This window comes from Trichomycterus rosablanca, chromosome 8, assembly GCF_030014385.1.
Source record: "Trichomycterus rosablanca isolate fTriRos1 chromosome 8, fTriRos1.hap1, whole genome shotgun sequence".
Lineage (NCBI taxonomy): Eukaryota > Metazoa > Chordata > Actinopteri > Siluriformes > Trichomycteridae > Trichomycterus > Trichomycterus rosablanca.
Genome location: NC_085995.1, coordinates 1,480,122 through 1,552,210, shown reverse-complemented (window position 1 = coordinate 1,552,210; position 72,089 = coordinate 1,480,122). Strand labels below are relative to the sequence as shown.

Sequence of the window (72,089 nt, the reverse complement as noted above, 5' to 3'; positions counted from 1 at the left end):
AATGCGGAGGGTGGAGTGGGTGGTGTAGAGTAGCAGGAGTGATAGAAGAGTATCTACCAGAGTGAAAGAGGAAGTCTACAAGACAGTAGTGAGGTGGTGGAACTGACAAAGCCAGGAGAGAGATCTGGAGGTGGCAGAGATGAAGATGCTGAGATGCTGGTTGGGAGTGACGAAGATGGACGGGATTAGGGGCGAGTTTATTAGAGGGACGGTGCAGGTAGGAAGTTTTAGACATAAGTTAGGGAGGAAGGATTAAGATGGTTTAAGCAGGGATGAGAGTTTTGTCGAGATTATGCTTTTTAAAATTTTAATAAGTGACGGTGCGTGTTTGACATGCAAAGAAATGTCTTTCACTTATGCCGTGATTAATCTGATTCTATAAAAATTTTCTCTTTTTAGCTGGTGGTTCTAATTCAGCCCACGGCATCTGCTGTAATAAAATCACAAGAGAAAAGCCTCTTCCTCTACACAGAGTCAGCTCTTACTACAGGATCGACAGTGATTGTCCCATAAAAGCAGTGATGTGAGTATCAGCTACAATCCCGTCAACATGCTGCATTTCCTCACATCATTTCTGTAACAAACTGTGGAGTTTTACTGAATCTGTGTCAGTGCTGTAACACCAACATCATTTTTATTCTCCTGCATTTATCAAATATTCTGTTTCTAACAGTTTCCAGATGACTATAAAAAAGCTGATCTGTGTGGATCCTGAAGCTCCCTGGGTAAAGAATAAAAAAAAAGTGCTGGAATCCGGATTAAAACCCTCTAATACATCATTACCCTCAACATAATACATAATACAGCACAACCTCAACACCCATCATGGAACCCAGCACAACCTCAACACCCATCATGACACCCAGCACAACCTCAACCATCATCATGAAACCCAGCACAACCTCAACACCCATCATGAAACCCAGCACAACCTCAACACCCAGCACAACACCCAGCACAACCTCAACACCCATCATGGAACCCAGCACAACCTCAACACCCATCATGAAACCCAGCACAACCTCAACACCCATCATGAAACCCAGCACAACCTCAACACCCATCATGGAACCCAGCACAACCTCAACACCCAGCACAACCTCAACACCCATCATGACACCCAGCACAACCTCAACACCCATCACAACACCCAGCGCAACCTCAACACTCATCACAACACCCAGCACAACCTCAACACCCATCACAACACCCAGCACAACCTCAACACCAATCACAAAACCCAGTACTACCTCAACACCCAGCGCAATCTCAACACCTATCACAACACCCAGCGCAACCTCAACACTCATCACAACACCCAGCACAACCTCAACACCCATCACAACACCCAGCACAACCTCAACACCTATCACAACACCCAGCGCAACCTCAACACCCATCATGACACCCAGCACAACCTCAACACCCATCACAACACCCAGCGCAACCTCAACACTCATCACAACACCCAGCACAACCTCAACACCCATCACAACACCCAGCACAACCTCAACACCAATCACAAAACCCAGTACTACCTCAACACCCAGCGCAACTTCAACACCTATCACAACACCCAGCACAACCTCAACACCAATCACAAAACCCAGTACTACCTCAACACCCAGCGCAATCTCAACACCTATCACAACACCCAGCACAACCTCAACACCAAGCACAAAACCCAGTACTACCTCAACACCCAGCACAACCTCAACACCCAGCACAACCTCAACACCTATCACAACACCCAGCGCAACCTCAACACCTATCACAACACCCAGCACAACCTCAACACCAATCACAAAACCCAGTACTACCTCAACACCCAGCGCAATCTCAACACCTATCACAACACCCAGCACAACCTCAACACCAAGCACAAAACCCAGTACTACCTCAACACCCAGCACAACCTCAACACCTATCACAACACCCAGCGCAACCTCAACACCTATCACAACACCCAGCGCAACCTCAACACCAAGCATAACCTCAACACTCATCACAACACCCAGCACAATCTCAACACCATCACAACACCCAGCACAACCTCAACACCCACCACAACACCCATCACAACACCCAGCACAACCTCAACACTCATCACAACACCCAGCGCAACCTCAACACCTATCACAACACCCAGCGCAACCTCAACACCCATCACAACACCCAGCACAACCTCAACACCCAGCACAACCTCAACACCCAGCACAACACCCATCACAACACCCAGCGCAACCTCAACACTCATCACAACACCCATCACAACACCCAGCACAACCTCAACACCCAGCACAACACCCAGCACAACCTCAACACCCACCACAACACCCATCACAACACCCAGCACAACCTCAACACCCTTCACAACACCCAGCACAACCTCAACACCCATCACAACACCCAGCACAACATCAACACCCATCCCAACACCCAGCACAACACCCAGCACAACATCAACACCCATCACAACACCCATCACAACACCCAACGCAACCTCAACACCCAGCGCAACCTCAACACCAATCACAACACCAAGCGCAACCTCAACACCCAGCACAACCTCAACACCCAGCACAACCTCAATACTCATCACAACACCCAGCGCAACCTCAACACCTATCACAACACCCAGCGCAACCTCAACACCTATCACAACACCCAGCACAACCTCAACACCATTCACAAAACCCAGTAGCGCAACCTCAACACCCAGCACAACCTCAACACCCAGCACAACCTCAACACTCATCACAACACCCAGCGCAACCTCAACACCTATCACAACACCCAGCGCAACCTCAACACCTATCACAACACCCAGCGCAACCTCAACACCTATCACAACACCCAGCACAACCTCAACACCATTCACAAAACCCAGTACTACCTCAACACCCAGAGCACCCTCAACACCTATCACAACACCCAGCACAACCTCAACACCAATCACAAAACCCAGTACTACCGCAACACCCAGCACAACCTCAACACCAATCACAAAACCCAGTACTACCTCAACACCCAGCGCAACCTCAACACATATCACAACACCCAGCACAACCTCAACACCAATCACAAAACCCAGTACTACCGCAACACCCAGCATAACACCCAGTGCAACCTTAACACCCAGCACAACACCCAGCAAAACCTTAACACCAATCACAAAACCCAGCACAAGCTCAACACCCAGCGCAACCTCAACACCTATCACAACACCCGGTGCAACCTCAACACCCATCACAACACCTAGCGTAACCTCAACACCCAGCACAACCTCATCACCCATCACAACACCCGGCAAATACTCAACACCCATCACAACACCCAGCGCAACCTCAACACCCATAACAACACCCAGCAAAACACCCAGCGCAACCTCAACACCCATAACAACACCCAGCACAACCTCTACACCAAGCACAACACCCAGCACAATCTCAACACCCATCACAACAGCCATCACAACAGCCAGCACAACACCCAGCACAACCTCATCACCCATCACAACACCCGGCGAAACCTCGACACCCATCACAACACCCAGCGCAACCTCAACACCCATAACAACACCCAGCACAACCTCAACACCTTTCACAACACCCATCATGAAACCCAGCACAATCTCAACACCCATCACAACAGCCAGCACAACACCCAGCGCAACCTCAACACCAATCACAACACCCAGCACAACCTCAACACTCATCACAACACCCAGCGCAACCTCAACACCTATCACAACACCCAGCGCAACCTCAACACTCATCACAACACCCAGCACAACCTCAACACTCATCACAACACCCAGCACAACCTCAACACCCATCACAACACCCATCACAACAACCAGCGCAACCTCAACACTCATCACAACACCCAGCACAACCTCAACACCCATCACAACACCCAGCACAACCTTAACACCCATCACAACACCCATCACAACACCCATCACAACACCCAGCGCAACCTCAACACCCAGCGCAACCTCAACACCAATCACAACACCAAGTGCAACCTCAACACCCAGCACAACCTCAACACCCAGCACAACCTCAACACTCATCACAACACCCAGCGCAACCTCAACACCTATCACAACACCCAGCGCAACCTCAACACCTATCACAACACCCAGCACAACCTCAACACCATTCACAAAACCCAGTACTACCTCAACACCCAGCGCAACCTCAACACCTATCACAACACCCAGCACAACCTCAACACCAATCACAAAACCCAGTACTACCTCAACACCCAGCACATCCTCAACACCAATCACAAAACCCAGTACTACCTCAACACCCAGCGCAACCTCAACACCTATCACAACACCCAATGCAACCTCAACACCCATCACAACACCTAGCGCAACCTCAACACCCAGCACAACCTCATCACCCATCACAACACCCGGCAAATACTCGACACCCATCACAACACCCAGTGCAACCTCAACACCCATAACAACACCCAGCACAACCTCTACACCAAGCAAAACACCCAGCGCAACCTCAACACCCATCACAACAGCCAGCACAACACCCAGCACAACACCCAGCGCAACCTCAACACCAATCACAACACCCAGTGCAACCTCAACACCCATAACAACACCCAGCACAATCTCTACACCAAGCAAAACACCCAGCGCAACCTCAACACCCATCACAACAGCCAGCACAACACCCAGCACAACACCCAGCGCAACCTCAACACCAATCACAACACCCAGCGCAACCTCAACAACCAGCACAACCTCAACACCCATCACAACACCCATCACAACCTCAACACCTATCACAACACCCAGCGCAACCTCAACACCCAGCACAACCTCAACACCCATCACAACACCCAGAGAAACCTCAACACTCATCACAACACCCATCACAACCTTAACACCCATCACAACACCCAGTACAACCTTAACACTCATCACAAAACCCAGCGCAACCTCAACCCCCATTACAACACCCAGCACAACCTTAACACCCATCACAACACCCAGTACAACCTCAACACCTATCACCACACCCAGCGCAACCTCAACACCGAGCGCAACTTCAACACCTATCACAACACCCGGTGCAATTACAACACCCAGCACAACCTCAACACCTTTCACAACATTCAGCGCAACCTCAACACCTATCACAACACCCGGTGCAACCTTAACACCCATCACAACACCCAGCACATCCTCAACACCCATCACAACACCTAGCGCAACCTCAACACCCAGCACAACCTCAACACCCATCACAACACCCAGCACAACCTCAACACTCATCACAACACCTAGCGCAACCTCAACACCCAGCACAACACCCAGCACAACCTCATCACCCATCACAACACCCAGCGAAACCTCGACACCCATCACAACACCCAGCACAACCTCAACACCCATAACAACACCCAGCACAACCTCAACACCTTTCACAACATTCAGCGCAACCTCAACACCTATCACAACACCCGGTGTAACCTCGACACCCATCACAACACCCAGCAAAATCTCAACACCCATCACAACACCCAGCACAACCTCATCACCCATCACAACACCCGGTGAAACCTTGACACCCATCACAACACCCAGCACCACCTCAACATCTATCACAACACCCAGCGCAACCTTAACACCCAGCACAACCTCAACACCCAGCACAACATTCAGCGCAACCTCAACACCCAGCCCAACCTCAACACCTATCACAACACCCGGTGCAACCTCGACACCCATCACAACACCCAGCACCACCTCAACATCTATCACAACACCCAGCGCAACCTTAACACCCAGCACAACCTCAACACCCAGCACAACATTCAGCGCAACCTCAACTCCCAGCACAACCTCAACACCAATCACAACACCAAGCGCAACCTCAACACCAATCACAACATCCAGCGCAACCTCAACTCCCAGCACAACCTCAACACCCATCACAAAACCCAGCGCAACATCAACACCCATCACAACACTCAGCGCAACCTCAACGCCTATCACAACACCCAGCACAACCTCAACACCAATTACAACACCCAGCGCAACCTCAACACCCAGCGCAACCTCAACACCAATCACAAAACCCAGTACTACCTCAACACCCAGCATAACCTCAAAACCTATCACAACACCCAGCACAACCTCAACACCAATCACAAAACCCAGTACTACCTCAACACCCAGCACAACCTCAACACCTATCACAACACCCAGCACAACCTCAACACCAATAACAAAACCCAGTACTACCTCAACACCCAGCGCAACCTCAAAACCTATCACAACACCCAGCACAACCTCAACACCAATCACAAAACCCAGTACTACCTCAACACCAATCACAAAACCCAGTACTACCTCAACACCCAGCATAACCTCACCACTCATCACAACACCCAGCACAACCTCAACACCCATCACAACACCCAGCGCAACCTCAACACTCATCACAACACCCAGCGCAACCTCAACACTCATCACAACACCCAGCGCAACCTCAACACCCATTACAACACCCAGCACAACCTCAACACCTATCACAACACCCAGCACAACCTCAACACCTATCACAACACCCAGTGCAATCACAACACCCAGCACAACCTCAACACCTATCACAACACCCAGCACAACCTCAACACCCAGCGCAACCTCAACACCTATCACAACACCCAGCACAACCTCAACACCAATCACAAAACCCAGTACTACCTCAACACCCAGCACAACCTCAACACCAATCACAAAACCCAGTACTACCTCAACACCCATCACAACACCCAGCACAACCTCAACACCTATAACAACACCCAGCACAACCTCAAATCCCATCACGACACCCAGCGCAACCTCAACACCATCACAACACCCATCATGTCACCCAGCACAACCTCAACACCATCACAACACCCATCACCTGCTCATCACCCAGTACTATTTATATATGTATCATAGTCTAAGTTCCAGCCTCAACATCACCAAAATGCCACTCTTGAGTCTTTGAGCAAGGCCCTCAGTTCCTCAAAAAAAAATTTTTGTTGCTATCAGTGATAATTATCAGTGATCAGTTGTAATTAGTGATGATTGTAAGTTTAGATCAGGGGTGGGCAATTAAATTTTCCAAGGTGCCATTCCATAAGAAACTGGGACGGTTGTTAAGGGCCGGACCAATAAGGTGAACTTACTTCGGCTCAATATTAATTTTATCTCTTTATTTACATTTACTTTACATTTTCAGCATTTAGCAGACGCCTTTATCCAAAGCGACTTACAATACAGTTACAGTGTACAGTCTGAGCTATTTAGGGTTAAGGGCCTTGCTCAAGGGCCCAACAGCAGCCACCTGGCAGTGGTGGGGCTTGAACCAGCGACCTTGTAATTACTAGTCCAGTACCTTAAGCACTAGACTACAACTGCCCACTCTTAATGAGAAGCAGTAAATTGTGCAGTTCTGATAAGCTGTTAATGTGTAGATGTTACAATCAGAAAATTAGAAGTAAGCAGAATAAAAACATCAACATTATGTGAACAAAATGTGCAGGTTTTTGTACTATTTTGTTTTGAGTCTAATTTCAGTCCGTTGTTATTGTTGGATTTTCTTTTTAAAATCACAAAGCTGGTCCTGACTGCTTCAGTCCTGGATGTGTTAAACCTTATAAAAAGTTCTTGTTGCTTTTGCAGTTTAGTTAGAGAAGCTTCAGGTGTGACGCTCTGCATCATTCACGTTCTTGTGTTTCTGTTTTGTACCGCGATTTAAAGCCTAAATTGGGATCCTTAACCAGCGTTACACCTGACTTAATAAGTCCAGAAGTCAGAAGTCCATGTCTTGTTAAAAACTTCACGATTAGTCACACTCAGTTCTGTTCGCATTACGGTAAAGCCCCACACACTCGCGCACACATGCGCATACGTAAATCGAAACTTCCGGATATTTAAAGACTAAAGGCGCTCCCGTCAAAATCAATCCTGTTATATTGCAAGTGTGATGTACATTTATTTACATCAAATTTTTAATTGCCTTGAACCTCATGCGGGCCGGGTGGAGATGTCTCGCGGGCCGGATGTGGCAGTACAATGCCCAGGTCTGTTCAACACCATCCAAACTCAACCTCCAGCACAACTTCAACAGACTGGACCAAATCAGATCAGATGTGACGCCAAATTAAACAAAGCCGACAGTTAATGTTTATAACAGCGATGTTACTTCAGTATGGCGGTTAATCAGTTTTATTAATAATTAAATAAAGTTCTACTTGAAATTCCTTGAAAGTGTGATTTTTATTACTTTGTAAAACATTTATCATTAAAAGTAAAATCAGAAAATATTAATAAATAAATAATTATACATTGTGCAGTGTCAGTGCTCTCTCAGTGCAGGTCCCAAGCCTGGATAAACAGGAAGAAGGAAAAAGAATTGTGTTTATTTTTTCCATAATGACTAAATAATGTTCAGTGCTGGAGTGTGTGTACCAGCTCACATTTTACTGAGAATTGAAAGACAGATATAAATACGTATAAGGGAAGGAAACCACAGAGGAAACGTCTCATCATACACATATCATACAAAGCTTTCTGATCTCCCGCTGATCTCGGTGCTGTTAGAATGATGAATCCGACACCTCTGCTGCTCCTGCTGCTTATCGGCTCTCTGCCGTGGGGTTTTGAACTATCACCAGGTATTTATCCTACCACGCTGGATTTCTGCACTTTATACCTTTTACCGTGTGTAGTAGGGACATACAGAGCTAATTAGCTTGCGATACAACTGCTAATCAGTTAGCTAAATAGTAAGAGTTTATTTTTATGTTGACCTTTTCATATACTGTATATATTTCAGGCAGTGCATTTACATAAGTAGTAACTCTCAAAGTTATCGTACGTATTGTTGTTTTAAAAATACTTGTAATGAGGTGGAGTTCAGAGCGCCCACCCACGTTATGTGTCGTGTACGGCTGTGAGGCCTATTTTGTCCGGTGGAGGGAGCGCGGAGTCACAGTGTGACCCGTCATTCTCTAAACGTTCTCTCATTATGAATAATAAGTACCCAGGACACACAGCCACACAACACTGCATCTACGTAGATATACATACATACAGTATACACCAGTACACAAGTACACCCGTGTGCAGTATCACTTAAATGTCAAATAATTAAAATTGTATCACCGTACAGGCATTGTATTACCTCTAAGTTGAACAGGAGGGTATGTGCTTTTATGTAAAAGTAAAAACTAACAGTTTAGAGTTACTATATTAAAACTACAGGCGGGCGGCACGGTGGCTTAGTGGGTAGCACTGTCACCTAACAGCAAGAAGGTCCTGGGTTCCATCCCCGGGTGGGGCGGTCCGGGTCCTTTCTGTGCGGAGTTTGCATGTTCTCCCCGTGTCCGTGTGGGTTTCCTCCGGGAGCTCCGGTTTCCTCCCACAGTCCAGAAACGTGTGTGTACGTGTGTGTGTGTGTGTGTGTGTGTGTGTGTGTGTGTGATTTATTATAAAATTGTGTTTTATAATAATTTATAATTTATAATAATAGATAATTTTCCTTAATGACTAAATAACATTCAGTGCTGGAGTGTGTGTACCAGCTCACATTTTACTGTGTGTGTGTGTGTGTGTGTGTGTGTGTGTGTGTGTGTGTGTGTGTGTGTGTGTGTGCCCTGCGATGGAATGCCCCTACCCGTGACCCTGATTGGATAAGAAAATGAATGAATGAAAAAAATACAGGTCCCACAGTAGGAACTCTAATGCAACAAAATCCAGTAAATCTTTTATTACTAAGACTTATTTTTTTAATAAGAGATTGTGTTGCTATCTGCAGTACGCTGTATCAGTCCTGAAGGTTTAAAGTTAAATGTGTGTTTTAAAGTTCAGATGCAAATAATGTTGGATTTTCTTCCATAATTTTCTCTTGTTCTGTCAAACATTTTAGCTAGTAGTGGTGCTAATTCAGACCGCGGCAGCTGCTGTGATAAAACCACAAGAGTAAAGCTTCCTCTACACAGAATCACATCTTACAGTCGGACCAGCAGTGATTGTCCTATAAAAGCAGTGATGTGAGTATCAGCTACAATCCCGTCAACATGCTGCATTTCCTCACATCATTTCTGTAACAAACTGTGGAGTTTTACTGAATCAGTGTCAGTGCTGTAACACCAAAATCATTTTTATTCTCCTGCATTTATCAAATATTCTGTTTCTAACAGTTTCACGATGAATGATGGAAGGCAGATCTGTGTGGATCCTGAAGCTCCCTGGGTAAAGAATCATGTGAAAGCGGTGGATCTTAAACAGAAATCATCAACAACCAGCAGAACCATAAAACCCATCACCAGCTCAACACTCATCACAACTTCATCACCCATCACAACTTCATCACCCATCACAACTTCATCACCCATCACAACTTCATCACCCACCACAACTTCATCACCCACCACAACTTCATCACCCATCATAACTTCATCACCCACCACAACTTCATCACCCATCACAACTTCATCACCCATCACAACTTCATCACCCACCACAACTTCATCACCCACCACAACTTCATCACCCATCACAACTTCATCACCCACCACAACTTCATCACCCATCACAACTTCATCACCCACCACAACTTCATCACCCATCACAACTTCATCACCCATCACAACTTCATCACCCATCACAACTTCATCACCCATCACAACTTCATCACCCACCACAACTTCATCACCCATCACAACTTCATCACCCATCACAACTTCATCACCCATCACAACTTCATCACCCACCACAACTTCATCACCCACCACAACTTCATCACCCATCACAACTTCATCACCCACCACAACTTCATCACCCATCACAACTTCATCACCCATCACAACTTCATCACCCACCACAACTTCATCACCCATCACAACTTCATCACCCACCACAACTTCATCACCCACCACAACTTCATCACCCATCACAACTTCATCACCCATCACAACTTCATCACCCATCACAACTTCATCACCCACCACAACTTCAACACTCATCACAACTTCATCACCCATCACAACTTCATCACCCACCACAACTTCATCACCCATCACAACTTCATCACCCATCACAACTTCATCACCCATCACAACTTCATCACCCATCACAACTTCATCACCCATCACAACTTCATCACCCACCACAACCGCAACACCCAGTGGTACCTCAGCACCAAGCACCAGCTCAACACCCAGCACTATTTATGTATGTATCAAAGTCTAAATACCCATCCCAAAGTCAACACCATCCAAAACTCAACCTCCAGCACGACTTTAAAAGACCGGACCACCACCTTCATGCCAAATTAAACAAAGCAGACAGTTAATGTTTATAACAGCGATGTTACTTCAGTATGACGCTTACTCAGTTTCATTAATAATTAAATAAAGTTCTACTTGAAATTCCTTTTATTTTTAGTGACATTTAAGAGTGATTTTTATTACTATGTAAAACATTTATCATTATGCATCAGTAAGAACATCCGATATAAAAAGAATTGTGTTTTATAATAATTTATAATTTATAATAATAGATAATTTTCCTTAATGACTAAATAACATTCAGTGCTGGAGTGTGTGTACCAGCTCACATTTTACTAAGAATTGAAAGACAGATATAAATACGTATAAGGGAAGGAAACCACAGAGGAAACGTCTCATCATACACATATCATACAAAGCTTTCTGATCTCCAGCTGATCTCGGTGCTGTTACAATGATGAATCCGACACCTCTGCTGCTTCTGCTGCTTCTCGGCTCTCTGCCGTGGGGTTTTGAACTATCAGAAGGTATTTATCCTACCACGCTGGATTTCTGCACTTTATACCTTTTACCGTGTGTAGCAGGGACATGCAGAGCTAATCGGCTAGCGATACAACTGCTAATCAGTTAGCTAAATAGTAAGAGTTTATTTTTATGTACTGTATATATTTCAGGCAGTGCATTTACATAAGTAGTAACAGTAACATTTATTGTACAGATTGCTGTTTTAAAAGTAATTGTAACGAGGTGGAGGCTAAATAGAGTTCAGAGCGCCCACCCACATTATGTGTCGCGTACGCTGTGAGGCCTATTTTGTCCGGTGGAGGGAGCGCGAGGTCACCTGTCACCCGTCATTATCTAAACGTTCTCTCATTATGAATAATGTGAAAAATATAAAGCTCTACATGCTATGAAAGTTTGCAAAGTACCCAGGACGCACAGCCACACAACACTGCATACAGATATACATACATACAGTATACACCAGTACACCAGTACACCCGTGTGCAGTATCACTTAAATGTCAAACAATTCAACTTGTATCACCGTACAGGCATTGTATTACTTCCAAGTTGAACAGGAGGGTATTTGCTTTTATGTAAAAGTAAAAAAGAACAGTTTAGATTTGCTATATTAAAAATACACAGTGGCTAAGTGGCTAGCACTGTCGCCTCACAGCAAGGTCCTGGGTTCCATCCCCAGGCGGGGCAGTCCAAAAACATGCAGTCAGGTTTTGTAAGTGAATATGTGTGTGTGTGTGTGTGTGTGTGTGTGTGTGTGTGTGTGTAGCGCCCCAATCCCCCTAAGGTGAAAGCTTAGGTCTATGTCAAGGAAATAAGGATGGGGCCCTGGGTCCTGTGAACAATGTAAAGTTCTTACTTAATCTAAATGTTTTCTAGATGATTTTCCTAGACAACCAACAGTACTCAATAAGTGAAATAAACCAACAAATATACTTAAATAACACACTATTTACACGCTTTATTGTATACTTTTTAACTTAAATCAAAGTATTTATAAATTATAATTATTTATCCTCTCAGGAATAGTTTTAGCTACAAAATTGAAGTTCTAACTCATTTCAATAACCTTTTTAGAGTTTATTCAATAACACAAATGCAATCTTATAAAATAGTTATAAAACAAAGCACATATGAAACAAACTTATGTAACCCTGTTACTTTAAATAAACAAATAAATTAAATATATATTTCCTTAGAAATACACTGAAACACTCAAAAGTTATTACTTCAATAAGTCAAATAAAATATAGTCCCCCTTTAGGTACTATATAACAAGCATGCATGCATCATACTAATGCCGGCAATACCCAAATAAAGTTTTAACCCGTTGCAGGCCTGTTCCGTCGCTCGAGTGCGTTGGGGCCTTAAAACAGAAAAACACTGGCCGCTTCACTTCTTGGAGCAAACAAAAAAGAAATAAAAGAATGCCACAATTCTTTACCCGTCTCAGGTGAATGAAAGGGTTTCTTTACTCACACCGGATTGGCCAACCTGCAGAACGATGCTCGGTGGAACGAACTTCCAAGGACGAAAGTTCCACTATCAGGCGTTGGTGAAAACAGGTGTGTAACGGTCCTCACGCGGCCGTGACATCAGTCCCTCGGTCTCAGGTACGAAGAACCGGATACTGACGAAAGTCTAACTGTTATAGCCGTGTTCAATCGGCTGTACTGATACACACTAGCTCACGAATTGTAAAGCTAGGAGACTTTAAGACATTTATACAGTGGAAACACGCTGCACTGCTTAAAAGTTATCGGACTGACAACATACGGCAGATACAACCCAGCACTGTCATTAGGTAATCTAGCTGAAAACCTAGGACTGGAGTTTCACTTTTAATTTATTCCGAAAATCTCGGAATAATCATAACTTTACCCTCTCATTCCCGTTCTCTCTTCACACACACATCCACACACACATCCACACACCTTCTCTCCTCCTCACTCTCATCCAATCACAAAAAGGCTCTATCCGGCTGAACACTAACCCGTCCAATCAAGTGAGAGAGCAAAGGTGATTGACATAAAAAGGTAATATAGGTTGTAATGAACACATGGAAAGTTATGCTCTTCAATCTAACTTTACACAATAATTCAAAGATTTAAAACTTTATCAAAACCAAATTGACTAAAACTGTTAAATGATTATTTAGTTAAAAGCTTAGTTATTAACTTATTAAAAATTAGCATTTACAATTATCTATTCAAGGGGCTACGTGTGTGTGTGTGTGTGTGTGTGTGTGTGCCCTGCGATGGAATGCCCCTACCCACGACCCTGATTGGATAAGAAAATGAATGAATGAATGAAAAATACAGGTCCCACAGTAGGAACTCGCAACAAAAGCCAGTAAATCTTTCATTACTAAGACTTATTTTTTTAATACTTAGCAATTCACTCGGAATTCATTTTTTTGTCAGATGTAGACATAGTTTTAGGTAAAAATAAAAATAAACAAGAGATTGTGTTGCTATCTGCAGTACGCTGTATCAGTCCTGAAGGTTTGAAGTTAAATGTGTGTTTTAAAGTTCAGATGCAAATAATGTTGGATTTTCTCTTGTTCTGTCAAACTTTTTAGCTGCTCCTGTTAATGCAGCCCTCGGTAGCTGCTGTCCGAAAACCACAAGAGTAAAGCTTCCTCTACGCATGATCAGCTCTTACAGTCTGACCCACCGTGACTGTCCCATCAAAGCAGTGATGTGAGTATCAGCTACAATCCCGTCAACATTCTGTTACGTGGGTGGAGGAAGGACTCAAGCGCGGGGGTTAAATGAAATAATGATTTTATTTACTTAAACAAAACAATAAAATCAAAAGACAAAACAGAAACAAAAACAAATAGAAACCCCAATGGACGGCGCTGGGCGCTGCCAGCAACAAAAAACCAAAAGGGAAAAAAATAAAAGATGCTGGACGCGAACTCCGGTCGTTGCGCGAGGAACCGGGCGCGTTACCAGCGCGCCAATGCAGCACGGATGAGGGGGTGAGTGTAAACGCTGAAGGCGCTTCGGTGAGCTGACGCAAGGGTAGCAAATCTCCGCTAATAGCCTAGCCCCAGCACAGCGGTTGGCTAGGATTGTTCGCTATCGGCGGACACCTCGCTTAAGGAACCACACCGATCTGAAAGCAGAGAGAAAAGCATATTTGGTTAGTCAAGTTCACAAATGCGGATACGAACCGGGTGATGGCGTGATAGCCGAGCGCTTGACGGCATCGCCACCAGGCAGTTACAGAATCCAATGGGCCACTAGAAAGTGAACGCCCCCGAAATCACCTATGGTGCGGTTCGGGGGGAACAGAAGGCTCCTTCTTTAGCCGCATCTGGAGACAGTCTGTCCGAGAAAATAGGTAAAGAAAACCAGTTAGTGATAAAGGTAATCAAGCTCCTAATGCGGATTCACACCGGGGTTGCTGGCAGACCAACCGAACATTTTACGGAGTCGCCACCCAAGGGTTGCATCCAATAGCTAGATTCAATAAGCGAACTATAGCGGTGAGAGATCCAGCGCCGTGTCACGGGGCTGGCTTCACCCGCTAAAGCTAAATGCTAAGCCAATAATATCGATTAAACGAACCGGTTATTGACTAAGGTAATCCAGCTACTAATGTGGATTCGAACCAGGGTTGCTGGCGGACCAACCGAACATTTTACGGAGTCGCCACCCAACGGATGCAGAATCCACTAGCTAGATTCAATAAGGGAACAATAGCGGTGAAAGAACCAGCGCCGTAACACGGGGCTGGCTTCAACCGCTAATGCTAAATGCTAACGTGGAAATAAAAAGCAGTTCAAGGACTGCACGGCATCGCACCACGCTACTTCTAAGAAAGGTAAAGCAAAGCTAATTACCTCAACCTTGCGGTCTACACACCCTAATGGCCTTATGCCACCAGGGGTACCTCTAAGGCTAAAAAGAAGCGTGGGGGAGCCGTCAGCAGTCCCCACGGACACCACAGTGCCCAAAACAAAAAAGGAAATGAAGACAGAAGGTGCGACGCCTGCAGCCTGGCGGCGTGCCCTTAAATAAGGGAACCGCAGCTGCAGGTCGTTGGCCTAACGAGCTGGCCTATTACTTAAGGCCTAGCTCAGAACTGCTCTGTAAGGCTTGTGACATCGGGGAAGAGTGGTAAGTGCCACAGACGCCACAGAACCTTACACATTCTGCATTTCCTCACATCATTTCTGTAACAAACTGTGGAGTTTTACTGAATCAGTGTCAGTGCTGTAACACCAACATCATTTTTATTCTCCTGCATTTATCAAATATTCTGTTTCTAACAGTTTCCAGATAAATACAGGAAAGCAGATCTGTGTGGATCCTGAAGCTCCCTGGGTAAATCATCATGTGAAAGCGGTGGATCTTAAACTGAAATCATCAACAGCCAGCAAAACCATAAAACCCAACACCAGCTCAACACCCAGCGCACCCTCGACACCCAGCACAACCTCAACACCACCCATCACAACCTCAACACCCATCACAACACCACCCAGCACAACCTCAGCACCCATCACAACACCACCCAGCACAACCTCAGCACCCATCACACCACCCAGCACAACCTCAGCACCCATCACAACACCACCCAGCACAACCTCAGCACCCATCACACCACCCAGCACAACCTCAGCACCCATCACAACACCACCCAGCACAACCTCAGCACCCATCACAACAACACCAACCAGCACAACCTCAACACCCATCACAACACCACCCAGCACAACCTCAACACCCATCACACCACCCAGCACAACCTCAGCACCCATCACAACACCACCCAGCACAACCTCAGCACCCATCACAACAACACCAACCAGCACAACCTCAACACCCATCACAACACCACCCAGCACAACCTCAACACCCATCACACCACCCAGCACAACCTCAACACCCATCACAACACCACCCAGCACAACCTCAGCACCCATCACAACAGCACCCAGCACAACCTCAGCACCCATCACACCACCCAGCACAACCTCAGCACCCATCACAACACCACCCAGCACAACCTCAGCACCCATCACAACAACACCAACCAGCACAACCTCAACACCCATCACAACACCACCCAGCACAACCTCAGCACCCATCACAACACCACCCAGCACAACCTTAGCACCCATCACAACACCACCCAGCACAACCTCAGCACCCATCACACCACCCAGCACAACCTCAACACCCATCACAACACCACCCAGCACAACCTCAGCACCCATCACAACACCACCCAGCACAACCTCAGCACCCATCACACCACCCAGCACAACCTCAACACCCATCACAACACCACCCAGCACAACCTCAGCACCCATCACAACAACACCAACCAGCACAACCTCAACACCCATCACAACACCACCCAGCACAACCTCAGCACCCATCACAACACCACCCAGCACAACCTCAGCACCCAGCACAACCTCAGCATCCAGCACCAGCTTAACACCCAACACTATTTATGTATGTATCATAGTCTAAATCAGGGGTGCCCAATACGTTGATTGTGATTAACAGCAATGTTACTTTAATATGATGGTTAATCAGTTTCATTAATATTTAAATATAGTTCTAATTAAAATTACTTTTATTTTTAGAAACATTTAAGTGTGATTTTACAATGTATGTTATACAATGTAAAACAATGTAAAACATTTTACCATTAAAAATAAAACCAGAATATAATAATAAATAAATAATTATACATTGTGCATTGTGTAATATTAATGGATTTGTAACAATGTCTAAAGCGTCATTTATTACTGGACTAGTGATCATAAGGTTGCCAGTTCCAGCCTCACCCATCACCAAAATGCCACTCTTGGGCCCTTAAGCAAGGCCCTTAGCCTTCAGTTCCTCAAAAAGTGATAATTATCAGTGATCAGTTGCTGTCAGTGATGACTGTTAAGTTGCTTTAGATAAAATCATCTGCTTAATGCAAATGTAAACACACACACACACACACACACACACACACTCATATTTAGGGTAATTTTAGTATCTCAAATTAATCTGACTGCACGTCTTTGGACTGCTACCAAGACAAGACCGTGTTTATTTGAGCTCTGGGGGAACCACAGTGGGTCTGTAAATAGTCGAGTAGGTGTGATGAGGTGATGTTAGTGGAAACAGAGGAGGCAGGAAGTTCCTTCTTCTAAAAAAAATGGCAGAATTTCCCAGAAGCTGTAATCCTGCTTCCTTTCACTGTATAAATAATGAAGATCAGAAGAGATCAGATCATCATCAGATCATCATCAGATCATCCTCAGGTCCTGACTCTTGAGCTTCACCTCTCTCAGCATGGACAAACTCAAAGCTCTGCTGCTCCTGCTGCTCATCTGCTCTCTACAGCTGGTTTCTGGAGGTGAGTATTGGAACCTCTGACCATCGCAAATGAAGTTCTGATTCAAATAAAGTTCAGAAATTAATAAAAGTAATATTTAAGTGCAGGAATAAAGAACCTTGACTTGATTACTTTCCATTTCTGCTACTAAAACAGTCTTTAATTCTGAAGATCGTCTTTCTGTTTCTTAATGAGTCTGAAATTGTACGTGTCGTCTCCTACCAGGTCCTTTAGGCTTGCAACGTTCTACTTGCTGTGCAGGGACAACAAAAGTGAAGCTTCCTCTTTATTTAATCAGATCCTACAGATGGACGAGCAGCTACTGCCCAGTGGCGGCTGTTATGTGAGTATCAGCATCAACAAAACAATCAACCTGCTGCGTTTACTGAAGTTATATTAACATATAACATATATGTGCTTGATGAGATCCGGGGTTTAAATCTAAGTGGTGCTTTCAGCCGGTCATGCATCTACACAGACGTGATTGGTTATGTCTGAGGTTGGGATGGCTGGGAGGGTTGTGTCAGGAAGGGCTTCCAGGGTAAAAACTGTGCACACTTGAATAATGAAAAATAAAGGTAAATTATACATACAGATGAGCACAAAGGTTTTCATACGCTTACAATAAACCCTACAGAAGCCAATAAATGTCATTAAACAAAAACATGTTCTGTCATTATTCCTGAAAGCTCATTAGAAACCTAAATGGCACCAATAAAAGTTTGCTGTTATGAATGTGATATTTGCTGATGATTATGTTTTATCTTTGTCGTTCAAACTCATTCCAACCTCTTGGTGTATTCTGATCAGCATAATAATAATAATACAAATAAAAATAATAATTTACATTTACAGCTTATGCCTTTATCCAAAGCGACTTACAATACAGTTACAGTAAACAATCTGAGCAATTGAGGGTTAAGTGGTGAGGCTAGAACAAGCAACCTTTTGATTACTAGTCCAGTACCCTAACCACTAGGCTACTGCTTGCACTACTAATAATAATATGGAAAATAATGAACACAACTGAATGAACAAACTATTTCATTCCACTTATTGACACAGCAGATCATTCGGCCGCATATTTGATCTGGCACTGTTTTTACTCTGGACGCCCTTCCTGATGTTACATGTGCACTGAGATCTGAGAGGCGCATGTACTCCAAAAAAGTTAGGACAGCTGGTGAACGTGATTTTCGAACCATCTTTGCTAGGGGTTTAACAGCAAGAAGGTCCTGGGTTTGATTCACAAGTGGAGCAGTCCAGGTGTCACACTTCCTGATCGCACTACAGACTCCAGTTCCCAGAATACACCAGCTAGTCTCATGACTCCGCTAACCAATCCCAATGGGATTGCGAGATCAGACTCACCTGTGTTTTGATTTACTTCCGGTATAAATACCCACCTGTTCGACAATCTTATTGCGAAGTATTGCCTCTTGTTATTCAGTGCATACCGAGCGTTTTCTTGTTTGATTGTTTCGTGTATTGACTTGTTTTTGCTTTGTTTGACTTTGATTTCGGATTTTCCCTTTGTACCTTCGTTATCGTATTTTGGCTTTGATCCTTTTTTCTGTTATCCGGTTTTCTCTTTGTGTCTAGCGTTTTGGTTTGATGTTTGGTTGTGTTGATACTTTGGTTTTGACCCTCGCTTGTTTTACGATTACGGTTTTTGGTTTGCCCTTTTATATTAAAGATTATTTAATATTTATCCGCGAGCATCTGTTTTCAGTCAGTATCGTTACACCAGGTCACTTCTGTGTTTTGTGTGGGTTTCCTCTGGGTCCTCCGGTTTCACAGTACAAAGACGTGCAAGTGAGGTTAATGAATAATAATAATAATAATAATAATAAAAATAATAATAAAGTAAATAGTACTAATAATAATTCCACATGTGCACATATGCAGTGTTTGATCTACATTTTTTTAATAAGAGAAATAAGGTTTAATTCATGCATTGATTAATAAAACACAGATGTATTAATGTTGTGATTTTGTGTTTGTGCAGCTTCAGGATGATTAATGGGAAGCAGATCTGTGTGGATCCTGAAGCTCCTTGGTTGGTGAATCACATGAAAGCGGTGGATCTTAAATCAGCAAATACTCCAATAAGTTAACATTGAGGGTTTAAACACCAACATATTAATGTTTTATTTATTAACTAATGCAGATTATGTGACCAGTTATAAATGTGTTAATACATTTCATGTGACCAGTTATGAATGTGTTATTACTTTTATTTATGTGATCGGTTATAAACGTGTATTATTACTATTTATGCTACTTTAATAAAGATTTGTATTAAAGCATTGAATTAAAGCAGGTTTGCCGTTTTCTTTCTCAGAACAAACTTCTCTTTGATTCTGCTTGTTGTATTGATTGTAAAATATTTAAACACTTTAAATCATATTTTATAGAAAAATAAGCATTCTGTGACGTTTACTTTATACATGAACAAATTATGAAAAGCATCGAAGTCTGTTTTTGTTCATCTAATAAACTGTAACATCAGGAAAACTGCAGGAATACGTCTGATAGTATTTTGTTTTTTACATTTAAATAAACATTATTGGCCGCTCGGGTGGCACAGCGGTCTGTTACGTGTAGACTACTGTACATAGTTACATGGTGGCCTAGTGGGTAGAGCTTTGGGCTATCAACCGGAAGATTGGGGGTTCAAATCCAGGCTCTGCTATGCAGCCACTGTTGGGTCCTTGAGCGAGGCCCTTAACCCTGTCTGCTCCAGGGGTGCCGTATGATGGCTGACCTTGCGCTCTGACCCCAGCTTCAAACAAACTGGGATATGCGAAGAAAGAATTTAATTGTACTGTACACCTGTATATGTTGTTGTGGGAATTCAAAATAACCCTTAAAGATTGACACAGACAACCGGAATAGTGATAAAAGCAAATAATCAATTTATTACTCAGCTGAGGGCCAATCTCAATGCAAACGCTCACACAGCTTTACAGAGGAGAGAGGCGTATGCCGTCTGTAGTATCGCAGTATTATACCCCGCTTTACTGCCCCTTCAGGCTAACTCTTCTCAGCGACCCAACTCAAGGTCAACTTTCCACACCAAACTTGCTTATCATCCTACAAGAATGGTCAGTTTGTTAGAAACATGGCGTATTTCCACAAGAATGCACCTGTATCAAAACTCTGTGTGCACCCCCGCACACACAGTCCTGACACCCATGCATTCCCACAAAAGCAAGAAGCCCATGCCAAGGTCAACATATCTCTGCCCCTAAGTAACCTTCCAAAAGTCTCTTCTACCTCTGCCAATTGAACTAAGAACGCAGAAACTTATAAGTTTGATGCAAATAACTAATAAAATATAAAATTTCCATTCACAATGTATATATGACAAATAAAGTATATCTTCTATCTATCCATATATTTATACACCGATCAGCCATAACATTATGACCACCTCCTTGTTTCTACACTCACTGTCCCCACAGAACCACCACAGAGCAGGTATTATTTAGGTGGTGGATCATTCTCAGCACTGCAGTGACATCTCTCAGGGTCATTAACAGTAGGACAGTTGTAGCTTACTGGTTAAAGTACTGGACTAGAAATTTAAAGGTTGCTGGTTCAAGCCCTGCCACTGTTGGGCCCTTGAGTGAGGCCCTAAACCTTCAATTGCCTAAAAAATGTAAATAATGATGAAACAACATCTAAATGTTTGAGTGTCTCAGGACCAGAGTTATTTACCACATTTAGTCATTAATATTCACAGATTAGGTAATCTGGGTCAAATGTTTGAGTGTCTCAGGACCAGAGTTATTTACCACACTTAGTCATTAATATTCACAGATGAGGTAATCTGGGTCCTTTATGTGCGCAGTTTGCATGTTCTCCTTGTGTCTGTGTGGGTTCCTCTGGGTTTGGGAGTGTGTGTGTGTATGTGACTGTCTGTGTGTGTGTGTGTGTATCTGCCCTGTGATGGACTGACAACCAGTCCAGATAGTTTCCTGCTATTCCATGATTCTGACCAGGATAAAATGGTGATAAAACAGACAATGAATAAATGAATTATTATTATTATTATTATTATTATTATTATTATTATTATTATTACTATTATTACTATTATTACTATTATTATTATTCTTATTAGGGCTGTACATACAGCTGTATGATATTTTTTACATTATTATTATTATTATTATTATTATTATTATTATTAGGGCTGTACATACAGCTGTATGATATTTTTACATTATTATTATTATTATTATCATTATTATCATTATTATTATATTAGTAGTAGTAGTAGTAGTAGTAGTAGTAGTAGTATTAGGGCTGTACATGCAGCTATATGTTTGTTTTTTTTTACATTATTATTATTATAGATTTTTAAACACCTCCAAAAGAACAAACCCTTAGTATGAACAAAATAAATCTTTATTTTATTATTTAGTTTATTTAGCAGTTTATATTACTAAAGATGGTATAAAGAGTGAAGTTATTACAAATAGATCAGACCTGAAGAATTTAATTCCACTGATTTACAATAAATATTAAATACATTCATGTTATAAACTGTTATATTACACTCAGTTTACACAGTCAGTCCTGTTTTAAGGGTGTTAAGCTGGCGCTGGGTTTTATGTTGTTCCGTTTGTTGATGATTTCTGTTTAAGATTCACCATTTTCGTGTGATTTTCATTTTCTTTACCCAGGGAGCTTTAGGATCCACACAGATCTGCATTCCATCATTCATCTGGAAACTGTTAGAAACAGAATATTTGATAAATGCAGGAGAATAAAAATGATGTTGGTGTTACAGCACTGACACAGATTCAGTAAAACTCCACAGTTTGTTACAGAAATGATGTGAGGAAATGCAGCATGTTGACGGGATTGTAGCTGATACTCACATCACTGCTTTTATCGGACAGTTACTGCTAGTCCAATAGTAAGATATGATCCTGCGTAGAGGAATCCTTATTGTTGTGATATTTTGACAGCAGATGCCTGAATTAGCACTATAAGGATCTAAAAGGAGAAAATGTTTATAGAATCAGATTCATCACGACACAAAAGACAGCTGAGTGGATCAAACTATTACTTATTTAAAGCAAAAAAAAAAATTTAAATTTTTTGTACTAACACAATTTGAATCAGGGAGGTTCTTCAGTTCTGGTCATTTCAGGTTTTTGGATGGAGAATTTAGTGTACAACACTGCACTTCCTTTATTCTTCTTCTTCTTCTGTTTTTGGATCGTTTGATCTAAACATTCTCATCACACGTCCTCTCTCACCACAACCATAAACCTCCTCCTGCCTCGTTACTCCATCCTCAGTACTCTCATCCCTGCTCTACACATGCTCAAAAAATCCTAGTCTGGCCTCCCTAACTTTAGGTGCGCTCCAGTCCCACCTGTAGTTCCCTGTGGATTAGAAGTGAACTACACAGGGAATTCTGCCATTTTAAAGGCAGTGAGATTACACAGGAGTCGTTCACTTAGAAGGGAACTTCAGAAATGCGGCGTGGTAAAATAAATACCTGTTTCTGATCATATAGAAACAAAGTAATCAAAACTTACATCCAGAAACCAGCTGCAGAGAGCCGACGAGCAGCAGCAGCAGCAGAGGCGTCAGGTTCATCATTCTAACAGCACCGATTTCACCCGAGATCAGCTGGAGATCAGAAAGTTCAGTCTGAGAGTTCTGAGTCCTCACATCGTTCTGTTCTCCTTTATAGAGGTGCAGACCGACCCGTTTCCTGCTTGACCGTGTACCTGTCACCCACGCTGACATTTTCCAAGTATATTTTTAATCTAGAAAGTTTTCTGTGAATATTTTCCCCCTACGTTGTTCTTCGTTCTTCTCACATCCTCTTTTTAACTTGGGGGAGTAAGATCTGGGGCTAATAAAATGTATAATTAACACTGACTTAATCTGGTAAAAGGCAGGAAACCCCCAGGGCAGATTGCCAATTGATTACAGGACACACACACACACACACACACACACACACTAGCAAAGCTTTGTGATGGGGAGATTTCTAGTGGGATTTGGCCGGGTGCTACCAGAACTAGCAGCATCGTTTTCCTGAGTCTGGGAATCTACATCTGCACCTACATCTGGACTCTACATCGGGAATCTTCCAAGCTTGACTCTGCTGGTTAGATTAGAATCACCTCGGTTTACGTAGAGGATTCATTGTAGAATACAAGATGAAATAATTCTGTAGATATTTTGTCCCAAATATCATGATTTTTGTACGTTTTCTAACCCCAGATTAAAGGTGAAATTATTGATTTGAACAGTTTCAGCCAGACTGTAATACTGTAACTGGTGTGGGGGGCGGCACAGTGGCTCGGTGGTTAGCGCTGTCACCTCAACTCACAGCAGAAATGTCTTGTGTTTGATTCCCAGGTGGAGCAGTCTAGGTCTTTTTGTGTGGAGTTTGCATGTTCTCCCTGATTTGTGTGGGTTTCTTCCGGACGCTCCGGTTTTCTCCTACAGTCCAAGGACATGCAGTCAGATTAATTGCAGCTACTAGAGATTGGTCTAAGTGTGTGTGTGTGTGTGTGTGTGTGTGTCTGACCTGTGTCTGACCACTCGTCCACTCACTCACACACTTACTCACTCACCCACTCACTCACCCACTCACACACTTACCCACTCACTCACCCACTCAAACACTTACCCACTCACTCACCCACTCAGAACAAGAGCTTTTTTTACCTCAAGGATTTTAGGAAGCCAGGTTATTTTTAATTATTTGCAGAATTATATATAATATAGAAATAATTAGATAAATAATTGAACATTATTTTGTGTCCCGTAACTTTAGCACATCAGAATTGATCTGTAAAGACTCCTGCGAATCCTCTCGTCTGCTCTTTAATTTAGCACCTTCAGCACTACTGCTTTTCAGTGATTGACCCCCTACATTTTATACTAAAGACACTTGAGACTAAAAGGAACCCTGAAGAAAGTTCTAATTATAAAATAAATAAAGCATGAGCTACTTTAGTTAAATCTATATGATACAGTATATAATAAACATAATGTACAGTATATTACACCCTGTATGAGAACAACCTGAGCCCTCATAGTACTCTGGAGCGAGGCATCGAGGCCACACAGAGCTCTATACACCAGTAAACATTAATAATAATTCATACAGACATTAATAAGAGAGAGAGAGGAAAGGTTTTCAGTCCAGTTTGAAGTGTAGATGAGGTGTTGATCTGTAAAACACGAGGTGGAAGAGAGTTCCAGAGACGGGGAGCTCGACCTAAAGAAGGCACGATCTCCGAATTAGGCTGATACGATCTTTGGCTTCTACACAAAGCATTCAAGGGCACTGAAGGGCAAAATAATAATCATACCTTATACTTATTGATGCATGGATCAGTTCAGCATCAGCAGCAGGACGTGTATTTTATTAATATGGCAGCATTACAAAGATGGAACAAAGCTACAGAATAAAATGTGATGCTGATGTTTTACAGCTGAGCTGCGTGTCAAAGAGAAACCATCAAGGTTTGGCACCAAATTAGACAAACCTTCCCACAGAGTCTGGAGTCTGACCAGTATTACCAAGCAATGTCACCTCACAGCAAGAAGGTCCTGGGTTCGATTCCCAGGTGGAGCGGTCTGTCTGTGCGGGTCCTGTCTGTGTTGAGTTTGCATGTTCTCCCTTTGTCTGTGTGGTTTTATGGGGCCAGTGGTAGCTCAGCGTCGAAGGTACTGCACTAGTTATCAGAAGGTTGCCAGTTCAAGCCTCACCATCACCAAGTTGGCACTGTTGGACTCCTGAGCAAAGCCCTGAACCCTGAATTGCTTAAATTGTATTCAAACGTACAAGTTTCGGCTAAACGCTGCAGATGTAAATAAATATTGTGAGGTTTACAGATTAGTGTAAAGTACCAGTAATAGTACGTGTTTTGCAGTGCATCATGGGTCCAAAATCCACATGGAAAAAAAGCACAATATACAGACTGTTATTAGAAATAAAGTGAAGCTGGTTTGGATGCAGTTGCAGGTTTTTTATTAACAAAGTTCAGGCAGAAAAATCACAATTACAATCAGAAAGTGCAGCACAAGTATGAGGGTAATATTGTAACTAGGATTGTTTACAGTTTATTTAATTGGATTATAAAACAATTCCTTTAAAATGGAAGAAGATTGAAAGCTAATCATTATAACAATAACACACAGCTGAAATAATTTAACTGTTTAATAAAGGAGAGAAAAAGCTGGTGATGTGACACACTGTGTGATGTATAATCATTGATTTCTATAATTATTTAGTTTTTTATTGAATATATAATGTGTGGTGCTGGCACGGTGGGTAGCAAGAAGGACCTGGAATTAAATTTGTGGACAGGGTTCTTTCTGTGTGGAGTTTGCATGTTCTCCCTGTGCTTGTGTGGTTTTTCTCTCAATGCTCCGGTTTCCAAAGACATGCAGTCAGGTCAACTGGAGCAAGATGCCCAAAGTGTAAGTGTGTATGTGTTCCTGCCTGTCACACCCACCTTGACCTTGACCAGGATAAAGCGGTATATATAAAGACTATGCTAACAGTGAGACGTGTACAGTGATTATAAACAGATCATGATTTAAGTAGTAAAGCCGTGATGTTCCTGATATAAACTTATTAAATCGACTCCTTTGTCGAGTTTAAATGTCGCACTCTGGGCTGTTAAGTTTGTGCTGGGTGTTGAGCTGGTGTTGGGTTTTATGGTTCTGCTGGTTGTTGATTATTTCTGTTTAAGATCCACCGCTTTCACATGATTCTTTACCCAGGCAGCTTCAGGATCCACACAGATCTGCCTTCCTGTATTCATCTGGAAACTGTTAGAAACAGAATATTTGATAAATGCAGGAGAATAAAAATGATGTTGGTGTTACACCACTGACACAGATTCAGTAAAACTCCAGTTTGTTACAGAAATGATGTGAGGAAATGCAGCATGTTGACGGGATTGTAGCTGATACTCACATCACTGCTTTGACGGGACAGTTACTGCTGGTCCAAAAGTAAGATGTGATTCTGTGTAGAGGAATCTTTACTCTTGTGATTGTTTGACAGCACAAACTCGCCCCTAATCCCGTCCATCCTCGTCACTCCCAACCAGCATCTCAGCATCTTCATCTCTGTCACCTCCAGATCTCTCTCCTGGCTTTGTCAGTTCCACCACCTCACTACTGTCTTGTAGACTTCCCCTTTCACCCTGGTAGATACTCTTCTATCACTCCTGCTACTCTACACCACCCACTCCACCCTCCGCATTATCTTCCTCACCTCCCTACCACACTCTCCATCACTCTCAGTATTTTCCCAAATGAAACTAGACAGACTGAATCATGTTTGCATGAAGAAATAAGTAAACAATCAAAAATCAACGTGTCTCACCTTCCTCGATACAGAAACTATAACACCGCCGATTCTGATCCTCTTTAATGAACTGAGATAAATTCATTGTCTCACTAACAGATTATTCAGCTGTTTGATTAGCTCTACACATCCCTACTACACACTGCAGGAGAATAACAGGCAGAAATGCAGCACAATATAATAAATACCTGCTTCTGATCTACAGAACCAAAATAATCAAAACTTACATCCAGAAACCAGCTGCAGAGAGCCGACCAGCAGCAGAAGCAGCAGAGGCGTCAGGTTCATCATTCTAACAGCACCGATTTCACCCGGATCTTTAATCTAACGTCTTTAATCCAGAAAGAAACGTGATGAATGTTTTCTTTCTGCTCCTTCCTGCTCCTCACATCCTCTTTTTAATCTTTAGCGGAATAAGATCTTGTGACAGAATGTAGCCAGCTCAGCAAAAAATCATCAACGTCTCATTTATGTGTATAAGACTTTATATAACGAACATCGTCTCTGTTGTGACACTTTTATTCAATAATTTATTTATTTATTGTTTCTTAGTTTTACTACCGCTTTATCCTGGTCAAGGTCATTGTGGGTCTGATTCACTGGGAAAAGGCAGGAAACATCCCGGACGTGTGGGAGGAAACCAGAGAACCCGGAGGAATAGATGTGAAATGTGTTGCCTGGAAAATAGTTGCTAATAGGGACAGTGGGAGACTAGTGGGTAGAGCTTTGGCCTATTAATCAAAAGGTTCGGGGTTCTAAGCCTGGCTCTACCATTCAACCACTGCTGGGTCCTTAAGTAAGGCCCCTGACCTTCTTAATTATTCAATCACCAAATAAACTAAATTAAATGAATAACCGGCTTCATTCAGACTCAACACATCAGGCCTGATGAGCAAAGTTCCTCTAAAGCAGGAGGGTCGGTGCTTTATAGAACCCTGGTTATTCCACGAGCTTTTCTGCCTTTTTCGTGGCCCTTTTCTCCTCCCACTTCCTGATGTAATCCTGAACTTTCTGGCATCTCTGCTCCTTCTTCTGCAGCTGCTTTCTTTTCTTCTGCTCAAATTCGGCCACTTGTACCTGACCATTGAAGAACAGCATGAAAGGGGGATAACAAAGCATGTAGAGAAACAGATGGAGTACAGTCAGTAATTGTAGAACTACAAAGTGCTTCTATGTGGTAAGTGGAGCTGATAAAATGGACAGTGAGTGTAGAAACAAGGTGGTTTTAATGTTATGGCTGATCGGTGTATGTAGTGGAGCTGCTGTAACACTTGAATTTCACGCATGTGGATCAATAAAAAAATCTTATCTTATAATCTTATAATAGAATGAAACCCTCAGTATGAAATGAGCCGTTACGTGTTGCACTAGTCCATTACGCCTGTTCCCCTGACCTCATGCTGTAGCGAGTGGGTTTGTGAGATATAAATGTAGTAAAATTTACATCAGTGACGTGTGAGATTAATATAACAGCACGGTCCAGAGGTGTGAAAGGCTGTGGAAGCACCAGAATAAATATAGACACTGTGAGGCGGCGTCTTCCTGTTCTGTTCAGAGAACAGTCACAAACATGCTCGGGGGTCAAACAGCCAAACACCCTGAGGTCAGAAACTAAACGTACCAACACTAGAAGAACAGACTCGCACCAGGACTGTCAATCCTACTGTTATACACTACCATAATACACTCATACTATTACTGCACACACACACACAGACACACACACACACACACACACACACACTACCATAATACACTCATACTATTACTGCACACACACACACACACACACACACACACACACACACACTACCATAATACACTCATACCAATACTACACACACACAAACTTATACTACCATAATACACTCATACTATTACTGCACACACACACACACACACACACTACCATAATACACTCATGCCAATACTACACATACACACACATTACCATAATACACTCATGCTATTACTACACACACACACACTACCATAATACACTCATACTATTACTACACACACACACACACTACCATAATACACTCATACCAACACTACACACTCACACAAACACATACACTACCATGATACACTCATACTAAAACTACACACACACTATTATAATACACTCATACTATTACTACACACACACACACTAACATAATACACTCATACTAGTACTAAACACATACACACACTACCATAATACACTCATACTATTACTACACACACACACTACCATGATACACTTATACTATTACTACACACACACACTACCATGATACACTCATACCAATACTACACACACACTACCATGATACACTCATACTATTACTACACACACACACTACCATGATACACTTATACTATTACTACACACACACACTACCATAATACACTCATACCAATACTACACACACACTACCATGATACACTCATACTATTACTACACACACACACTACCATGATACACTTATACTATTACTACACACACACACTACCATAATACACTCATACCAATACTACACACACACTACCATAATACACTCATACTATTACTACACACACACACACTACCATAATACACTCATACTATTACTACACACACACACACTACCATAATACACTCATACTAATACTACACACACACACTACCATAATACACTCATACTATTACTACACACACACACACTACCATGATACACTCATATTATTACTACACACACACACACACACTACCATAATACACTCATACCAATACTACACACACACTACCATAATACACTCATACTAATACTACACACACACTACCATAATACACTCATACTATTACTACACACACACACTACCATAATACACTCATACTATTACTGCACACACACACTACCATAATACACTCATACTATTACTACACACACACACTACCATAATACACTCATACTATTACTGCACACACACACACACTATCATAATACACTCATACTATTACTACACACACACACTATCATAATACACTCATACTAATACTACACACACACTACCATAATACACTCATACTATTACTACACACACACACTATCATAATACACTCATACTAATACTACACACACACACTACCATAATACACTCATACTATTACTACACACACACACACTACCATAATACACTCATACTATTACTACACACACACACTACCATAATACACTCATACTATTACTGCACACACACACTACCATAATACACTCATACTATTACTGCGCACACACACACTACCATAATACACTCATACTATTACTACACACACACACACTACCATAATACACTCATACTATTACTGCACACACACACTACCATAATACACTCATACTATTACTGCGCACACACACACTACCATAATACACTCATACTATTACTACACACACACACTACCATAATACACTCATACTATTACTGCACACACACACTACCATAATACACTCATACTATTACTGCACACACACACACTACCATAATACACTCATACTATTACTACACACACACACTACCATAATACACTCATACTATTACTACACACACACACTACCATAATACACTCATACTAATACTACACACACACACTACCATAATACACTCATACTATTACTGCACACACACACTACCATAATACACTCATACTATTACTGCGCACACACACACTACCATAATACACTCATACTATTACTACACACACACACACTACCATAATACACTCATACTATTACTGCACACACACACTACCATAATACACTCATACTAATACTACACACGCACTACCATAATACACTCATACCAATACTACACACACACACACTACCATAATACACTCATACCAATACTACACACACACACACACACACACACACACTACCATGACACACTCGTTTCATCACCACTCACCACTGTGTCAAAGGTATCGTGTTATTTATGTTGGTGGTGATCTGCTGCCCTTTAGTGGTGCTGAACTGAAACTGGTGGCAATAGGACAAGAGAAAGGAAACGAAACTTTTTATCCAAACCCTGAACTCATTCTGAGGACTGTTGAGCAGCTGAAGTCGAATATTAAACAACAGTTATTGTTCTCAGTTCCCCAACGATTACAGAACATTAATAAACGCGCCCCTGTCCCAGCTTTTTTGGAACACAATACAGCCATAAAAATTACAGTAATGAAAGTTGATTAGCTGAAATATTAAATTATTATTATTATTATTATTATTATTATTATTATTATTATTATTATTATTATTATTAATAGTAGCAGTAGTAGTAGTATCACTATTATTATTATTATTAGTAGTAGTATTAGTAGTAGTGGTATTACTACTATTTTATTATTAGTAATAGTAGTAGTATTACTATTATTAATATTACTATTATTATTATCAGTAGTAGTAGTATTAGTAGTAGTGGTATTACTATTAGTGGTAGTAGTAGTAATAATAGAAGTGTTACTATTAGTTGTAGTAGTATTACTGTTAGTAGTATTTTATTATTATTATTATTAGTAGTAGTAGTAGTAATAGTAGTAGTATTAATATTAGTGGTAGTAGTATTAGTAGTATTACTGTTATTATTATTACTATTTTTATTATCAGTAGTAGTAGTATTAGTAGTAGTGGTATTATTACTATAATTTTATTATTATTAGTAGTAGTAGTAGTAGTAATAGTAGTAGTATTAATATTAGTGGTAGTAGTATTAGTAGTATTACTGTTATTATTATTACTATTATTATTATCAGTAGTAGTATTAGTAGTAGTGGTAATATTACTATTATTTTATTAGTAGTAGTAGTGGTATTACTAGTATATCATTGTTAGTATATTATCATTATTAATATTATTTTTATTTGTCACTATTTTCTTTTCCAATTAAACTGCTATTATTGATGCAAAAGCACATTTTTATTTACACACATAAAAATACAACTCCCATCATGCCTTATACGGAGGTTGAAGCTGCATGACATCATCCACATTATTGTCCAATCAGATTAGTTCCACTAAGGCGAACCGCTACATTTGAATCCCACCCGTATTAGGACAAACTCCTCCTCCTGCGCTGTGATTGGCCTGTGACATCACACCTACTTCTAGAGGCGTGGTTAGGGTTTCTATGGCAACCCAGCTCTGTTGGATGGAACTCGTTTTAGCAAAGTAAATATATTATTCAGATGTGTGTGGAATTTATTCGAAATGTACACCAGGAAATCTTAGTAAACAGAAGAAGAATATTTATCGATACATATGAGCACATATGAGAACATAAATTGAGTTAATAAATATTTAAATAAACATAAAGTGCCAACAAGCTTCTTAAACCTCTATTCTGAAATGCAGTAAATTTAATAAACAAAATGACCCATATATCTGGGACAGTGGAAGCCTAGTGGGTAGAACTTTGGGCTCACAATCTAAAGGTTGATAGTTCGATTCATGGCTCTGACATGCAGCCACTGTTGGGCCCTTGAGCAAGGCCCTTAACCCTGTCTGCCGTACGATGGCTTCCAAACAAGCTGGGATATGCGAAAAAGAATTTACACAGAAGGAATCAATTTAACGAGTCATTTTAAGATGTAAGGCTGAGTGATTTATCAGACCAGGGTTGTCAGGAGAGCCCACAACATAATTAAGGACAGCACACACACCCAAAACCACCTCTTCACTCTTCTGCCATCAGGCAAACATTTAAGAAGCATAAAGGCCAGAACAACAAGACTGACCAACAGTTTTTACCCACAGGCAGTCAGGCTTGTGAACAAACATGGACTATCACATACAAAACCTACCTCATGAACATTGAACCTCCTCTACAATGCACTATTGCACAATAATATGACTGCTGCTACTTGCACATAATGTTGCATAATTTGCACCTTAAAATAACTGCTGCTATATTTTCAATCACTGCATCATTTCTCTGCACCTTATATGACTGCTGCTACGTGCCTTTTTTACTGCCTTAGTTTATTTCTATTTTTATTCCTTTGTATATAAAAAGTTTAAATTTTTATACTGTTTTTATTCTGTTACTTGAATTTTGTTTCATGTATAATACTTATTGACGTTTGGAGGACGAACAAAGTAAGAATTTCATTGTACAGTGTAACTGCTGGTTCTTCTGTACACATGAATAGAAAGAAGTCTTTTCTACCTGTGGCCATCAAACTCTATAATTCCTCCCTTAATGTGTGACACTATGGTTTATCTGTGCAATACTCAGTAATCATATGTGCAATAATAATAATAATGTAAGCATTTTAATTATTTAATTATGTGTAAATAACTTTTTAAACTTCTATTTGCAATTTCTTTGTTTTGTGTTTATTGTTTAGTGTTTATTATTTCTACATAAAGGGGTGCTAATGTAAAAACTGCGATTTCCCTCTGGGATCAATAAAGTATTTCTGATTCTGATGATGATTCTGATGACAATAAAACTCTTGAATCTCTTGATTGAATCACTATACAAACTTACTTTAAACACTGTGCAGAAATCAAAAGGGACATTTTAACTCACTGAACAGAACATTAAATTCATCGAACTATTTAATGATACTTTTGAATGAACCGAATCACTAAATGAATCATTTTGACCCACAGAGCTGAATGTTGTACAGTACATTGTAGTACATACAAAGAATCAATTAAACGAGTCATTTTAAGATGTAAGGCTGAGTGAACGAATCACTATAAAGAGTTACTTTAAACATTAAATTAATCGAAGTATGTAAGAATACTTTTGAATGAACCGAATCACTAAAAAGAATCATTTGCACATCACAGTTCTGATGATGATCCCGTTACTCTCCAGCCCTTTTATTCCTTATGGTCAGAGGCGGGGCACCAACTGACCAATCCTGGCGCAGTAGGCGTGGCTTGACGGAAAGCGGGTAGGAAACATAACAGGCGACAATCGTCTTTACTCCTGCTGCGGATCCTCGCATGTATTTTTCATCCCGATAGATTCCATCAGCGCTCCGCGTCCACCGCCTCAGTCCGGCCCCGGGTACCAGTCTGATGTGGCATCACCAGGTCTGATTAACCACAGATCGGACTAAACCGGGCATCCCAGCCTGCACGCGTTTTAATCTCTTTTTTGGCTGTTTTCTGTACCTGATCTGTTTGGGACTGAAGCTGGGTGGTGTCAGACTGAACTACCATGATTGAGAGACCTGACTCCAGTGTTGCGGTGAGGATGTTTATCATGTATTTACAGACTAGAACATGGTTTTTATTGATTATAAAGATGTAAATTTGCAGTATACAGGCTTGTGATTTCAATCATTTTAGATGCTTTTATGTTCTTAAGTGATTAAAAAAAAAATTTAAGAAATTTGTGCTTTTCCAGGGTCAGAATATACATCTTTAAATTTGAATGAGAATACTGATGATCTAAAAGAATCTGTTATGATGTTAAACTTTGTGGCATGGCCTGTTAGTTCCTCCTGCAGCCGGGATTTTCTCTGCCCATATAAATAGGGCTAGTTCGTCTGAACTTAAAACACATAGAACAGTAGTCTGTTTAATTTGCAGAGAGTCGGCGGCACGGTGGCCCGGTGGGTAGCACTGTCGCCTCACAGCAAGGAAGTCCTGGGTTCGGTCCCCAGGCGGGACGGATCCCCCGTGTCTGTGTGGGTTTCCTCCGGGTGCTCCGGTTTCCTCCCACAGTACAAAGACGTGCAATTGAGGACCGAAGACCGAAGTGTAAAACATGACATTAAAAATCCAAATAAACAAACATAGAACAGACAGATTGAATCCAGGAGCAGGAACCATCAAAACAGGTCCACTGTAAAGAATAGTGACACTGTTTACAAGCTTTACATCACCATAGACGTAAAGGCAACGGTGCAAGAAATGCTTTTTTAATCCAAGTGGTCAGATACAAACCTCAGTTGAGCTTAAAGGTGCTAAATTTGAAGCACATGTCCTTTGTGAAGCCCACTTGACTGTGGACAGTATGACTTAATATGTTTTCAGCAGGTTTTGGTTTCTAAGTTTGTTTGGGCTAGTTCATCTGCACTTAAAATACATGGAACAGTAGTCTACTGGTAAACTGGCAACCTTATACCTAGAGAGCATGTTTTCCTGAACGGTCTGATTGAATCCAGGAACAGAAACCACCAAAACAGGTCCGGTGTAAAAATAGTGGCACTGTCCACAAGCTTTACATCACCACAGAAATAAAGGCTACGGTGCTTTTTTTACCAAGTGGTCATCTACAAACCTTACTTGAGCTTTGAAGTGTTACATTTAAAGCACATAGCCTTTAAGCTCATGCCAGTGCAAAGCTCACTTGGCTGTGAACAGGATGACTTATAATATTACAGAAGTCTACTGTTTAATTTGCAAAAAATACCCACAAATTGGCATCCTTATATTTAGAGAGCATGTTTGTCTGGACAGTTACATTAAATCCACATAGCCTTTAAACTCATGCCAATGTGAAGCTCACTTGACTGTGGACAGTGTGGCTTAATGAATATGTTTTTAGCAGGTTTTGGTTTCTAAGTTTGTTTGGGCTAGTTCATCTGCACTTAGAATACATGGAACAGTAGTCTACTGTTTAATTGGAAGCCTTATACCTAGAGAGCATGTTTGTCTGGACAGTCAGATTGAATCCAGTAACAGGAACCATCAAAACAAGCTGTACTTTACCGTAGAAATAAAGGCTACGGTGCTTTTTTACCAAGTGGTCATCTCCAAACTTCAGCTGAGCTCATGTCGGTGTGAAGCTCACTTGACTGTGGACACTATGACTCAGTGAATATGTTTTCAGCAGCTTCTTAGTTTGTTTGGACAAAAGTATTTCAAGTGTTCCAGACTTTCAGTCACAGCTGCAGAAAACATTGACGTCCCGGTGCAACTGCATCGTGTGGATCTTTTGGAAGTCTTGTCAGAGCATCTGGTCGACACATGTTCTCTCAAACAACTGGAACGAGAACTTCAGTAACATCAGTTTTGTGATGGAGATGAGTTCACCGGCTTGTACAGCTGCAGTCTGTGATTCTGGGGATTTAAAGGCATGATTTGATAACGTGGATTAATCAGATTGCTCTGTGAGTGAAAAGCTAAGATAGACAGACGTACTTGTGCAGTACCGGGTCGTGGCATCTCTAATGGCACTGATGAGATTTGATACCAAATATGCCCTCGCACGAGGCGCCAATCTATTTCGGGTCAACACACCCTCATCCGTTCACCCACTCACTAGAGTGAAGTTATAGTTACCACCTACGTGTGTGTGTTTGTAGTTTTAATTCTAAATAAGATTTAAATAAACATACACAAACGTCTCAAACTTAAGTAAACAAACCAAGTCTTAAAAGTTCATGTTTTATAAATAGACCTACCATTAGATCTAGTTCTTTGGAGGTGTTTTGATGCACTGTTCTACGTTTTTACTCTGTTTCCTTTGGGTGAAAGGGCAGCGTTCAGCTTCAGTACACAGTCATACACACTCTCATGCAAATGCACAGTCTGAAGTTTACATGGTTTTACTACCTGCACTTGTGAGAAACGATTTCACACTTAAGTAATAAGTTTCGTGGTGGTTTTTACTCATGTGGAATCGTTTTCGAGTTATTTTCTGACTGTGACGAACAGCATTCTATGTCGTACATATTGTGGGACTAAACCATATAAAATGCACTAATTATACTTGTATACAGTATCTGTATTTATTCTTTATAAGAATAGATTCACTACTGCTCATGTTATTATTATTATTATTAATATGCCAGACACACAATTAGCACAGACTGTTTTAGTTTCTCATCTTTTGCTTGTTCAACTACTTGAGGCCAATAATTTCCCTCAAGATAAATAATGTCTGTCTATGTATCTGTCTATCTATCTGTCTGTCTGTCTGTCTGTCTGTCTGTCTATCTATCTATCTACCTGTCTGTCTGTCTTCTGTCTATCTATCTGTCTGTCTGTCTGTCTTCTGTCTATCTATCTATCTGTCTGTCTGTCTGTCTTTCTGTCTTTCTATCTATCTATCTATATAAATATATATATATGTATGTGTGTGTATTTATCTGTCTGTCTATCTATCCGTTTATCCATCCATCTATCATCTATATGTCTGTTTATCTATTTATATATATATCTATCTGTCTGTCTATCTGTCTGTCTGTATTCATCTATCTATCTAATTATCTATCTGTCTACCTGTCTATTGGTTTGTTTGTCTATCTGTCTGTCTGTCTATTTACCTGTTTATTTATCTATCTATCTATCTATCTGTCTGTCTGTATGTATGACTATATATCTATAATACTATTTATATATCTAAATGTCTGTCTGTCTATCTGTCTGTCTGTCTATCTATCTGTCTGTCTGTCTATCTATCTGTCTATCTGTTTGTCTGTATGTCTATATATCTAGACTATACGTATATCTATATATCTATATATCTATTTATATATCTAAATGTCTATCTCTCTATATATTTATCTGTCTGTCTATCTATCTGTCTGTGTGTCTATCTATCTGTCTGTTGGTTGGTCTGTCTGTCTATCTATCTATCTATCTATCTATCTATCTATCTATCTATCTATCTATCTATCTATCTATCTATCTATCTGTCTGTCTATCTATCTAATTAGACATGCTGTGATGTGCAGTTATTAGAAAGCAATCATAATGTTGAGCTCCACATTTAGAAGGCATTGATCGACTTTTTGAATTATTTGATCCCGTCCACCTTCAATCCAAAATCACCCGACAGATTATTCACTCTTGAATCTTTTTTTTGTTGGATCGTGACCGATCTCTTGTAAGCGATTAGTAAAAATGAAGCTGATACTTGGAGCCCCGGTGGTTCTGACTCTAATCCACACTGAAGATTTACTCCCGTCAGAAAACACAGCCGTCTGAGAGGCCACATCGACCTCCGGACATCAGATAGCCGTTACATCTATCGTCTGTTAGTCATTCAGTCATTCTGAGGTTCTGAGAACTAGCAGAGGAAGAATGTGTGAGATTAGTCAGACTTTAACGTGTGGGGGAAGATCTGACCGAGTCTGAAATAAGGACACACATTTCCTGATTCACCACGAGAAGCGGAGCTGCATGTTAATGAAGAGACGAGGGAAGATCGTAGCCAGAAAGCTGACACACGGAACAACAGCCTCCGTCCACAATTTACTGACACTGTCGACGTTTTTGTGGTCGCAGTGAACTGAGATTCTGAGACCACGACACATATTTACTTTCTTCACATTTAGAAAGCAGCCTTCTGAACATGGAAAAGGTTTTATTTTTATTATTGCAGGAGTGAAACCAGTCGTGTTTTGCTCAGAATGTATCATGAACCTGCAGGTTTGTTTATCAACATACACCCATCAGTCATAACATTAAAACCACCTCCTTGTTTCTACACTCACTGTCCATTTTATCAGCTCCACTTACCATATAGAAGCACTTTGTAGTTCTACAATTACTGACTGTAGTCCATCTGTTTCTCTACATGCTTTGTTACCCCCTTTCACCCTGTTCTTCAATGGTCAGGACCCCCACAGGACCACCACAGAGCAGGTATTATTTAGGTGGTGGATGATTCTCAGCACTGCAGTGACACTGACATGGTGGTGGTGTGTTAGTGTGTGTTGTGCTGGTATGAGTGGATCAGACACAGCAGCGCTGCTGGAGTTTTTAAATACCGTGTCCACTCACTGTCCACTCTATTTGACACTCCTACCTAGTCGGTCCACCTTGTAGATGTAAAGTCAGAGACGATCGCTCATCTATTGCTGCTGTTTGAGTCGCTCATCTTCTAGACCTTCATCAGCGGTCACAGGACGCTGCACACGGGGCGCTGTTGGCTGGATATTTTTGGTTGGTGGACTATTCTCAGTCCAGCAGTGACAGTGAGGTGTTTCAAAACTCAACTCATACCAGCACAACACACACTAACACACCACCACCATGTCAGTGTCACTGCAGTGCTGAGAATCATCCACCACCTAAATAATACCTGCTCTGTGGGGGTCCTGTGGTGGTCCTGACCATTGAAGTACAGCATGAAAGGGGGCTAACAAAGCATGTAGAGAAACAGATAGACTACAGTCAGTAATTGTAGAACTACAAAGTGCTTCTATATGGTAAGTGGAGCTGATAAAATGGACAGTGAGTGTAGAAACAAGGAGGTGGTTTTAATGTTATGGCTGATCGGTGTATGAATACAAATTGGACACGACTAGATTGGGAGAAGAAGGGAAGAAAAATGTTGGGGCGGCACGGTGGCTCGGTGGGCAGCACTGTCCCCTCACAGCATGAAGGTCCTGGGTTCGACCCCCAGGTGGGGCGGTCCGGGTCCTTTCTGTGTGGAGTTTGCATGTTCTCCCCGTGTCTGTGTTGGTTTCCTCCAGGAGCATGGAGGTGAATTGGAGATACACAACCTCCTTTTTACTCCTCACGATCTTGTGAGAGAGTGTGTGAGAGAGTGTGTGAGAGTGTGAGAGAGTGTGTGTGAGAGAGAGTGTAAGAGAGTGTGTGAGAGAGTGTGTGAGAGAGTGTGTTGAGCTATTCATAGTGCTGGCCTCTTTCTCTGTTCCCTTCTGGGCATTTTCCACTCTTTCCAACCTGAAAATGCTCTTTACGTAACACCAACGCCGATGCTGTTTCATCACCACAATGAATTTGATTCCTCTGAATCACGGGGCGCGATACAGTCCCAGACAGGACACCAATCTATTGAGGGGCCTCAACCAGCTCCCATTTACCCTTTACGTCCTGTATGTAGACACTGACCGGTCGATAACACCGCTGGGGATTCCAGAATCCTAGGAGTAGTGGGCTAGTGTAATTTACCGCTGCTCCATTCGAGCGCCTTTTAATCCAAATAAAACAAACGTGCCATAACGTGTACGTTTACGTTACGGCTTTTATCTAGAGCAACTTACAATCATGACAACTTAATAGTGGGGCTTGAACTGGCAACCTTCTGATTACTAGTCCAGTAGCTCAACCACTGAGCTACCACTGATGGTCTGCATTTACATTTTTTTATCCGAAGCTTACTGTGACAGTACACTGTCTAAGCAATTGAGGGTTAAGGGCCTTGCTCAAGGGCCCAACAGTGACAACCTGTTAGTGGTGGGACTTGAACCAGCGACCTTTTGATTACTAGTCCAGTATCTTACCCGCTAGGCTACCCCTGCCTGCTAAATGATGGTCTGCGTTTCACCGGGCATCCCGGCGTCCGGTCACTGCTCCGTAATGGAATGTGCACTGGACCTGAACTACTGTCACGTCTGATCAGAGCCGGAACGCTTAACATGCGGTTCAATATCACATCGCTCTCGCTCCGACCGGTCACTGCCGGGACGGTCTCACATTCCATGAAGAGCAGAGCTCTGTACGTCTGAGAGATGATCCTGGAGGACGAGGAGGAGGAACGCGAGGAGAACACGGAGAGCAGGAAGGGCGTAGAGCTCAGGAGGGCGCTGGAGGAGATCTGGAGTGATATCGACTCCCTGTACGACGCTGTAGACTTCATCATGGAGCTGCTACGAAACGTAACACCATCCCTCCCTCTGTGGTCATCCTCGTTCTCCTTTGTATTATCGTTTGTTCTCCTGATCCCGATTCGTCCCTCGTTTACGTTCCCTCCTTTCGTCACTCCGGTGAGCTCTCGAACCCTCGTCCGAGTTCCCTCACATTTTTGCGCTACCTCTCCGTCTCTTTCTGTCTCTCCCTTGGACTCGTTTTGGTTTCATACTGGCATGTTTTAGGAAGCCAGAGTACCCTGAGGAAACCCACACGGACAATGACCAGAAGGAAGGTTCGAACCCTGGTCCTCGGGTCCCTGATACTGCTGCACCACGCTTTATCCTGGTCGAGGTCGCAGCAGACCAAGCTCCATCGAGAAACACTGACCGCAAGGCAGGAAGAGTTGACACTGGGAGCCAATCAGTTGCAGGGCTTCATCCACCCCCCCAGTCATGTCTGTGTAGATGCCAGTCTGGCCGACAGCACCTCCGTAACTTGAACCCGGGTCTCAGCTGTGGTGGAGCGCCTGTTATAACTGTATAATAATTAAAAGCTGATCAGCAACTGAAGGTTCAGGGCTTTGCTCAGGGGACCAACAGTGGCACATTATCAGTGGTGGGGGCGGAACCAGCAACCTTCTGATTCTCATACTCCAGTGCTTTAACTGCTGAGCTACCCCCCGCCCGCCTGTAATATTATAAACACATTCATTATGACTTTATTACTGTGTGATGAGCTGATTGGTTGTTTTTCAGCAGAGGAATCTGGAGGGGTACGTGGGTTTCGCCAACCTGCCCAACCAGGTGTACCGCAAATCAGTCAAGAGGGGCTTCGAGTTCACGCTCATGGTCGTGGGTAAGTTGCACGTCTGTGTGTGTGTGTGTGTGTGTGTGTGTGCTGGGGGTCATAGTTGGGTGAGACATTCTTTACTTGTTTGTCTGTGTGTCCATCAGAAGTCTCACTTACATCTGGGGGCGTTTTGGGTACCCTGGTAAACATTCCAAACTACTTACACACACTGACCAAAGAAATGAAGGATTAAACCCAGGTCCTTCAGGCTGTGCAGCATTCACACTACCTGCTAACATGTTAAAGATAAAACCCTGGTGGCTCCTTCTCTGCATGTTCCTCTGTGTTCCCCTGTGTTTCTCTGTGTTCATCTGTGTTCCTCTGTGTTCATCTGTGTTCCTCTGCGTTCCCCTTGGGGTTCCCTGTGTTCCCCTGTGTTTCTCTGTGTCTCTCTGTATTCCTCTATGTTCCTCTGTGTTCCTTTGAGTTCCTTAGTGTCTCTGTGTTTCTCTGTGTCTGTTTCTCACTGTGTTCCTCTATTTACCTTGGTTCTACTCTGTATTCCTCTGTGTTTCTTTGTGTTCCTGGGTGTTCCTCTGTGTTCCTTTGAGTTAATCAGTGTCTGTGTTTCTCTGTGTTCCTCATTGCTCCACTGTGTCCCTCTGTGTCTTTCTGTATTACTTTATGGTCCTCTATGTTCCTCTCTGTTCCTTTGAGTTCCTTAGTGTTTCTGTGTTCCCCCGTGTCTCTCAGTGTTCCCCTATTTTCCTTTGTTCTGCTCTGTGCTCCTCTGAGTTTCCCTGTGTTCTTCTGTATTTCTCTGTGTTTTCCTGTGTTCCTCTGTATTCATTTGAGTTGCTCTTTGTTACTGTGTTCTTCTTTATTTATCTGTGTTCCTTTAAGTTCCTCAGTATCCCTGTGTTCCACTGTGTTCCTCAATATTCCCCTGTGTTCTTTTATGTTCCTCTGTGCACCTCTGTTTTTCTCTGTGCTTCTTTATTTTCTTATGTACAGCCCTGTGTTCCTCTGTGTTCCTCTGTGTTTCTCTGTGCTCCTCTGTTTTCCTTTGTTCTGCTCTGTATTCATCTATCTTCCATTGTGCTATTCTGTGTTTTTCTGTGTTCCTCTGTGTTCCTTTGTGCTCTGTTGTATTCCTCTGTGTTACTCTGTGCTTCCTCGGCTTTCTGTATCCATCATTTTCCAGTGAACAGGAAATAGCCGACGTGAACACGTGTGGAAGGAGGTTTGAATGGAAACAGTGAGAGTGAGAGCGTGCATCACTGTGATAGAATTAAAACAGGTCATCACACACACACACACACAGATCAACCCACTGTGTGATAGTGTGAGTGGGTCTGAGTGGGTCCGAGTGGATCTGAGCGGTTCTGCTGATTCCAGAGCAGCGGAACCCAGACTGACGTGTTTCTGGGAGCTTCAGTGTTCCTCTGTCACCAGCGCTGTGGGTTTTTGGCTCTGAGCTGCGCTTTCACTTGAAAAACTGCTGAGAGGGAAAAAAGGGGGTTTCCTGTTCTCCTAAATTTCCTCTGTGTACGCCCCTCTGTCCTCCCAACATCTCACCAGGGTTCCTCCTCAAATTCTCAAAGCTGGAGAGGAGCAAACTAGAGGAACCGTGGTGAGATGTTCGGTCAAGCTGTGGAGGAGATAGAGGGGTTTACATTCATAACCAGCCAGATTCTGAGGCTTAGAAATAGTGTGTGTGTGTGGACGGAAAGTATTGGGACGGCCCTTCTAATATTTAAATTCAGAACATCAACATCAGTGCCCAGTGTACTTCTGTATTACTGACTGGGAACAAATTCCCACAGACAGACTTCCAATGGATCCTAGTTCAATCCAAACCAAACCGCTCGTTCGAAGCTCGTAAGTTTCAGACCCGCTGATACCCGCAGAGGGGCAGCTGTGGTTGCCACGGGGGCGGTCAGAATGAGGCACTTGCCCCCCCCCTCCTGAACCTGGCCGAGGGCTAAACTGGGGCCATAAACGTGAGGTGAGGAAGTGAAGGGCGGAGACATGAAAGGCAGGAATGTGCGGAATCTGACAGGAAGCGTCTTCGGACGGGTCGCTCATCCAGCTGTGATCTGTATCCTGTCTCACACACACAACACACACGACACACACACACACGACACACACACACGACCTGAATGAAAGCGCCTGTCATCTCAACGTCTGTGTGTGTGTGTGTGTTGCTGCTGTTGCTCCTCAGGATCTTCTGAACTGCCAATCCACCCCCAGACTCAGACTTACCCGATCGTGTCTGTGTAGACGCCCGGTCGGTCGATAGCACCTCTGAGATTGGAACCCAGATCTTGGTGGTGCTGAGCCACCCGAGCGATAATAAATGTGGCATCTAAAATAAATCTATCCGAGACTCTGCACAAGGGCAGGAACGTCAGGCGGGTCACCCCTCCGTTCCATCAGAACGTAGCTCTTCAGAGAGATCCTCGTGATGGGAGCTAATTAGGTCGCCCTGAACCCTGGGGGTGGATCGGGGGGGGGGGGGGATGAGGGACAGAGGGCAAGAGAAGGACAGAGATGCACCATTAAAGAGACGGAACCGTAAACGTGCTGCGATATTTATTAGTATATAAAAATCTACCACAGATTACTGAGAGGTGATGAGCTGGAGGATCATGAACCACCGAGCGTAACACAGAACGTTTATGTTCATCTGTAATATTAAGATTGTGTAATTCTTCAAACCCAAAACCTACGAAGAATCAAACTGACATTTATTAAATGCACAACCAGTACTAACAAGTGTAATATGTGTGTGTGTGTGTGTGTGTGTGTGTGTGTGTGTGTTCCTGCAAATGCTCCCATGAGTGTGCGTGTGTGTGTTTTTGTACATCTGTGTGTGTGTCTGTGTGTGTGAGAGTTATTCTGTGTTTCTCTGTGTGTGTGTGTGTGTTTGCTCATGTGTGCATGCCTGGTGTGTGTGTTTCTGGGTGTGTGTGCTTCTGTACATTGGTGTGTGTGTATGTGTGTGTTTATAAATCTGTGTGTATGTGTGTATGTGTTTGAATGTGTGTGTGTGTGTGTGTGTTTGCCCATATGTGTGCATGCCTGATGTGTGTGTGGGTTTCTGTTTGTGTGTGTTTGTGTGTGTGTGTGTGTGTGTGTGTGTGTGTGTATTTCGGTGTGTATGTGTGAGTTCTTTTGTGTGTGTGTGTGTGTGTGTGTGTGTTTGAGTGTTTCTGTGTGTGTGTTTGGCCATATGTGTGCATGCCTGATGTGTGTGTGTGTTTTCATTAATCTGTGTGTATGTGTGTTTCTGTATGTATGTGTGAGTTATTCTGTGTTTAAGTGTTTCTGTGTGTGTGTGTGTTTCTGCATGTGTTTGCCTCCATACATTTGTGTGTGTGTTTTCATAAATATGTGTGTGTGTGTGTGTATATATATATATATTTCTGTATGTATGTGTGAGGTATGTGTGAGTTTCTGTTTCTCTGTGTGTGTGTGTGTGTGTGTGTGTGTTTTCGTGAATCGTGTGTCGTGTTTTTTTTCATGCATCCTTGTTCTCAGTTCGCTCCGGCGTTCATTCCTGCCTCTGATTGGCTGTTTCTTTCTCTCAGGTGAATCTGGATTGGGTAAATCGACGCTCATCAACTCGCTCTTCCTGACAGATCTTTACTCCAAAGATTATCCCGGTCCGTCCCAGAGGATCAAAAAGACTGTACAGGTACGCCGACCTGCCCGACCTTTCACCTCTCATCTCTGTGGTCCTGAGTTCGTTTCTGTTTCCGCGCTGTTGCTATCAACCGGTCCTCAAACGTCGCACCCCGGTCAGACCTAAATCAGCCCCGAGCAAACGTACACGGAGCTCAGGCCAGAGTAAACACACCGAGAGCACAGAGCTCAGAGACGGATCGGTTTTGCCTATATTAGGAGAAGATAAACAGAGCCAGCAGGGTTCAGCGGGGGGGTTCAGCGGGGGGTTTCAGACGGACGGGGGTGTCAGCCGAGACTCTGAGAAGATCTGGAGTGGTTCTACTTGTGTGTTTGTCTTTTTTAAGGAGGGAAAGGGGTAGGGGGGGGGGGGGGGGTGAAGTTGACATTCCAGTAGAGGCCAGCAGAGTTCAGTGGGAATTTTAGGAATGTTCCCACGTAACCCGACACCTAAAGGCGAGCGCTTTCCCAGCGTTCCCGAAATTCCCGCTTCGCCCAGACATTCGGAGCACACTTACCCATGACATGCAGAGTGACCCGCCATGCCTCAGTCATACACCGATCATCCATAACATTAAAACCACCTCCTTGTTTCTACACTCACTGTCCATTTTATCAGCTCCACTTACCATATAGAAGCACTTTGTAGTTCTACAATTACTGACTGTAGTCCATCTGTTTCTCTACATGCTTTGTTACCCCCTTTCATGCTGTTCTTCAGTGGTCAGGACCCCCACAGGACCCCCACAGAGCAGGTATTATTTAGGTGGTGGATGATTCTCAGCACTGCAGTGACACTGACATGGTGGTGGTGTGTTAGTGTGTGTTGTGCTGGAGTTTTTAAACACCTCACTGTCACTGCTGGATTAAGTATAGTCCACCAACCGAAAATATCCAGCGAACAGCGCCCCGTGTGCAGTGTCCTGTGACCACTGATGAAGGTTTATTAGATGACCGACTCAAACAGCAGCAGTAGATGAGCGATCGTCTCTGACTTTACATCTACAAGGTGGACCGACTAGGTAGGCGTGTCTAATAGAGTGGACAGTGAGTGGACACGGTATAAAAACTCCAGCAGCGCTGCTGTGTCTGATCCACTCATACCAGCACAACACACACTAACACACCACCACCATGTCAGTGTCATTGCAGTGCTGAGAATCATCCACCACCTAAATAATACCTGCTCTGTGGGGGTCCTGTGGGGGTCCTGACCATTGAAGAACAGGGTGAAAGCAGGCTTAAAAAGTATGTAGAGAAACAGATGGACTACAGTCAGTAATTGTAGAACTACAAAGTGCTTCTATATGGTAAGTGGAGCTGATAAAATGGACAATGAGTGGTTTTAATGTTATGACATATTCTTATACCAGTCATCTTCTTAGACCAGTGATTGTTGTTCTAGCTGAAAAGATCACTCTGTTTTAATACAGTTTGTTTTTAAACCGGGACGTCCAGCAAGCTCATGGTCAGGTGTCCAGATACTTTTGACCATATAGAGCGTTTTCTTCTAAGCTGAAGAAGCTCTGAATTTTGGGTACCAGACGACTGAAGAAACATTGAGGTTGTGGACGAACCTTCAGCCTCCACGAACACCAGCGTTCCAGTTAGTGTTTGGACGCTTTTTCTATTCGTATTTGTGTGTGTTTATGGATCCAAACAGTCGGGTTTTCTCGTGGCGGGAGCCACACTGCGGCCGTTAGGAGGGGCAGCGGTCGGGGAAGTGAACATTTTTGTGGTGGCTTCGATTTTTATTTAGACGCGACGGGGACAGGAGGAAACTGGGCTTCAGACACTGTAAGGACAAAAGTATTGGGACACCAGACCGTGAGCTTGTCCTTCGTCCCGGTCTTGTGTGTGTGGTTGTACAGAGGCCTTGAGTACCCTGAAAGCCGCTTATAAATAAAATGTTATTATTATTATTACCGTATTATTTATTTATACACCTGTAAGCAATGGACGTAGCAGAAACGACCAAATTCAATCGTTAGGACGGGCGTCCACATACTTTCGGCCGCAGCAGGAAAAGGAAAGAGATGCAGAAAACGAGAGCACATTTTTGTACGTAGTGGGTCAGCTAAAAATAACGAAGCCTGTGAGATCGCGGCCGGCGAGTGGAGGAGTAGAGCCGAGAGAGCGGCCGGAAACGACGCCGCTGAGGTTCAGTCATGAGGAACAGAAGATAAGCATCTCGTCTGGGTCACGTCACACACACACACACACACACACACACACACACACACTTCTGAACAGTTTGACACACCAAACCAAACGTTTCTTCTCACCTCGAGATCTTTTTTAATGGTCAGGCCCCGTCCCAATACTCACAACCACTCATGCCTCGTCTGGACCGTCGGGTGGACCGTCGAGTGGACCGTCGAGTGGACCGTATCCACAATGTTTTTTTTTAACAGGGTCCACATGAGAACACACTGGTATCAGGAAGAAGCGAGTGCTGAGCGAGTGTCTGCCCGTATGCCGACGCCCGACCGGCCGATAGCACTACTGGGAAATTGAACCCTGGACCCCAGATTTACCGCTGCACCACCCGATCACCCAAACCATTCATAGTAACCATTACTGAAGTATAACAATGACATGGTTCCGACCCTGTGGAAACAGTTTAGGGAAGGCCCTTCCCTGTTCCAGCTGCAGGTCAATAAACACATGGTTTGAGAAGCCTAGTGGTTAAGGTACTGGTGTAGTAATCAGAAGGTCGCCAGTTCAAGCCTCACCACTGCCAGGTGGCCTCTGTTGGGCCCTTGAGCAAGGCCCTAATGTAAATAGCTCTGATTCTATGTATTAAACACCTTTGGGATGAATTGGAACATCGAGTCGGTCAACATCAGGGACGCATTCTTACAGTCCATTGATGTTGAATGGGATGTCCAGCCATGTTCCTGGTCGGATGTCCACATACTTTTGGCCGTATAACCCAGATGTGCGGTAAATATCTGACCTTCGATGCTTAAAGTGAGCATTTACGCTTTCATTAAGTATATGGACACCTCTTCATTTTGATTGATTGATTGATTGGCTTGTCGGATGGCGCTCTGATCTGATTGGTTCTCAGGTGGAGCAGTCTAAAGTGCTGATAAAGGAGGGCGGGGTGCAGCTCACGCTCACCATCGTGGACACGCCCGGATTCGGAGACGCCGTCGACAACAGCAACTGGTGAGGCTCTTATTTTATTACGTTTTTAATAATGCCACCCACTCACCCACTCACTCATTCATACTCACCCACTCACTCGCCCACTTACTCATTCACCCACTCATACTCAGTCATACTCCCCCACTCAACTCACGCACCCATTCATTCACCCGCTCACCCACTCACACATTCACCCACCCACTCATTCACCCAGTTACACGCTCACCCACGCACTCGCCCACTTACTTACTCACCTACTCACTGACGTACTCTCGCACTCACCCGCTCATTCACCCAATTACACACCTGCCCACACACTCACCACTCACTCATCTACTTACCATCTCACTTACTCACCCACTCACACACCCACTCACTCACCCACTCATGCTCACTCATTCACCCAATTACATACTTGCCCACTCATTCACCCGCCCACTTATTCACCCACCCACTCATACTCACTCATTCACCCACTCATTCATCCACCCACTCACCCACTCATACTCACACACCCACTCCCTCACCCACTCATTCACCCAATTACACACCTGCCCACACACTCACCACTCACTCATCTACTTACCATCTCACTTACTCACCCACTCACACACCCACTCACTCACCCACTCATGCTCACTCATTCACCCAATTACATACTTGCCCACTTATTCACCCACCCACTCATACTCACTCATTCACCCACTCATTCATCCACCCACTCACCCACTCATACTCACACACCCACTCACACACCCACTCCCTCACCCACTCATTCACCCAATTACACACTTGCCCACTCATTCACCCGCCCACTTATTCACCCACCCACTCATACTCACTCATTCACCCACTCATTCATCCACCCACTCACCCACTCATACTCACACACCCACTCACTCACCCACTCATTCACCCAATTACACACTTGCCCACTCATTCACCCACCCACTCACTGACTTATTTACTCACTTACCCACATACCCAATTATACACTAGCCCACTCACTCACTCCCCAACTCACCCAATTACGCACCCACTCACTCACACACCCACTCAATTACGCACCCACTGACTGACCTACTCACTCACTCATTCTCCCAATTACACGCTCACCCACTTACCTGCACTCACTTGTTCACCCATTCACTCACTTACTCACTCATCCAATCACGCACCCACTCACACACTCACTTACTCACCCACTCACTCATACTTACCATTCACTTATACCCACTCAATCTCTCACCTATTCACCCCCTCACATACTCACTTAGACCCACTTACTCACTCCCACACCCACTCACTAATTTCTTGTCCTTGTTTCTCTCTTTCGCTCTTCAGTTGGCAGCCGGTAATAAACTACATCGACAGTAAATGTGAGGACTTCCTGAACGCCGAGTCACGCGTCAACCGACGACAAATGCCCGATAACCGAGTGCACTGCTGCCTGTACTTCATCGCCCCCTCTGGTCACGGGTGGGTACTGCGGTCATGACTCCGCCTGCTGTAGGCTGAAACAGACTGGCCAACGGGAGGTGGACTAGTCATTGCGCTCACAGTGCAGGTCCCAAGCCCAGATGTAAATAGAAGGGCATCTGTAACGAGGACCAGATCCGCCGTGGCGACGCCTAAATACGGGATCATCCGAAACCTTTAAAGGACAGAAGGGTTTAATTTTATCTGCACATTGACTGACCATGAGTTGAAAAGGCCCCACAATGCACACACACACACACAGAGTAAATGGCGTCTTTGTGTGTAGTGAGAGATGCAGCAATGAAAGGACGAACTTTAACAGTCTGACGTGATCCTGCATGAAAAACAGGCTAAACAAACTCTGTGTGTGTGTGTGTGTGTGTGTGTGTGTGTTTAAATCCCAGTGTGGAACAGAGTTAGGAAATGTAAATATAAACAGGCAGCAATGATTTAGCAAACCTGCATTTCATTAAAAAAGATGAGAGATGAAATATTTACTGTTTCTAACAAACAACTTCAGGGATCCAGGGTTTGAATCCCCAGTGGTGCTATCGACCGGTCGGGCGCCTGTTTGCAGGCATGATTGGCTGTGTCTGTTGGGGAAGAGGGGGGGCACCAAACCGCAACGGATGGTCTAGATGAAAGTATATCATGGTGGGTCTGATTTCTCAGAACACACCCTGTACAGCACGCCAATCCATCACAGGACCATGATCGTGTCTGTCTGGATGCCTGACTGGCTGATAGCACCGCTCAGATTCGAACCTCAGGTCTCAGTGGTAGCAGGCGAGCGTGTTTTAGTGCTGCCCCCTGCAGGACTCCCTCAAGACATGTTTACATGGTGCTGTTTAAAAGGTGATGCCATTTTTAAAGGTTCTGATTGGTTTAAATCTTGAGGGAATAAGATTACTGAACCAGTCAGTGATTAACTGGGTGTGTTTGATCTTTCCAGTTTGAAGCCTCTGGATATCGAGTTTATGAAGCGTCTGCACGACAAAGTCAACGTCATCCCGCTCATCGCCAAGGCCGACACCCTCACGCCGGAGGAGTGCCAGCAGTTCAAGAAACAGGTTCGTGTTACTGGATTTCTAGAGTTTATTTAATAAAGCTGCTGTTTTTAATAACTAGTCTACATTATTAGGGGAAAGATAATACCCAGAGTGCACTGCTGTCAAATATACAGGGGTGTGGTGGAGGTTGAGGAGGCAAATACACTCGCCCACTACATTAAAGGCACAGGTTTTAGTGGGGCCAACCAATGTGCATCCAAAACCACTGATGGTGTCTGAAGGAGGGAAGGCCTTATGGGAAGCCACCAGTGCACTGTGGGAAGCCTTGAGTGCTCCTCAACCATCGTCTTATCATCCAGTCTTATGTTCAGTCGTCCTGACTTTGTCTGGTCCAGAAGGTACAGAATGGAGGAGAGTGTGACACCTAGGGCTGCCACTAACGACCATTTTTCTATCGATTAATCTATAGACAATTTTATTGAGTAGTCGATTAATCTAAACGATTAATTTTCCTCCAAAAAATGTAATTCAGAATCTCATTTAAGCTTCTCATAATAATACGCATAATAATCAAGAGTCAGGAGAGGTTTATTGTCATTTCAGCTCTATACGAGTACATATTGAAACGAAACAACGTTCCTCCGGGTCCAAGGTGCAACATAGAACAAAAAGTGCAAGACAAGTACAGTACAGTGCAGGTAGACGACATTACAATAATACGTGAATGCTTAAAATAAATAAAGGAAGACAAGACTAGAGACAAGTGACAAGTGTTGGTTAGTACATGGTACTGAGTAAATAAATAATGGTGAGGTAGATTATACACAAGTACGGCAGAACTAAATGTAAACAGGGTTTATGTCCATATGATCACATTCTCAAGAGCTCCATATTAAACAGAGTGCAGCACGTGTTTATGGCGCTCTGTACACAAAGCAACGTGCTTCAACTTATAGCAGGAATAAAACAGTTAGATGTAGCCACGTCTCATTAAGTCTGACGTACAGTAACGACAGAATGAGCCCAGATCCTAACCTCCACATTCACTCAACACTTCAGTCCAACACAGCAAAGTGCGCGGCGGTTAAACTGAACTCACTAAGAAATATGGTATTCCAAGATCTCCGTGATTAAGAAGCATAATGAAACAATACAGACGTGTGACATGGCGCTGGTGCTGCTGTGGTACCATCAAAGCTCTGCACAGTGAACAAACCAGCTTTTAGTTTTGTGCCAGTTTTAAGTATCACCAAACTTTGGATGATTTGGGTTGGAAAACTTCTGATCTTTTCTTTGAAAGTTCTACAATCGTCCTCTGACGGCTGCAGACGGTGTTTTTTAAGACGGCGCTTAATGCCCCCAACCAGTGACTGGACCAGATACGACTCAGGTCCTGCACGCAGCAAGTCGTGCTGAGGGAAATTATATGAACGCTTATATGAATGGAAACATAGAAATTTAAAAGGATCATTTATAAACATAGTTTCATGGAATAGGTCGACCAATCGCGGCAGCCCTAGTGACACCCCAATCAGCTTCATCTGCATCCTAGATGATCAGAAGGGCGTCGTCCCAAAACGATAGACACACACGTGTGTGTGTAACAGTGTGTGTAACAGTGTGTGTTGCTTCTCTGAACATTTCCCTTCTCTGTTCCAGATCATGAAAGAGATCCAGGAGCACAAGATCAAGATTTACGAGTTTCCGGATACAGAGGAGGACGAGGACAACAAAATAATCCGCAAGATAAAGGTACAGAGGAGCAGCCTGGATAAGATACACTATAGGGTCTAAAGTATTGGGACACCCTTTCTAATTTATGTATAAATCAATTATATGAAGATAAAAAAGGAAATGATATGCTTTTGACTGTGTGGCAACAGTTTAGGGAAGGTCCTTTCATGTTCTTGCTCAAAGCAAGCTCTGTAAAGAAGCTCAAGCATCCTGCACAGGAGCCCTGATCTCAGTTCCACTCAACTGCTCTGGGATGAACCGGAACATCGACTGACCCCCTCAGATATACTTCAAAGGCCTGTTGTTCTAGCTGAAAAGATAACACACAGCAGCGGTCACTCTATTTTATTTGCATTTGTTTATGAAACGGGATGTCCAGCAAGCTCACGGTCAGGCGTCCGAATACATTCGACCATGTAGCGTAACACTGATCAGTCAGTCCAGACTCAAACGGACACAACACGTGATTGATTTTGATTGATTTAGAGATCAATACGGGTGTGTGTAATGTCTGTAATTAACTGTGTGTGTGTGTGTGTGTGTGTGTGTGTGACAGGAGCGGATGCCTCTGGCCGTGGTGGGCAGTAACGTGGTGGTCGAAGTGAACGGCAGGAAAGTCAGAGGGCGTCAGTACCCCTGGGGTGTCGCAGAAGGTACGTTCACACACACACACACACACACACACATCATGACTATGCTAGTAATGGGAGAACTGGTCATTCTTACTGGTACGTTTTGAGATATTCTAGTTCTGTTTGTTTTGAACTGCCCCCTTCACCCCTCTCGCATCACACACCATAAATGACTTTGATGTCATGTCCAGTGTTGAGTTCCCCCCCCCCCCCCCCCCCCTATTTTTGCTTTCCTTTGAAGTCCTCTCCTATTTTGGGAAACCCACTTCAGATTGGGTAGCGGTTCTGCTTTCTGTATGGAGTTTGCATGTTCTCCTTGTGTCCACGTGGGTGTCGGGCTAATCGGAGCGTGAGTGTGTGTGTGAGCATTAACTCTTACGAGGTGCATCTGCGCCTCCGTGCGCCCTCTGCTGGCCGAAATGTCAGCGCAGAGGGACACGAGTCTTAACGCCAGTACAATCGGTTTTACAAATCGTCCCCAGACAGGCGCATCACACAAGCGTTCATGCGGAAGTCGTTCAAAACGAGTCGCAGGACGACCTGAAGCAGCAGGAACAACAATTAAATGTGTAGCAATGAACTACACGGCAGTCACGTCCATTCCTGCACCCTGGGCAAAACTCCTGTACTGGGACATGCGATACTTGTTGGGTGGGTAGGGCTGTCACCTGACAGCAGGAAGGGTCTGGGTTTGATTCCCTTCTTTGTGGAAGTTTGTATGTTCTCCCTGTATCCTTGTGGGTTTCCTCCGGGTGCAAAGATTTACAAAAGAAACTGACACATCAATCATATGCGCGTCCGTGCACCCTCTGCTGGCCGAAATGGCAGCGCAGAGGGACACGAGTCTTAACGCCAGTACGATCGGTTTTACAAATCGTCCCATAATGTGCTGCCGGGACTGTTCATACAGAAACGAGTCGCAGGACGACCTAAAGCAGCAGGAACAACAATTAAACGTGTAGCAATGAACTACACGGCAGTCACGTCCACTCCTGCACCTCGGACAGAACCCCTGTACTGGGACATGTTCGAAAAATAAAAAACAAATATGATGCTTGTTGGGTGTGTAGGGCTGTCACCTGACAGCAGGAAGGGTCTGGGTTCGATTCCCTTCTTTGTGGAAGTTTGTATGTACTCCCTGTTTCCTTGTGGGTTTCCTCCGGGTGCAAAGATTTGCAAAAGAAACTGACACATCAGTCGTCTGCGCCTCCGTGCGCCCTCTGCTGGCCGAAACATTAACGCCAGTACGATCGGTTTTACAAATGGTCCCCAGACAGGCGCATCACACAAGATTTCATAATGTGCTGCCGGACTGTTTATACAGAAACGAGCCGCAGGACGACCTAAAGCAGCAGGAACAACAATTAAACGTATAGCGATGAACTGCACGGCAGTCACGTCCACTCCTGTACTGGGACATGTTAGAAAAATAGTTTGTATGTTCTCCCTGCATCCTTGTGGGTTTCCTCTGGGTGCAAAGATTTACATTCAGGTTAATTGGAGATACTAGACGTGTGACTGGCGTGGTGGCGGGGTGTTTCCTGCCTTCCGCACAAAGTATCAGACCCACTGCAACCCTGACCAGGTTAAACCGGTGGTAAAACAGACAGTGAATGTATGAATGAGTGAATGTTCGTATGTGGTTTGATTTTTTTTACTTCCTCTCCTCGGTGGTTCACGTCTTGTTCTTTCTGTTTCTCTTTGTTTTCTTTCTGTGTTCTTTTCCATGACTGACAGAGGGCATTTTTGGTAAACGCCATTTTTCATGTTAATGCCACCCCCCTCCCCCCCCACACCCCTCAGGTCCTTCCTTCCTTCCTCCCTCCCTCCGTCCGTCCGTCCGTCCCCGCTTCCTTTTCTCACGTGCAGCTTGAATGTTGCTCTGAGCGTCCTCCAGGTTTTTAGGTTCTCCTCTACCGAGCATCACGGTGGAACCCGTACGTGATGCTGGCTGGTAGAAACGGAGCAACATGGCTCTCTAACTCATCTCTACAGGGTCCTAATTATTTACGTCCTCCTCCCATGATCTCAGTGGTTGTGTGTAGGACGGCGTTTATACGGCTGAGCTCGCGTCTTGGTCATTATTTATAAAATTCATTTACATTCGAAGCTTACAGTCTAAGCAACTGAGGGTTAAGGGCCTTGCTCAAGGGCCCAACAGTGGTGGTGCTATTACCTGGACGAGCGTCTGCATGGACATGATTGGCTAATGTCCGAGGGGCGGGTGTCTGTGTGTAGACGCTCGACCGGACGATAGCACAGCTGGGGGTTCGAACCCTGTATCCCAGCAGTTTTGGGTCCGATCGCTTGAATGGTTCAGGTTGTGGTTCAACCACGCCCACTGCCACTGCTTTACATTTACAGTATACAGTCTAAGCAATTGAGGGTTAAGGGCCTGGCTCAAGGGCCCAACAGTGGCTGGACGAGCGTCCGCATAGACATGATTGGCTAATGTCCGAGGGGTGGGTGTGGCCGAAAGACTCCTTGTCTAGAATCCTTGGGCACAGTGCAGTAACTCACCCCAGACAGGACGCCAGTTCTTCACGGTGCGCTCCATCCTTCCCCTCGGACATAGCAATTGTCTAAGCAATTGAGGGTTAAGGGCCTTGCTCAAGGGCCCAACAGCAAACTTCAGTTACTTAGTACTTACTAGTTCTCTGTGCCCATATAAATATGGCTGGCATGTGAAACAGTGGTCTTTTGCCATGGTTGGGATGGAAACCCTGAAAGGAAAAGTGTCCACTGGGCGACCGGGCGCCTACGCAGACAGTGATTGGCTCTCCTGAGGGCTGCCGGGGTTCCTCATGACCTCTGCTGGTCCAAAGTGACTTACAGCACTGTGACGGTATTCAGTCTAAGCAATTGAGGGTTAGGGGCCTTGCTCAAGGGCCCAACACGGGCAATTTGCCAGTGGTGGGTCTTGAACCAGCAACTTTCTGATTACTAGTCCAGTATCTTAACCACTAGGCTACAACTGCACAGAGATGGGGGACAACGGAGATCAGTGCGTGACTCTCCGTGCGAGATACGGATCTCCGTGTGAATCCGCCTCGTGCAGGTGTAATAAATCACTAATATAAAGGAAGTTATATGCTTCCGAGTTTAGGTAACAGTTTAGGGAAGGTCCTTTCCTGTTCCAGCATGACTCAAGCTCTATAAAGACATAAGGAAAAGCTCAGTTTAAAGAAGCTCTGACCTCAGCCCCACTCAACAGCTCTGGGATCATCTACTGATACAAATGCTGGCATCTTTTGATTAAATGGGCACAAATTCCCACAGACATGCGTCACACCTTTGTGAGAAGCCTTCTCAATACAGTGGCTGTTGTTCTAGCTGAAAAGATCACACAGCGGTCACTCATGACGCTCGACCCTCGTGTTCTGCTGGCCTCTTAAAAAGCTGCATTTTTAATATCAGGCTCAGAACAGAAGGGTTGAGTTATATTCTCTCCTCCGCTTCCATGCCAAGCATCATCGACCCGTCTTATTAGAACCGCGACCCCCATGACCCCCGTAGACCCTCCATCCCTCCCCTGACTTTTCTTTTTCCCGCTTATCGTCGCACCATCTAACCCCCGACTTCCACCCGTCATTTAGAAACCTAGTAGCCAATTAGGGTCGCAGGTTACCCGCAGCGGAGGAGGTCGGCCCCAAAGCCCCGCCCCTCTTCAGCGTTTGCTCACAGGTAGGTGGTTCCTGCAGGTGATCGGTCGACACCCGGGGCCGTCGGTTCTTCTTCCCAGCGGGTAAGGCATCGCCGGTCCACGCGGCTAACGGAATTTAACACGCCGTACGCGAGACGTCCGTGGTGGTGTTTCCATCCTCCTGATCCTCAGGTAGATCAGACGGTAAAAAAACCTTCAGCCGTCTCCGTTCCTACAGACCACAGAAGCATCGAGACGAATCAGAACTGCTGTCAGATGAAACAAGAGAAAAAGGTGGTGCTATCAGCCAGTCTGGCGTCTGCGTGGACATGATTGGCTAATATCCGAAGGGTGGGTGTGGCCCGGATGGGAGGCCAATCCATCACGGTGCCCTCCATCCCTCCCCTCAGACATAGCCAATCATGCCTGTGTGTAGATGCTTGACTGGTCGATAGCACAGCTTGGGATTCGAACCCTGTAATCCCAGCACAACTCTGTGGGAACAGTTTAGGGAAGGTCCTTAGTTGTTCCAGCTGGTATGCTGCTTGTCATGTATGTGTTTTGGTTGTGCTACCCTGAAAGAGATTGGCTGATCCGGGGAAGGGAGGGAGGGCTGCCTGGGGTTCCTCATAACTGCTGCAATTACGACCTCTGCTGGCTGATCGATGGTGCTGCACAGAGACGGGGGATAACAGAGATCAGTGCGTGACTCTCCGTGCGCAATACGGGTCTCCACTCACAAGTGCTGGGTGCCACCATGAACATTGATTGGCTGGTTGTTCTGGGGCAATTATGACCTCTGCTGGCTGATTGAGTCGAGGAATAATGTGTTGATCAGGGTGTGGCTCTCCGTACACAAAGCTGATCCCTATATGAACTTGCCTCGTGCAGGTAGAAAGATGCAGTCGGCTACGGCACACGTGACAGAGGGGGCGCGTGTCGTCTCGCTCTCCTCAATCAGGACGGGGATCGACTTTAGTAGAGAGGACCCGGGAGAAAGTGCATAAACAAATATATGTATCTCCATATATACCCGCCTCTTGCAGGTGAAAAGAAGCGGTCCGTTTTGCACACGTGTTGCAGGATCAGCACATTTGGGAAGAAAATTGTGAATGAGGTGACACAAAGAGATAAATCATTTTTGGGATGAAATGGAATGCTGACTGCGCGTCGGGCCTTTTTATCCAACTTCAGCGCCTAACTGAACCCTCACACTTCATTATCTTTTGGAATGGGATCTCCAAAAAGCTCGTGGTTCAGGGATGACGTTACCACGATGCTCTTCTTGAATAAACAGATTTTAACAGGCAGAATAAACCTGTACGCTGGCGCCACCTTGTGGAGGCTTTATGTAAGGCTTGTAAACCACGGTGGGACCAGATTGTCCTAGATCTAGAACCTTTTAGCGGAGAAACATCTGAATGGAAACACTTTGGCTTCCTGAAGGAGACGGAACTTTCGCAGAACCGCAGTCGACCGGACTGAAGTCATCGGCTCTTCAGTTCTTTGTTTTGTTGACCCCCCCCCCCATCTACAGTGCTAACGAGTCCTTTGTGTGTGTGTGTGTGTGTGTGTGTGTTTGATCACATAACCACGTGACCTCGTCTGTCTGTACACAGCTGCCTTCATGTTTACTCTAAACTCTGGCTCTGTTGGTTTTATTGTTTATTATTATTATTATTATTTTATTTGTGCTTGTTTACTTGCTAACCACTCTTGCAGGACGACATTTGTTTGGTTTGTTTGTTTTTTTGTTTTTGTGCTTTCTGTGTTGTTTTGTCTGCTTTCACAGATTTACGTGGAATTTGTGGCCTCTGTCTTTTTTCTTTTGACCGCTTCTGGTGGCTCACAGAGCTGCCGCGACTGTAGCGGCACAATTAAATAAACATATAACCTTTTTATTATTATTATTATTATTATTGGTGACTGGAACAAGCTTGACTATTCGGACACCCGACCGTAAGCTTGTCTGACACTCACTCACTCACTCACTTTCTTAACTTCTTATCCAATCAGGGTCGTGGGGGGTGCTGGAGCCTATCCCAGCTTTTCAATGGGCGCAAGGCACACGGTAACCCCCTGGACGGGGCGCCAGTCCATCGCAGGGCAAACACACATACACACATTCACACACATTCACCTATAGGGCAATTCAGCGTCTCCAATTAACCTGACTGCATGTTTTTGGACTGTGGGAGGAAACCGGAGCTCCCGGAGGAAACCCACGCAGACACGGGGAGAACATGCAAGAACACAGAAAGCACCTGGACTTGCCTGCCTTGGGATCGAACCCAGGACCTTCTTTCTGTGAGCCACCGTGCCGCCCGCATTTAACAGACACTCTTATGCAAAGCGACTTACATTACAGTACAGTACAGTATACAGTCTGAGCAATTGAGGGTAAGCGGTCTTGCTCAAGGGCCCAACAGCAGCAGCCTGGCAGTGGTGGGGCTTGAACCAGCGACCTTCAGATTACTAGTACCTTAACCACTAGGCTACGGCATGCCCTAAAAAAAAAAAAAAAAAAATGCTATTAATTAATAAATAAATCAACAACAGAACAACAGCTGCTCTTCTGAGAAGCTTCTCACAAGATTTTGAAGTGTGTCTGTGGGGATTTGTGCCCGTTCGGTAAAAAAAGATGACAGCATGTGTACGGCTGGGCGCCGATTGATCAGTTGATGTTCCAGTTCATTCCAGAGCTGTACATCTGGGCTGAGGTCAGTCAGGGCTCATGTTGGAATAGGAAAGGTCCTTCCTTAAACTTTTGTCCATGTAGTGTATGTTCAGCTTCTGCTGTGATCTAAGTTCATGTTCCATTGTTGCTCTCATTTAAAGCTGGTGTTCCATGTTGAAAAAGGTTGAACGTTTTGATAATATTTATCTTGATGATAAATAAAACCTTTTTGTAGTGTATAACAACACACACGGTCTAACTGTGTCCCCATGGTCAGACGTCCATGTGCTAACTGAACCCTGCTGACCCTCAGTCGGACTTTATATTTGTTCATTTGGAGTTTCTAACACACCTGAAGCCAGAAATCCTGAACTCACGACTCCCGAGTTCAACAGGAACCAACGAACACCTCGTTCTTACAATCCCAGTCTGATTCACTATATATATATACAGTATATATACAGTATATGTATCAGCTTCAGGTGTGCTGGAAGCTCAAACTGAGCAAAAATAAATCCTGCAGAATCATCATAATAAAAACCCTCGGTTATAAAGTCTGACTAATTCTTTTTAATTGTTTCTGAGCTCAGTTAGAGAAGCTAAGCTAACGCCGCTGTGTTTCTGTTACTGTTTCAGTGGAGAACGGAGAGCACTGTGACTTCACAGTTTTGAGGAACATGCTCATCAGGTGACGTACACACACACACACACACACACACACCATGCATGTTAATTTAATATACTGACATGTACTATATAGCAAATAATGGTCTTTTTAGTAGAAATGATGTTTATGGAAAGTAATTAGCTCGATTCATATTTTTAGCAAATATTCTAGCTAAGAGGCTTTGATTAGACATCAGGTTTATATTATATGATGCACGTTATTACCAGACGTATCATAAACATGAAAGAATCGGTGGTGCAGAGGTCTAACACGCTAGCACAGGGATTTTCAGCCTGTGGAGCAAAACATAAAAATAGGGTTAACAGGGACGATAAATCGGTGATATGGGGGGTTGGTGGGTTACATGGGGCTTAGCGTGTCTCTCCGTACTCGATTCGGCTCCGTGTGAGAACCCAACACGGGTGATAAGTAGCGGCCGTGTCAGAGGGGGCGTGTGGTGATCGGGTTCACAATTGGGAATTGGATATGATCAGGGTTGGATTGGGGGATTGGGTTGTGTTGTTGACCAAATCCTCGAACCTTTTTCTCTTTAGGACTCACATGCAGGATCTGAAGGACGTGACCAACAACGTCCACTATGAGAACTACCGCAGCAGGAAGCTCGCCGCCGTCACCTGCAACGGAGTGGACGCTAACAAGAGCAAAGGCCAGCTGACCAAGTACGGGCCTGTACTTTATTGGTGTTGTATATGGCAATGGGTGTGGCTGGAACACCGAAATTCATTCATTAGGACGGGTGTCCACACACTTTCGACATATAGTAATATAGTGTGTGTGTGTGTGTGTGTGTGTGTGTGTTCAGGAGTCCCCTGGCTCAGATGGAGGAGGAGCGACGGGAGCACGTGATGAAGATGAAGAAGATGGAGAGTGAGATGGAGCAGGTGTTTGAGATGAAGGTTAAGGAGAAGAAACAGAAGCTGAAGGACTCGGAGGCGGAGGTACGGGCTCGCTTTTTACCCCTCGTTTCCCAAAAATCCGTCCATCGTACCCAACAGTGGCCGCCTGGCAGTGGTGGGGCTCAAACCAGCAACCTTTGAATGACAAGCCCTGTTGATTAGACCACAACAACTGAGCCACCAAACACAGTAAAAACGAGGTGCACCCACTTCAACCCAGCGAAGATTAGTGAACTGACAGGCTGTTGGGCCCCTGAGCAAGGCCCTTATATCTCAGCTGCTTAGATTTTATTGTGTGTGTGTGTGTTGCAGTTGGAGAGGAGGCACGAGCAGATGAAGAAGAACCTGGAGGTGCAGTACAAGGAGCTGGAGTTGAAGAGGAGGCAGTTCGAGGAGGAAAAGGCAAACTGGGAGGCTCAGCAACGCCTGCTGGAACAGCAGAAACTCGACGCCTCCAAGTACGACACACACACACACACACACACACACACACACACACACACACATAAATGCATACACACAAAAACATGTGCACACATATCTATATACACTCACACACACACATATATATACACACACATCTATATATACAGTATATATATATATATATATATATATATATACAGTATATATATACACACACACATACACACACATAAATGCATACACATATCTATATACACATACATACACACACAAATATCCATATATATACACACAAACATATGCGCACAGACACATACACTCAAATAAACACACACACACACACACTATATATATACATGCAGCCACATAAGCATACACACACATACACATGTGCACACATACAAACACATGTACGCACACACATAGACACACATTTGCACACGTACACACACAAAAGCATGCACCTAGACACACACATGCTCATACACACCTGCACACACATCAGCACATACACACACATACTGTATAAGCACACATACAAACACACATATGTGCAAACATAAACACATGTACACACACACACATATGCAACACACACACATGCACACACAAACACACATATGCACACATAAACACACATAAACACACATACATATGCACACGAACATATACGCACACACAAACACACATATGCAGACACGCACATACACACGCACATATGCACACACACATGCACATGCACACATGTATATATATATATGCACACAAACACATATGCAGACACGCACATACACACACATATATGGACACACATACACGTGCACGCATACACACACACATACACTCACACACAAACACAACCACACTCACACACACAATGTTTTTCTTTTAAAGGGGGGGGTGTGATTACTTTTTCATCATTGCCGAGTGCTCACGAATCTTTTCTTCTACTCTCATGTTTTTCAGGACGATGGAAAAGAACAAGAAAAAAGGGAAAATCTTTTAACCAGCCTCAGCACCACAGTGTTTCTAACATTTGATTCCTGCATGTTTATGGCCTCCAGGTTACACACACACACACACACACACACACACACACACCATTACGACTCATGAGTGCGCCCACATTATATAATAACATTCCAGAAAGATTCAGACTTTGTACACGAATGAATGAATGAATGAATGAATGAATGAATGAATGAATGAATCTGAGATGCGTCCTGCACTCCGCCCCTCCTTTATACAGCGTATTCTGCCCCCTTGTGGACACTGATTGTTTTTGCCCCCAAATCTGAGTGCAAACGATGTTAATGACGAGGATTTTAATAAACAGGCCACTAATGGCCAAAAACAAACTGGATCTTTTTTGATTCTCACACACACACACACATACACATAGTTTGGTAGCATTACAGTAGAATTTTACTACAAATAACTGGTTAGATCTCTCGTCACTGCCGCCACCCGAAAGGGCCCGGCAGCAGCACCTGGCAGTGATAGGGCTTGAACCCACGACCTACCGATCACTGCCAACCTTGCATGTAAGTTAAGAATGCTTTTTGTTTTTGTTTTTTTACAATATAAATTACCTTACAGCCAAAAGTGTATGGACACCCGTCCTAATTATAAGTTGTGCTTAGAGGTGTATAATTTCGCAGGAAGTACTTTAGGGAAGAACCTTTCCTGTCTCATCAGGACTCAAAGTGAGGTCCATAAAGGCATGGTTTGACAAGTTTGGTGTATAGGCTTCAGTAGCCTTCAGGAATTAGGGATTAATTAGAATGTCCGTTGCGAGCCAGGTCTTAACCAGTGCCTGAACTTTGGGCACAAATTCCCACAAACAGTTTAGAATCTTTTAGGAAGTATTTTTTCCACATAATCTTTGCTCAAAAAGTGATGGTTTATATTTATATAATAGCCACTAGGGGGCGCTCTCAGTAGTAGACAAGTGTAAGCTTAATTAGAAGGTTGTTGTTTTTACATATGATAGTAGGTGAGAGATGTGTCTAGAAACATTTATACCACATTTACCATCCACAGCCAACATTTTAATTGTGCTTAGTTACACTATATGGTCAAAAGCATTTGGACACCTGACCATGAGTTTGTTAGACGTCCAGTTTCAAAATCAAATTCTATTAAAATAGACTGACCCTCTGTGTGATCATTTCGGCTAGAACAACAGCCGCTCTTCTGAGAAGCTTCTCACAAGACTTTGAAGTATGTCAAAGTATGTGTGGGGGAATTTATGCCCATTCAGCTGATGTTGAAACAGCTGTTTTTGTGATATGAAAACGTGATAACGTCACATGACCGGTGAGATCGAGAGTCCGGAGGGAGACGGGAGGTCAGTGAATGTTGATATAAAAGGCAGGAATAGACGAATTAATCCTTGATGAGGCGCAGAGACTGCACTTATTAAAAGAAGGCAAATGTAGAGCAGTCAGTCACTCTCATAATGGCATGGCAGGTGGGCATGATACTCTAAACTGCCCCCATCCCATGCTGGACAGACGAGCCCTTAACAATTATAAAATTAGTAATCAGTTATATTTAGTTTTGCTTCTATTATTTAGTGTGAGATTACAGAGAGAAAACGTTCGTGTTTGTAAGTAATTATTAATGATTATTTCTGCACACACTGACCACATGCACTCACAAATAAGTAGAAAAAGAACAGAAGTTTTTTATATTTATTTTATTTTGCCATTGATTATGTAAAAATGAAAGAATTCATTCAGTCATCGTGCATTAAAGCAAAATAAAGAAATTAAATCTACTGCCTGAAGCAAACTGAGAATTGTACAATCAAGAAGCTGAATTTGTTCGATAGCTGATACATATTGGAACGAGTCCACTGCTCTAGGCGGTGTTTGTGGGGGGTGTGTGTTCCTCACTCCTCTTATTTATTGTTATTCAGATGAGAGATGTCTTTAATACACAGTTGCTGTTTAACCGTTGTGACTCTAGAACATACAAATAAAAACGTTATATTAGTCCAAGCTAAGAGGAATTGGTTATATATCATGAATAAACCTTGACTATAAAAAGTATAACATTAAAACCACCTCCTGGTTTCATGTTATCAGCTCCACTTACCATATAGAAGCACTTTGTAGTTCTACAATTACTGACTGTAGTCCATCTGTTTCTCTGCATGCTTTGTTACCCCCTTTCACCCTGTTCTTTAATGGTCTGGACCCCCAGTGGTGGTGTGTTAGTGTGTGTTGTGCTGGTATGAGTGGATCAGACACAGCAGCGCTCCTGGAGTTTTTAAACACCTCACTGTCACTGCTGGACTGAGAATAGTCCACCAACCAAAAACATCCAGCCAACAGCGCCCCGTGGGCAGCGTCCTGTGACCACTGATGAAGGTCTAGAAGATGAGCGACTCAAACAGCAGCAATAGATGAGCGATCGTCTCTGACTTTACATCTACAAGGTGGACCGACTAGGTAGGAGTGTCAAATAGAGTGGATAGCGAGTGGACGCGGTATTCAAAAACTCCAGCAGCGCTGCTGTGTCTCATACCAGCACAACACACACTAACACACCACCACCATGTCAGTGTCACTGCAGTGCTGAGAATCATCCACCACCTAAATAATACCTGCTCTGTGGGGGTCCTGACCATTGAAGAACAGCATGAAAGGGGGTAACAAAGCATGCAGAGAAACAGATGGACTACAGTCAGTAATTGTAGAATTTCAAAGTGCTTCTATATGGTAAGTGGAGCTGATAAAATGGACAGTGAGTGTAGAAATGTTATGGCTATTTTTTTAACGTTCACTAACATGGATGCTCATGATTCCTCCTTTATAAGTGATTTATTTCACCTGTAAACCAAACGTTTGTCCCTATATCAGCTCAGATACTCACATGTATCCGGGAGTTGCACAGTCCGAGCTCGTCTTCTCATACTTCACCACGTTTTTGATGGGAATTTTGCCATTAAAGAACCTGAAGCAGCAAACCCCATAACTGGCTAAACTGTGAACTGAGAGAAGAAACACATGAACTCGTTAGATTTCATTAGAAATCCTGTAGAACGCTGCAGCAGGTGGATCGGGTGGCCCTGTGAAGACCCGGGTTTGTACCCTGCACCTGTTTACTGCTTACTGGAAATCAGCGTGTCACCGACGCCCCAGGATTTAATAGCTAGTTGTGCTTTTTATTTGTGTTATTAGTGGAATTTAACCCCATGTACAGAAATACTATATTATCCTACAGAGAACCTGTATTTGAGACATGACGGGGGATTCGACCCCATCCCCAAAATATCTTCGAAAGACTCTGTACCCTACAATCTCACCCTATAATCTTACCATATATTTTCTGAAACATATTCTGTATAAGGAAGAGCATAACAAGACTCAATGCGTAAAAACAAAAGCCTGTATAATCACAATCACTCATTAATAAATCATAGTAAAGCTTTTTACTTTGCTGTTGTAGCCTAGTGGTTAAGGAACTGAATTAGAAATCGAAAGGTCGCTGGTTCAAGCCCCACCACTGCCACTATTGGGTCCTTGAGCAAGGCCCTTAACCCTCAATTGCTTAGACTGTACACTGTTACAGTACTGTAAGTCGCTTTGGATAAAGGCGTCTGCTAAATGCTGTAAACGTAAATATTACAGTAATCAGTAACATTATACAATACAATAAACCTCAATATTTTCTTTATTTAATATGTAATTTAGAAAGCAAACTGAAGGGGGTTTTAAGGAGCATTTACAAAAGATTTTTGTGTTAGATTATTTTTATTAATAATAACTGTTTAAATCTCCAAATCTGTCCACAATTAATGCAGCTTAATAACTTAACAGCTTAATTAACGTTAACGATAACGTAAATGTGTGATTGCGCTCGGGTGGCACAGCGGTCCGAATCTCAGCGGTGCTATCGGTCGAAGCCCCGCGGGTATTTCTGCCTTGTGCCCGGTGTTTCAAAGTGGAACCACTTGAAGTGGAGTCACTGAGACCCTGACCAGGTTGAAGCAGTTGATGAAATGAATGTGTTCTTTATCAGTGTGGTTGTGGTAGCTTAGCGGTTAGGGTACCAGACTAGAATGGACGGTCACTGCCACCATGCTCCTTTTGGGCCCCTGAGCAAAGCTCTTAAAAACTAGTCACTCAGATTGTATTCAGTAACAATTCTAAGTCACTTGGAAAAAAATTAACTGCTTAATAAACATTAACTACCAAGTTACCATTGCTGGGCCCTTGAGCAAGGCCCCTAACACTCAATTGCTTGCGTAATATTCAGTCACAGTTGGTTTACATTCACAATTATGGCATTTAGTGGACACTATTTATCTAAAGCAACTTACAATTGGGACTGAATACAAGTCAAGCAATTAAGGGTTGGGGGCCTTACTCAGGGGCCCAACTTGGCAGTGATGGGGCTTGAACTGGCAACCTTCTGATTACTAGTCCAGTACCTTAACCGCTGAGCTACAGCTGCCCCAAAATCAGTACTTGTACATTTACAACATTTAAAAGATGCTTTAATCCCAAGTGACTTACAATTATGACTGGGTTAAGGGCCTTGATCAGGGGCAATTTGGCGGTAGCGAGAATGGAACTGACAACCTCCTGATTACGACTCTAGTGCCTTTAATTTGTCAGTCACTTTGCATAAAAGTGTCTGCTAAATGATGTAAATGTGAGCTCTGCACTTCAGTCTAAATCTGAAATAAGTATTTAAATACAAAAAAATAAGTATTTTAATACAATAAAATAAGTATTAAAATAAAATAATATAAGTATTTAAATACATTAATATAAGTATTTGAATGCATTAATATAAGTATTTGAATACATTAATATAAGTGTTTGAATACATTAATATAAGTGTTTGAATACATTAAAGTAAGTGTTTGAATACATTAAAGTAAGTGTTTGAATACATTAAAGTAAGTGTTTGAATACATTAAAGTAAGTGTTTGAATACATTAAAGTAAGTGTTTGAATACATTAAAGTAAGTGTTTGAATACATTAAAGTAAGTGTTTAAATACAATAAAATACGTATTTAAATAAAATACGTATTTAAATAAAATAAGTATTTAAATACATTAGAATAAGTATTTAAATTCATTAGAATAAGTGTTTAAATACATTAGAATAAGTATTTGAATACAATAAAATACGTATTTGAATACATTAAAATAAGTATTTAAATACATTTAAATAAGTATTTAAATACATTAAAATAAGTATTTAAATACATTAGAATAAGTATTTGAATACATTAAAATAAATATTTAAATACATTAAATTAAGTGTTTAAATACAATAAAATACGTATATAAATAAAATAAGTATTTAAATACATTAAAATAAGTATTTAAATACATTAAAATAGGTATTTAAATACATTAGAATGTGTTTAAATACAATAAAATACGTATTTAAATAAAATAAGTATTTAAATACATTAATATAAGTATTTAAATACATTAGAATAAGTATTTAAATAAAATAAAATAAGTATTTGAATACATTAAAATAAGTATTTAAATACATTAAAATAAGTATTTAAATACATTAGAATAAGTATTTAAATGTAGTATAAAAGTATAAAAGTATGTCTTAACTCACCCTGAGCATCACAGCAGAGCATCACGGACAGGATCAAACCCAGAACCAAAACCACACGGCACTTCATCTTCTCAGCAGGTGGGTCAGATTCTCTCTAATGTGAAGTTCTGTTTGTTGATCTGGTGTCAAAGCTAAACTGTACTTAGGTGGAGCTACGATGGTTCCTTATATACGTCTGATCTATCTATCTTACCACGAGGTGCTTACCGCCCCTCTCATGACACCTCGAGAAGGTAGAACAGTCAGTTATGGAGTATCTGATGTTTTAACTAAGTGGTAAATGGTAGTGGATTCAGAAAGTATTCAGACCCCTCAACCCTTTTTACCATTAATCTACATTTAATCACCCATAATTACATCCAAAGTCATGTTTTTAGAACGTATCAAAAACTGAAATCTTTCAGTCATGAAAGTATTCGCCTCCATATCATTGAAGAACAGGGTAAAAGCAGGTTAAAAAAGGATGTAGAGAAACAGATGGACTACATTACTATATGGTAAGTGGAGCTGATAAAATGGACAGTGAGTGTAGAAACAAGGAGGTGGTTTTAATGTTATGGTTGATCAGCCATAACTCAGTTCTATGCCACCATCTCACCCACCATCCAGAAGTGTTCTTTAAACAGAAAAATGGTGGAGGTTCATCTACATGCATTAAATATTGGGGACCAAAGACCCTACTAGTAAAATACTGACACCCTTATCCTCGAACCTACTAAACTGGATGCATACAGTCCCTACAATCTTATTACCAAATGGGCTGGTCTTCACACTCGCTGTATTTCAGTCATTTATTCTAATTATAAGTTATATTGTTCTGGGTTTGGTCCCATTCATAACACGCATCATGATCAAGAAGGGACGGTCCTTCCAACCAGTACTGAACATTCTGCTGGGCTTCCACGTCACAGGGACCATCCCGTCTATTTTTATCTGATCGACCCGATTTTACAAAATGTCCCAATTATTACTGAAACGAGCTCTGTAATTCGTAAGTATCCTTTTTAAGCATGATGCAGGCTGGGGGTGAAAGTGAGAAAGGATGTAGTGTAGTGGGTGTTGTGTCACGTAGAGACATCAGTTCTAGATCAGTTCCAGATAAAAGAGTGCTGATGCGAGACGTGGGACTGAAGATCAAAAATCCCGATAAGGCACAAAGAGATAAAGTGATGAAGCACTCGGTGTGAAGATGATCAGAACAATTGCTTTTGTTTGGCCAGAGGTAGAAAGAAAAATGTTCTTAATTAAAACGACATAATAATGATGGTGAAGGTGCAAATGCAAATTTGTTAATCAGATCTTTGGTTTGCTTACCAGACCTGGCACAGTTTTTACACCAGATGCCCTTCCTGATGCATCCCTCCTATTTATCTGGGCTTGGGAAACACACACACCAAGTTTTACACACAGTTTACGCTGCATTAGCAGGACAGAACACATGCCCTGGAATCCAAGGAACTGTCTGTGGATTTGTAGCAGGGCAAGAAAATAAACCAATATCTTAGGCTTGGAGTGTTCCTAGGACCACAGTGGTCTGGGAAAAAGTTGGTCATCTGGTCAATCTAGGTATTGAGAAGAGCCTTGGCCCTCTGAAACTTGATCTGCTGTTGTTGTTTTTTTTACTAGGTGCAACCTTGATCCTTTTGAGAGTTGGTCACCTGATCAATCTGGGTATCAAGAAGAGATTTGGTTCTTGGTTAGAGGAACAAGACTCTTCTCGAGACCCAGTTTGACTAGATGACCAGCTCTGGAAAAAAACCCAGCAGTCACTCTAAAAGAGCTCCAGAAGTTCTGTACAGACATGTGAGAATCCGTTTGATGAACCATCCAGGACCTGTATACAAGTGTTCAGAGAAGAACTAAAGATGTTTTAAAGGTGAAGAGCGACCACAATGTTTATTTCGTAGAACGACTCAACTAGTCTATTCGGACTGAATTTAATCTTTCACTGATCGTGCATTACACATGAACTGGGTGTGTAATTTTGTTCATGAAATTCATTAATATATGAATTGAGATGAATCTGAACTGAGTTTCCACGTGTGTCACCTTGTAAACTGTGAGAACATCTACTGGGTCTTATCAGCGTTTTTGATTATCATGTTTTTTTATCATTGTTTATCATGACTTGATGTTTTTGGCTCCATCAAAAACCACTTCCCCTCGTTGCTCTGCTGCCTAAAACCGACGATGTACAGAGTCGTGTCAAGAACATACAGCCTTTTGATTTATGGACTTTAAAACGTTCCACAATAAGCAGCCTGCTAACACGTGAGGGAATCATGATTGGGTATTTGGAAGCAAATATTGGCAAATCTGTCAATCCATTCAAACATTTCGCAATGAAAAAGTGAAAATAATTGGTAGGTAGGTGTTTTACTATTTACCGTACATGATATTGTGAAAGGATTCTGGTAATCCAAAAATCTCGAAGTAGATCAAGACTGGAAACCACTGTTGGATCTGGTGACCTTCGAGCTCTTACAAAGCACTGTATGAGAAGCCATTTCATTTTTTCATTTTGAAACGTTGATAAAAGATCAAAGCCTGATGCATCAACTAAAGTGTGAGAAAAAATTAATAAAAGCTCAATTTGTATTCATTATAATGTCTCTTTAAAAGGTAGGAGAGGAGTTTTCAATGATGTGTTCTCTTCTGCAGAAGTTTCACTCTTTCTCACTCTCTCACGTTGACTCTGATCCGCTGATGAATCTCTGAATATGCAAATAAACGTTTGTTGGAGTTTTGTTTACCCTTAATCGACCGTGCCACCCACTTTTGTTCTAAAAGATAACAGCGGTCCAAATTACACTTTTTGTGTGGAGTTTGCATGCTCTCCCTGTGTCTGTGTGGGTTTCCTCTGGGTGCTCCAGTTTCCTCCCACGGTCCAAAGATGTGCAGTCAGGTTAATTGGAATGACTAGAAATTGTCCTAAGTGTGTGTGAGACCTATCTGGGGTGTTTCCTGCCTTTCACCTAATGAATAAGACCCACCATGACCAGATAATTGATAATGAATGAATAAATGTTTTTATGTGACCAAAGTGTGTTTAGAAATTTGCAAAACTGTCATTTAGAGTAATATTGGAGTAAGAAATAATGGAATTGAGCAGTTTGGAGTTGTGTAGTTCAAAAATGAGCTTCTATTATATGAAGTTTTGGAATTGTGCCCATGCTTCCATTTTTGTGTGTGTAATATGGACAAGAACCTTAACAGAACACACTCGTGTCTATATACTTTTAACCATGTTTTGTAGATAAACTGCAGTATAAAACTGAACGTGCTTAATGCGGTTAAGTTCTGCGTAAGTGTACTCACTTACCACACCGCTCAGTACCCTTTAACCAGGGGGGCATTTATGCAGCTTGGCCTATCACGTATACGGCGGCGTTTGCAGAAGTAGCATCTTCCACCACACGTCTGCTGATATCAGATCATCAGATTATCACACGTGAACTAAATCTTGCTTGAGAAGAGAAGATGAGTTTTCTTTTTTTTCGGCTTTGTAAGTGTTGATTAGAATGAAATGAAATTGTACAGTGAGGATAAAGAAGTCTTTT

At 43.0% G+C, this 72,089-nt stretch overlaps 4 protein-coding genes across 5 annotated transcripts in view; 3 read left to right on the top strand and 1 right to left on the bottom strand.

Annotated features, from left to right (window-relative positions):
* Positions 1-412, top strand: part of LOC134319641 (uncharacterized) — a 5,034-nt gene extending 4,622 nt beyond the window's left edge. Inside the window, exon 3 of the mRNA XM_063000935.1 lies at positions 400-412. Coding sequence (XP_062857005.1) covers positions 400-412 — 13 coding nt within the window. The remainder of the gene's footprint in view (positions 1-399) is intronic.
* A 17,745-nt stretch (positions 413-18,157) lies between these two features.
* On the top strand, positions 18,158-20,404 carry LOC134319640 (monocyte chemotactic protein 1B-like). Its single transcript, XM_063000934.1, has 3 exons — positions 18,158-18,221; positions 18,426-18,543; positions 20,209-20,404. Exons 1-3 carry the CDS (start codon positions 18,158-18,160, stop codon positions 20,315-20,317), a joined length of 291 nt encoding a protein of 96 aa, XP_062857004.1. The 3' UTR covers positions 20,318-20,404.
* Positions 20,405-22,681: 2,277 nt separating this feature from the next.
* Positions 22,682-23,825, bottom strand: LOC134318759 (C-C motif chemokine 22-like). The gene is made up of 3 exons (XM_062999689.1): positions 23,762-23,825; positions 23,093-23,210; positions 22,682-22,942 (listed from the first exon to the last, which is right to left on the bottom strand). Exons 1-3 carry the CDS (start codon positions 23,823-23,825, stop codon positions 22,858-22,860), a joined length of 267 nt encoding a protein of 88 aa, XP_062855759.1. The 3' UTR covers positions 22,682-22,857.
* A 10,724-nt stretch (positions 23,826-34,549) lies between these two features.
* septin15 (septin 15) lies at positions 34,550-63,283 on the top strand. 2 transcript variants are annotated; one of them, XM_063000318.1, is made up of 13 exons: positions 34,550-34,800; positions 41,867-41,963; positions 45,494-45,600; positions 48,661-48,761; positions 50,085-50,219; positions 51,172-51,289; positions 52,889-52,981; positions 53,520-53,616; positions 60,552-60,603; positions 61,137-61,262; positions 61,406-61,541; positions 61,812-61,957; positions 62,892-63,283. In XM_063000318.1, exons 1-13 carry the CDS (start codon positions 34,771-34,773, stop codon positions 62,929-62,931), a joined length of 1,278 nt encoding a protein of 425 aa, XP_062856388.1. In that variant the 5' UTR covers positions 34,550-34,770; the 3' UTR covers positions 62,932-63,283. The 2 variants fall into 2 exon arrangements, with proteins under 2 accessions (XP_062856388.1, XP_062856386.1); XM_063000316.1 differs by having other exon boundaries at positions 41,864-41,963.
* Positions 63,284-72,089: the final 8,806 nt, after the last annotated feature.

What these genes read in the sequence shown, in the direction of transcription:
- LOC134319640 (XM_063000934.1), top strand. Translation starts at nt 18,158, where the DNA reads ATGGACAAACTCAAAGCTCTGCTGCTCCTGCTGCTCATCTGCTCTCTA. An exon ending in TCTACAGCTGGTTTCTGGAG is followed by an intron (nt 18,222 to 18,425) that starts GTGAGTATTGGA and finishes GTCTCCTACCAG; the next exon opens with GTCCTTTAGGCTTGCAACGT. An exon ending in TGCCCAGTGGCGGCTGTTAT is followed by an intron (nt 18,544 to 20,208) that starts GTGAGTATCAGC and finishes GTGTTTGTGCAG; the next exon opens with CTTCAGGATGATTAATGGGA.
- LOC134318759 (XM_062999689.1), bottom strand. Translation starts at nt 23,825, where the DNA reads ATGATGAACCTGACGCCTCTGCTGCTGCTGCTGCTCGTCGGCTCTCTG. An exon ending in TCTGCAGCTGGTTTCTGGAT is followed by an intron (nt 23,211 to 23,761) that starts GTAAGTTTTGAT and finishes TTCTCCTTTTAG; the next exon opens with ATCCTTATAGTGCTAATTCA. An exon ending in TGTCCGATAAAAGCAGTGAT is followed by an intron (nt 22,943 to 23,092) that starts GTGAGTATCAGC and finishes TGTTTCTAACAG; the next exon opens with TTTCCAGATGAATGATGGAA.
- septin15 (XM_063000316.1), top strand. Translation starts at nt 34,771, where the DNA reads ATGATTGAGAGACCTGACTCCAGTGTTGCG. An exon ending in AAATAATCCGCAAGATAAAG is followed by an intron (nt 52,982 to 53,519) that starts GTACAGAGGAGC and finishes TGTGTGTGACAG; the next exon opens with GAGCGGATGCCTCTGGCCGT. An exon ending in TGAAGGACTCGGAGGCGGAG is followed by an intron (nt 61,542 to 61,811) that starts GTACGGGCTCGC and finishes TGTGTGTTGCAG; the next exon opens with TTGGAGAGGAGGCACGAGCA.